General features: G+C 46.6%; 3 protein-coding genes across 3 annotated transcripts in view; all 3 read right to left on the bottom strand.

Moving 5' to 3' along the window:
• LOC103351985 (cancer/testis antigen 55) overlaps nucleotides 1-503 on the bottom strand; it is a 6,787-nt gene extending 6,284 nt beyond the window's left edge. Inside the window, exon 1 of the mRNA XM_008273241.3 lies at nucleotides 221-503. Within this exon, the coding sequence (XP_008271463.1) occupies nucleotides 221-305 (85 nt within the window). The 5' untranslated portion in view covers nucleotides 306-503. The remainder of the gene's footprint in view (nucleotides 1-220) is intronic.
• Nucleotides 504-23,774: 23,271 nt separating this feature from the next.
• On the bottom strand, nucleotides 23,775-30,154 carry LOC103351984 (cancer/testis antigen 55). Its single transcript, XM_017349692.3, has 5 exons — nucleotides 29,749-30,154; nucleotides 28,419-28,543; nucleotides 27,243-27,387; nucleotides 25,286-25,398; nucleotides 23,775-24,611 (listed from the first exon to the last, which is right to left on the bottom strand). Exons 1-5 carry the CDS (start codon nucleotides 29,831-29,833, stop codon nucleotides 24,417-24,419), a joined length of 663 nt encoding a protein of 220 aa, XP_017205181.2. The 5' UTR covers nucleotides 29,834-30,154; the 3' UTR covers nucleotides 23,775-24,416.
• A 12,056-nt stretch (nucleotides 30,155-42,210) lies between these two features.
• On the bottom strand, nucleotides 42,211-58,562 carry LOC100349189 (zinc finger protein 75D). The gene is made up of 4 exons (XM_017349726.2): nucleotides 58,349-58,562; nucleotides 55,568-56,067; nucleotides 52,796-52,922; nucleotides 42,211-43,816 (listed from the first exon to the last, which is right to left on the bottom strand). The coding sequence occupies exons 2-4, from the start codon at nucleotides 56,018-56,020 to the stop codon at nucleotides 43,488-43,490; spliced, it is 909 nt and encodes a 302-aa protein (XP_017205215.2). The 5' UTR covers nucleotides 56,021-56,067; nucleotides 58,349-58,562; the 3' UTR covers nucleotides 42,211-43,487.
• Between the last annotated feature and the right edge of the window lie 12,976 nt (nucleotides 58,563-71,538).

The raw sequence follows: 71,538 nt of genomic DNA, 5'->3' as shown, positions 1-71,538 counted from the left end.
GCTTGTTGCTGTCGGGCATACTTTTCTAGCTATGGTGCATTTGGGACACCGCAGGCTCACACAGACACATATGGGATAATAAGCACACACAATCAGGCACACACCAAAGATGGGCTCTGAACACCGTCAGCGGCTCCAGCACCCAGGACGCTGACCAGTATTGAGAGATATGAATAAGGGAAGTTCCTTGCAGGGCCCAATCGAACACCCAGAGAGGTACCTTGCAAGTAAATTGGTTGCCGCTCGGCAGTTTCCTGGCTCTTGCCGCGGAAGAACGTCATCACCCGTCTGAGCAGCCTGAGCATGATCTTGTTCGCAACAGCACAAAGCTGACGAACACGAGGCCTCCTCTCTCGTACAGGTCACAGCGGCTCTCGGGGACCCACTAAATGCTCCTTTTCTTAGCCTCTGAGGTCGAGACCCAGGCACCAAACTTCAACGTCTAAAATGGCGCCCGTCACACTTCAAAGATCACGTGACCACGCCGGCAGTTCTTGTGCTGCTCTCGCCGGCTGCCGTCACCGCGAGGCTTTGTGAAACCCACCACCTGACCCAAGGCAGCCAATGGGGCTGCCGCACAAACGCCAGTGGGCTCTGGAGCCAATAGGAGTCAGGGACACGAAAGTTTGTGACTATGCCCATCCAGAGTGGTGGTGCCTTTTTGAAAACATCGGGAACATTGGTTGGGGGCAGGGTGTGTGATCCTGTCGGGGAAGGTTGCCGATCTTCCGGCGCATTTCCTGTTTGGACCGGATCTATGTCTTAGGAGTGTGTCCCCTCCCACCCCTTCCGCCCCACCAGCCCCCGCAGCTGCCATATTGAGAACGAAAAGTCTAGCACTTCCCCTTGTATTCTTGGTGTTCACCATAATAATCGTTCCCTGTGTGGGTTGTCACTGAGAGCTGTGAAGGGTACGTTCTGAGGTCTTGTGTGCATGTGAAGTTATAGGAATGTTAAATATTGTCTTTTATCTATTTACTTATTTATTACCCATAAAACTTTTATTTAAGGTATGCAAACTTCACACATTTCATATATACAAATTTAGGAACATAGTGATTTTTCCCACCCTACCCTCCCCCCCACCAGCACTCCCACCTTTTTTCCTCCTCTCTCTCCTAATCCCATTCTTTTTTACTAAGATATATTTTCAATTAACCCTATACTAAGTAGAGAGTTCAACAAATAGTATGAAAAAAAACTGTTCCTTAACAGTTGAGACAAGGACTTTTCATAGTCATTGCATCTCAAAGTATCAATGTCAGTTCTATAGGTTACCTTTTAGGTGCTCTATTAGTTACCAGAGATCAGGGAGACATATGGCATTTGTCCTTTGGGGTCTGCCTTATTTCACTAAGTATAATGTTTTCCAGTTGCATCCATTTTGTTGTGAACGTCTTTTATCCTAGTGCTCTCTTGTTGGAAGCACTCAATAATTTAACGTAGAATTGCTTCATAACTACTGCCATCATTTATGCATCATTACCATACAGTTCGCACAAATGACTCTGCTAAGCATGTTGATATTTCATCAGCAGAGTTTTTGTTCAGTACTGACCCTGAGGCAGACACCAGTCTTGGTGTTTGGGCCAAAACAATGTTCGCCATAGGAAGCTAACATACTAGAAGAGGAATTGGGAGACAATAAATCCAATAGGAAATAAATACAGGGGCCAGCGCTGTGGAATAGCGGTTAAAGCCCCAGCCTGCAGCGCCCACATCCCATATGGGCTCCGGCTCAAGTCTCAGCTGCTCCAGTCCTGATCCAGCACTCTGCTATGGCCTGTGAAAGCAGTAGAAGATGGCCCAAGTCCTTGGGCCCCTTCTCCCATGCGAGAGACCCGGAAGAAGCTCCTGGCTCCTAATCATCGCAGCTCTGGCCATTGTGGCCATTTGAGGAGTGAACCAGTGGATGGAAGATGTCTTTCTCTCTCTCTCTCTCTAACTCTCGCTCTCAAAGAAATAAAAAAATTTTTTTTAAAAAGTGCAATAAATGCATGCCATAGGGGAGGTAAAGTACTCACCCCAAACCTGCACAGTCCAGGGCCCATGAAGGAGCTGAGTGACTCTGGGTCTGAAGTGTAGGTCCCATCACCAGCAGCACCTTTGGGCTGCAGTTCCCTGTGCCTTTCAGAGCAATGTGCTCAAGAAGGAACTAACAGGAGGAGGCCCACCTGAGTCCATGCTTCCTGTACCTGGGCAGCAGGGGCTCAGTGGGCTCCTGACACCTCAGGGCTGGGTGTCTTCAGGTCTAGCAGGGTGATGGAGAAGTACAGGTGCTGAAAGGCAGCAGGTCACTGTCTTCCTCAGGATGTGGGGGGAAGCCTTTTATCCAGGTCTCATTAGCTCCATGGGTGCCTAGTAAGGTTTACAGATGCAGGCCCTGGAGCCCGAGTGTCCCACTGTTAGTGCATGGGTCCTTGAGTGCTCATACTGCTTGTATAAAACAAGGCCCAAGAGAAATCCTATCATGTTATGTGTTACTGGTTCCTTTTATGCATTTCTACATAACTTGCACAATTCAACACTGTAACAATCTCACTGTCAGTGCTGTGTGTTTTTCTGGGGGGGATGGGTGATTCTCTAACTGACTTTGAAAAGCAGATAGTATCCACGGACATAACAAGTAGCTGAAATTTACACACCAGGTTGACTTCAAACCTGCGATTTAACTAAGGGGCCTTAAGCCTGGCCCACATTGGTGGAGAATGACACCTGGCCTGGCACACCTTCTCATGCCTTGAGTAAGTACTGGGCCTACAGCCAACCTCAGCCACTCATGCACTGGCCACACAGAGGTAACTGCAGGGACATCAGTTCAAAGCTCTCTCTCACTCTCACCCTAAGGAGAGGACACCCCCATCTTGCTCCCTCTGCCTGTGTAGATTGAAGGCAGCTGCTTTCCACTGTCCCTGAGCAGTGAAAGAAGCACTGAATGCTGCCCCAACAAGGAAATTTCAGGACTCACTTGCTCAGTGACCTGCTCCTCCCAAACTTTTCAGCAGGGTTGCTTTGTTGGTTGTCCTGTAAGGAGTGGCTTTATCAGGCCTCACCTGGACCCCAGGTCCTCCTTCAAAAGCCTAATGTGGGGCAGCGGGTACACTTGATATGCTTGGAGCAAATGCAGCTTCTGGCACCCATGGGGAGGCGGAGGTGGGGCTGAGATGGCTCTGGTTGGTAAATGTATGTTAAATATTATTTGTGTATGCATCAAGCCTAATGCACTCATTTCATTACATTCAAAGACCAAAGATACTATGTTTCTGGCCTCCAGGTATTCACAATCCAGTGGAGGTAAGAGATAAAAACAACCAATAGGAACCAGGGTCTGATCAATACAATCCTTCTAAATCAAACCCCACAATTTGCTTTTGGGAAATCGTGGGAGTCACAAAAGTTAATATTGGGAGAATATCGAACAGAATCTTGGAAGAAATGAGATTTGACCTGGATTGTGAAATAGAAGAGATATATTGCTCACTAAATAAAGGTGGAGGAAGGGAGACATCTTGGGAAGAGAGAAAGCAGAAGACTAAAGAGGAGAACAGAAAGGGAAGTCAGAGGGAATCCAGATCTTGAGATAAACATGAAACAAGACACTCAAACTGAGACAGGAATTGTGGCATAGCAGGTAAAGCCACTGTCTATGATGCCAACATCCTATGTATGTGACCGTTCCTAGGGAGTCCAAACAGACTGCATGCTCAGCCTTCTGCCTCTCTGCTGAGCTGCCCGCCTGGCCTGCTCAGGTGTATTCTCTCCACTCAGCCATATAACCTCTCTCTCCCCCAGCCTGAGCAACTGGGCGCTTTCTTTGTCCCTTCTGTCCTGACAGATGCCCTGTCCTCAATAAAGCCTTATCACTCCACTCTCTGTCTCATGCCTGAATTCTTTCTTGCGTGAAGACAAGAGCACATGAGCTTCCAGGGCCTTCCTCCTGGTGACAGGATGACCCCTATATCCTTCAGGCTAGGGGACACCCCCAGAACCCAGCACCCCCATGGGCATGCAGCTCAGTGGCTGTCTGTTCCCTCTGTGTGTGGTCTGATGGCGCCAGCAGCTTGGGGGAGGCAGCCAGGGCGGGGCTGCCTTTGTTGAGGGAGCCAAGTGTGCCCTGGCAGCTGGGCATGGGTGGACAGTGGATACTTGAGCTGAGCTTGGGGGTGGGGGGCCTGGGGTCCCCTTGGGGCAGCTGCCTCAGTCTTCCCCATCTTCAGGATGCCCATGACCATCACCCTGAGGCTGCAGGGGGAGGCAGAGGCTCCTGGTGGGAGACAGCCTGGGGTCAGGAGGAGCTGCGCTGTGGGGACTTCTACTCACACCCCTCCCCCTCCCCAGGCCTTGCTGTGCCCATCCTTGTGCATGAGGGAATGCCTTCGTTCACAAGTGGGATGGAGAGCTGCTCGAGCATGTCCAGCTTGCGGGTGCAGTCCTCTCCCCCCCCCCCCCCGCCACTTCTCCTGGCCACAGGCCAGTGACTAGCAAGGAATTTACCCGCAGTCCATAGGTGTCGCTAATGAGCTTCGTCTGGGGACCTGGATAGGCAGGGTCAGAGGGCGGCTTTGGGCACTGCCACCTGCCTCTGTGCAAAGGGTGGGCCATACTGACTTCCGGGGCAGGAGGAAGAGGAAGGGCGTGTCCATTGTCTCACAGTGAGCAGGCAGGTCCAGCTAGTCTGTGGGATAGAAGATGGTGGGTTCAACTCCTGGAGTGCAACGACGGTCTGTGCTGAGTCGTCCCAGGCAAGCAGCAGGAGATGAGCAGGGGACAGCACTGCCTGGTGCCACCTAGGGGGAGGAGGACTCCCTCAGAGACCCTGCTACTCAAAAGCACCTGCAAGTGCAGGCACACACCAATCCCACTGCCCAGTTCTGTTCTGGGCCACACAGGACCAGCACTGTCCTCTGCTCCCAGGAGAGAGCAGCACTGGGAACACCTGATGGGGCACAGCGAAGACAGAGGATGGGTCTGGAGACTCCTCTGTGCACACGGGGAGAAACTGAGGCACCCCTGGGGATGGGACTGATGGTGGGACTGAAGGGTCAAGGGCAGGGACAGGACAGGAGTTGGAGTGGCCTGGGTGACGGGCTGGGCCTCAGTTTCCCCACTGGAGCAGACCCTCATCTCAGGAACCCCCAGCTTGGCTGGCAAATGTGCCTCCGGCCCCCACCAGCAGCCCAAGTGCGGTTTGTTTACCCTGAGCCCTGATGCAGGCATTTTCCACTGCAGCAGCCGCGGCTCCCCTGCCCTTGTTTCCAGGTCTCAGCCCCTCCCGAGGTCCCAGCGTGGAGGGGAGGATGGGCAGGGGGCAGTCATCACTCAGAAGACTAGGTGCCTGCAGGTCTCTCCCTGCCCACCTCCACTTCCCTCCATTGCTCAGACGCTCTCATCTCCTTCCGTCCATCCAGTATGTCTGTCTCTGTCCCTGCCTTGCAGTGTCCACAGCTCTCTTGTTACAACACTTGATTTCCTTTATTTATAAAGGCAGACAGACACACAGAGGGAGGGATGTCTCCCACCCGCGGTGGGATAGTTGCAGAGCTGTGAGGAAGTCACAGAAGGTTATGAAAGAAAGAATTTTGTGGATACAGACGGGAACAATCTGCCAATCTGAACCCTACTCCGGAGGGCCCGCAAGCCTGCATGGGGCCCTCTCCCCAACACCACTGGGACCTCAACCAGCTTCAACCCACTGGAGCTCTCAGCCCCACCCAGCATAACAGCCCCGCCCCCATCTGCACTGAGCCCTGCCCACCTGGCCACCAAGGGTTTGAGGCCACAGGAGACTGGGGCAGTCCTAGAAGGCTTCCTAGAGGAGGGGTGGCCATTCCCTCAGGCCAGAACACAGTTCTGGTACCAAGCTGGTACCAGACGCAGCAGGTAGCCAGGTGGCTGAGAGCAGTTGAGGCCCCAAAAGCCGGGTATGGGGCTCAGGCGCATGCGCTTGCCCATGATGAAAAGCAGGGCCCAGTTGGTGGTGCGCGCCTGCAGCGCCAGCGGCCGCGGGCACAGGCATGCTGGCCAGTTAGAAGCGGATGGTGACCAAGCTCTGGAAGTCACTGATGCTTCCATGTGGTTCACGTTGAACCAGGACGTCCACGCCCTGGCCTCTGCGGGCACCGCAGGAGCCATGACCTGGGCTATCACCTGCCGGGCCCCTCCCTGCTGGCAGAAGCCTCACTGGCTGCCGGGGCCCCGCCCCCTGAGCTCTGTGTTGGGGGAGGGGGGCATCCCCACTCCTGGCCACATCCAGGCCCTCCCTGTGTTGGGAGCAGGGGAGGGCAGCCCAGGCCAGCCCCAGTTCCAGTGCCCAGGATGACCCCTCAATGCACCCTGACCTCCACCCCACCAGACACTAGGTGGCCTCTTAGAGCTGGGGAAGTCCTTTCTGGAGCTGCCATGTCCCTGAGCCAGGACAGTCCCAGAACCTTACCCATTCTGAGTCCCTTCCCCGCTGCATCTGACCAGACACCGGCTGACTCACTTTCCCAGTAGTAGAGTTTGTGTGAGTGCTGGTCAGGGGGCAGAGACCATTCCTGGGGCTCCTCAGTGGAAGTGGTGTGTTCAGGGTGAGGAGAGGTGGGGAGGAAGCTTATGGGGCAGGGACCCCTTCTTCTTATGCCCTGATTGTCCCAATTGACAGTGAGTGCTGGTCAGGGCTCAGTGACCAATCCTGGGGCTCCTCTGAGGAGTTACTGTTTGGGGGGAGACAAGGAGAGTGGGAGAGGAAGCTGAGGGGGGGCAGTGATGGCTTCCTCTTATGTCCCCATTTACAGGGAGAACACAGAGGCCCTAATCCCAGAACTGTGTTCCAGCCTGAGGGAATGGCCACCTCTCCTGCAGGAAGCCTTCCAGGACTGACCCAGGCTCCTGTGGTCTTATCCCCTGGACCGACTCCACTCACGCCCTTCATGCAGGCTGGGCCACGCCCCCTCTCAGTGTGTTCACTTGGTGAAACCTCTGTCCTCAGACTGGGCTGAGTCCCTTCATCCATTTGGCCGGCGGGAAGTTCCCCCCTCAGTCTACCTTCCATCCTTCCACATGGAGACCAAGCTGCCAGCAGAAAGTGCTGGGAAGGAATCTAGCCTAGGTCCACCCACCCAGAGCTGTGCAGGAGACCCCAGGGATGGTCAGGACCTCACACAAGTCCCTTCTTCCTCTGAGTCTCAGACTCCTGGTCAGAGACCTGGGCCTAGCACCCAGCCTCAGATCCCAGCGCTCGGTCGAGGCCGTGCAGCTGGGAGTGACCCAGACCCCCACTCAGTCCTCGCAGAGGGAGGGGTGCAGATGAGACCCCCTGCCCACAGCAAGTGGGCCTGGAGCTTCCTCTTGTCCACAACCCACAATGGATGGAGACCCAGGGATGTGCAGGGGGTTCTTGGTTCTACCTCCTGGATGCACCTGTTGGCTAGGGTCTGGGGCCCTCTCCTCAGGCACTTGCCAGGTGCGCAGGGGCCACACTGAGGCAGACAGGAGCAGCAGAGACGTCTTGGCCAACTCAGAGCATCAGAGCGAGTGTCTGGATCCATGGCGCAGCACACTCGGGGCTCACTTAGCAGGTTCTGGTGGCAGCATGGACCGTGAGTCTGGGTGGGGCACACCTGCAGAGGATGCCCTTCCAGGCTATGTCCATGGAAGGGAGCCACCAACCCTGGGTCTCTCACCTTGGTGCCTGCATCCGTGCCTCCACCCTAAAGCTGGCTCAGGTTTCCTTGTCACCGACGGGAGCACCTGACCCATATCCTCCAGTTTAGATCTGCATAGGCTATGTGGCATGGACCCTGCTGGCTTCCAGATGCCCAGTGCAGCCCCAACCTGAATCCTCCTCCCTGGAGTTTCATTGGACCCCATTGGAAAGTCCTTGCGCAATGGCACCCTGTGGCCCCATGTGTCCCTGAACCCGCCCACACCCCTGGCCAGGCACATGCAGGAGGCAGGGGCGCTGTACAGGTGCAGCTGTTTATTGGCACAGTGCAGCGCGGGTACAGCACCGCCATGCACTCCGTGCCCGCGTACCATGGCAGGTGCAGGGTGAACTTGCTGTGAACCACGTCCAGTAAGAGCCTGCCCACCAGGAAGTGGTGGCGCACGGAGAAGCAGCTGGAGCAGCGCTTGAGCATGGCCAGGGACACCAGCAAACTGGGCAGCAGCCGGTCCTCTGTGTGCACGCAGGTCTGTGCATCCCACCCTGGAGGAGGAGGCGGAGTGAGAGCGGGAGCGGGGCCACCTTCCCCCTGACTGGAATCCGTCCCCACCTCCCCTATCCTGACGTTGTGCCTCTGCCCTCTCACATGGGGTCTTGGTCAGACCTGCGTCCCCTTTCTTGGGTGCTCCCTCCTCTGCCTCAGCCTCTGCCCTCAGACTTTCTGCTCTTGTGCCTGTCCTGCTACTCAGCCTCCCTCCTCTACCTGACCCCCCTCTGCCTTCTGACTACACCATTTCCACCTGCTGCCCTTTCCCCATCTGACTGTGCCTCTGCCTTCTGCTCTCAGCTCTGTCCTGTGCTTACACCAGGGCCTCTCCCCACCCCAACTAGACTCCCACCTCCTCAGATTTGCCTCCACCCCCAGACAGCCTCCCCAACAACCTGTCTCACCTCACTTGAGCATCCATCTACCCCCCTCTGACTGGAGACCCCTCCCTCTGCCCTCAAACCCCTGCCTTCGCACTCACACTAGGTCCCTCCTTTCAGCCTGACAAGACCCCTTCAGTGGGCCCCTGCCTGTCACCTCCTGAATGAGCCTCCACCGTCAGTCTAGGACCCTGCCTGTTCTCCTGCCTCTGACCTGAATCTAGGGTCAGTAACTGGAAGCCACTGGCTCCTCCATCTGACTCCTGATTCTTTCTGACCCCAGCCTCTGCCCTCAGATTAGACAGCCCACCTGATCCCCTTTTCATGTCGGCCCCACAGCGATGAGCCCTATAATCCTCAGGCTGGGAGACAGTCCCATAATCTTCCCATCCCCACAGAGGGCCCTGCTGGGCATCTGTTTGTTCCATTTGTCCGCGTGTGGTCTAATGGCTCCAGCAGCTGCTGGGCGGTGGCCAGGGTAGGTCTGCCTTTGCTGAGGGAGCCAAGTGTGCCCTGGCTGCCTGGATAGGGGTGGGCAGTGGGCAAGGAGCTGGGCTTGGGGAAAGGAGGGGTCCTGGGTTCCCCTGGGGGGCTGCTGCCTCAGTGTTCCCCATCCTCAGGATGGCCCCTTGGGATGGCCTTGACTCAGCCAGACACCGTGAAGGGATAGGGAGCCTGTAGGCAGGAGACAGCCTGAAGTCAGGTGGAGCCGGGTGTGGGGATCTTTGCTCAGGATCCTCCCACCCCCAGGCCTTGCTGTGCCCCACCCTACCGTGCCTGAGGAATAACCTGGCTCTGGAGAGGGATTGAGGGCTGATTGAGCTGCTTGAGGACCCCAGTGCAGGGGTGCATGGCCCCACACTACTGCAGGCCACAAGCCTGGGCCCAGAAACCCTCCACTCCCAGCCCATAGGAGTTGCTAATGAACTGGGCCTGGGGGGTGGACAGGGTCAGAGGGCAGCCTAGGTGCAGCACCACCGTCCTTCCATGCTCACCATGGTCCATGCTGACTTCCGTGGCAGGTAGCAGAGGATGGGCATGTCTATCTTCTAGCAGTGGGTGGGCAGAGTCCTGTGCAGCGGGTCCAGGAACCTGGCTGGGGGGAGACCCTGCTACACAAAAGCTCCCTCAGGTTCAGCACACACCAGCCCCACTGCCTGGCTCGGCTCCGGCCCACTCAGGACCAGGACCGTCCTCTGCTCCCAGGAGAAAGCAGGACTGGGAACACCTGACAGGGCACAGAGAAGGCAGAGGACGGGGTTCGAGATTCCTCCATGCGCATGGGGGGAAACTGAGGCACAGGTTGGGACGTCACAGAGCATGAACTTGGAGGCTGAGGGCCAGGGGCAGGGCAGCAGCCGGAGTGGCCTGGGTGATGGGCTGGGCCTCAGTTTCCCCACTGGTGCAGACCCTCTTGTCGGAATCCCCCAATTTGCACTGGCAAATGTGCCTCTGGCCCCCACCAGCAGCTCGAGTGTGGTTTGTTTAACCTGGGCCCTGATGCAGGCAGCGGCCACCCCTGCCATGCCCATATTTCCAGGTCTCGGCACCCCCTGAGGCCCCAGCATGGAGGGGGCGAGGGGTAGGGGGAGTTGTCGGAGCTCTGGGGCCTGAGGGTCTCTCCCTGCCCACCTCCACTTCCCTCCATCGCCCACACTCTGTCTCATCTCCTTCTCTCCATCGAGTCTCTCTCTGTCCCTGCCTCACAGAGTATCCACAGCTCTCTTGTTACAACGCTTGATTTCCTTTATTTATAAAGGCTGAGAGACACACAGGGTGAGGGATGTCTCCCTCCCACTGGTTCACTCTCCAGGTGTCTGCAGTGGCCGCAGCTGGGTCAGGCCAAGTCATGAGACCAGAACCCCATCCGGGTCTCCCGTGTGGGTGGTGGGTGGCAGGGATCCAAGCCCTTGAGTCATTGCCTGCTGCCTCCCCGGCTGCACATTATCAGGAAGCTACAATATAATGCAGTGTTGGGACAAGAACTCAGGCACTGTAGTGTGGGACTGTGGGCGTCCCAACCAGCACCTGGACCTCTGTGCCAAATGCCCGGCCCTCCCCTCCCTCTACCTAAAATGGGAAGTAAGAGTGCAGGTGTGGGGGCCCGAGCCATAACATAGCAGATAAATCCACTGCCTACACTGCAGGCATCCCATATAGGTGCTGGATTGAGTCCTGGCTGCTCCACTTCTTATCCAACTCACTACTAAAGTATCTGGAAAACAGGGGAAGGCGGTCTGGGTGCTTGGATCCTGGCACCTAAGTGGGAGACCTGGAAGAAACTCCTGGCTTTGGCTTGGAGCAGCCCTGGTCATTGCAGCCATTTGGCGAGTGAATCAGTGGATGGAAGATCTCTCTCTTTAACTATGCCTTTCAAATAAAAATAAAATAAATCTTAAAAAGAGAAGCTATCTATTTATTTTTCTTTGATTGACATAGATTAGCTAAAGGCTGCCACTCTCCATGGTCTACTTCCAAGACACCAGAAGGAAGAAGAGCAAGCTGGGCAGCAGGAGCAATGTAAAGATAGCCCTGTCATTTCTCTACATGAGCATGCTTCCGAGTAATAAAGGCTAAGTTATAAAACAGCAAAAAAGAAAAAAATTCCAAATGTCAGAACTACAAAGGACTGCAAGATATGAATATTTAAAATAAAATTGTGCCTTTAAAATTTCAAATGAAATTACAAAAAGACTTTGAAAAACATGAAAGGTCGTGGCTGGGGCTGTGGCATAGCAGGTAAAGCTGCTGCCTGCAATGCTAGCATCAATATGGGCGCTGGTTCTAGTCCCAGCTGCTCCACTTCTGATCCAGCTCTCTGCTATGGCCTGGGAAAGCAGTGGAAGATGGCCCAAGTCCTTGGGCCCCTGCACCTCTGTGGGAGACCTGGAAGAAGCTCCTGGCTCCTGGCTTCAGATCAGCCCCACTCCTGCTGTTTAGGGATTGAACAAGAAGATGGAAGACCTCTCTCTCTTTCCCTCTGCCTCTGCCTCTCTGTAACTCTGCCTTTCAAGTAAATAAATCTTTTTTTAAAAAAACCACGAAAGGCAGAAAACTGAGAAGCACTAATTTAACAAAGTTGTATGCTCTACCAGAATGTATTCAACAAAAATTAAAGTTGGCAAAACAGAGAAAAGAGCAGTTATTAGTAGCATCTTGCATAACTTTCATGGGAATTAACATAGCCACTGACAAGATTTTATTTGGTTGTAAAGTACATCAGCAATGCAACTAAATCCTTTGAACACTGATTACTGCAGTCTGTGTAACGCTTTGACTATACTTCTTAGAGTTCTGTTGTCTTTCAGCTTTCAAAATTCAGCATCTCATACGTGCATAAATAATTCATCTCAGTCAGGTTAAAAATACTTAAGTTATTTCTTAGGAAGGTATGATGCCTTCAAGTTGCTGAATTTTAAAGAGAAATAGCCTTTGGCAGGTTTAGGAAGAACACACTATCTGAAATGTGATGTATTGCTACCCAAATCAACATACAGACCTTAGCGTTTTGCTGTCTTTCTTCTCCTTGAGATGCAACATGTGTGTTTTGTCTGGCCAGGACCACAGGTGGTACGATGGTTATCCATCATATTTAAATCAACAGCAACAATGAACAGAGTCGTGCACAAGCAAACAGAACATTCTCTCCCAGAACATTCCATGAGGTGCTAGAGCAGCAGGTCCCGGCATAAGACTGGTGAGTGATGCTGCTACCTGTTTCTTCTATAGAGAAACTTCACGGTCTTTATACAAGTGATTATCTAAAAAGAAACCAGGGGAGCAGAGGTTTCTGTTAAGTCTCTTTAAAGCATTACATTCTGAGGGGAAGCTGTTACTAAATACTTTCATGATTTGTGTGCTGTAATCAGATTCTTTTTACCTTATTAGCCACCTTTTCTATCCATAAGAGACAGCTCACATGATTCCCATGTGAGCACAGGTGTGGCCTGGATGCTCTGTCACCCGCAGGGTAGTAATCCAGTGATGTTTTTTGCAGAAGTACAGTATGTTGAGAATCCTGGGTGTGACCAGTATGGAACAGAGAAGAAGGCAGAAAGTGAGCAAATGAAAAATTACAACTTGTATATTTATTTTCCCTCAAGAACAAATGTTTCAGTTCCTGTATCAGTTTCAGTACTCTTGCTACTCCTGCCCTAACCCTTAGGTCTTTATGCTGGGAAATCTGTTTTTTTTTTTTTTTAAAGAAAACAAACAATTTAATCTAATTAATTATTTATTTAAAATGTAATGCTTTGGAAATAATGGTTAACATAATTACAGGATGTGTTTATTTTTATTTTTTAAAAGATTTTATTTATTTATTTATTTGAGAGGTAGAGTTACAGACAATGAGAGGGAGGCAAATGGCCGCAATGGCCGGAGATGTGCTGTTCCGAAGTCAGGAGCTAGGAGCTTCTTCTGCATCTCCCACATGGATGCAGGGGTCCAAAGATTTAGGCCACATCCCACTGCCTTGCCAGGCCACAGCAGAGAGCTGGATTGGAGGTGGTGCAGCCAGGACTAGCACCGGTGCCCATATGGGATGTCGGCACTGCAGGCAGAGGATTAACTTACTGTGCCATGGCGCTGGCCCCCAGGATTTGTTTATAAAGTAAGCATTTTGTTTCCATTTATAAATATATGTATGATTAATAAAATTTTTAGAAACAAAGCCCATATCGTTGGTATTTTTCTTTTTTAAATATTTATTTATTTATTTGAAAGGCAGAGTTACAGAGAGAGATAGAGACAGAGAGAGAGAGAGTCTTCCATCCACTGGCTCACTCCCCAGTTGGCCGCAATGGCTGGAGCTGTGCCAATCTGAAGCCAGGAGCCAGGAGCTTCTTCCAGGTCTCTAATGTGGGTGCAGGGGCCCAAGGACTTGGGCATCTTCTACTGCTTTCCCAGGCCATAGCAGAGAGCTAGATCGGAAGTGGAGCAGCCAGGACTCAAACCGGCGCCCATATGGGATGCTGGTGCTTCAGGCCGGGCTTTAACCCACTGCGCCACAGCGCCGGCCCCCTTTTGGTATTTTTCTAAAATGTGCACAGCTGTATTTTACTTGAGGACTCTTTGTAGTGGGTTGCTATACTGTACTGTATATTTTGGACAGCACATGGAGTCTGCCAGTGTAGTTAATAAAACATGACTTTGCTTATTTAAAGTTTCTTGCTGTGAAAAAGAACTCCCTATTTGTGAGTTCCTTTATTTATGATCCTGAAATCAAAATGTATAATGTACAGTTTTCATAACTGTATCTGATCTAATACAAACAAAAACGTTGGTTATTTAAAAAGAATGATACCCTTGTACTGTGAGACCTCAGAGGTTTGTTTTCTCTTTTTCCCCCAGCCCCTCCAATCATATGGTCCAGAGCTTCTCTTTTGCTTACTGAAATAAAACTTCACTTATTCACTCACCTTCATGTCCTGTCTGTACATCAATATACACACCAGGATGTGAAATCGGACTCAGCTCAGCGGTTTTCCTACAACATTGCCAGGCCTGTGCCATCATCCAGTGCACTCCTGGCCATGCAAAAAAAGAAGTTCAGATTGAGCTGCAGGTAGTTGCCATGGACCACTTCTCTGCTTCGACTCAGTAACTTTGGATTGTGTTGAATTTATGCCCTAGCCCTTAGTTGGTTCATGGCCTCAGGTGAACCAGGCTTTACCTGAACTGAATGCAACAAAAACACTGAACTGCCGTCTTGTTCATGAGGACTAAATCGGTTTTTTATTTGAACCACAAGCTTTCCTGCGGTAAGAGAAAAGACAAGCCTGGCATCACAAGGTGTTGTTGTTACACCACCATTCGCACTTGGGTGAGAGCAACTGCCATCCAAATACAGCATGGCTGAGTAGTATTCAATGTGTCCGCATTGATCTAATCATATCTTCATGGTATGTATCTGTCCAGAATCTTACCTCTCCCCTGAATAAAGTGTTCAAAAGGTAGTAACTATACAGGGCCAGGTGCTGTGGCATAGCGGGTAAAGCCTCCATCTGCAGTGCCTGCATCCCATATGGGCTCCTGTCCAAGTCCCAGCTTCTTCGCCTCAGATTCAGCTCCCTACTAATGGCCTGGGAAAGCAGCAGAGGACAGTCCATGTGCTTGAGACCCTGCACCCACATGGGAGGCCCAGAAGAAGCTCCTGGGTACTGGCTTCAGATGAACCCAGCTCTAGCCATTGTGGCCATTTGAGGAGTGAACAAGCAGAAATCTCTGTATCTGTAATTCTTCCCGTCAAATAAATAACAAATCTTTTTTAAAAAAGTCATAAGTAGAAAAGTCACTGTTGCTCAAGAACATAGAAAAGGGCTATAAACTAAAATTAAATCTTAAAATGTCAATTTTGCTCATATAATTTTTTGTACTCTGCATATTAGTTACCACAGATCAGTGAAAACACATGATAGTTGTGATATTTGTGACTGGCTTATTTCACTAAGCATAATGATCTCTAATTGCATCAATTTTGATGCAAAAGACAGTATTTCATTCTTTTTTATAGTTGAGTAATATTCAATTGTGTATATATACCTCAATTTCTTTATCCAGTCTTCAGTTGATGGACATCTGGGTTGACTGCATATCTCAGCTATTATGAGTTGATCTACTATAAAGCTGAGGCTACAGATAACTCTTTTATATGCTGATTTCATTTTCTTTGGGTACATTTCCAGAATTGGAATGAGTGGTTCATATGGTAGATTTATGTTCAGATTTCTGAGGAATCCCCATACCATTTTCCACAATGCCTCTACTAGTTTACATTTCCACCAACCACGTATTAGGGTACCCTTGCCTCCACATCTTTGCCAACATTTGTTATTTTTTGATTTTTTTGGTTGATAGCCATTTTAATTGGGTGAGGTGAAACTCCATTGTAGTTTTTATTTGTATTTCCCTGATGAGTAGTGATCCTGAGCATTTTGTTTTTCATTTGTCTGTGGTCATTTATGTTTCATCCTTTGAAAAATTCCTGTTTATATCCTTAGCCCCTTTCTTAACTAGACTGCTTATTTTTATGTTGTTGAATTTCTTGAGCTCCTTATACATCCTGGATAGTAATCCTTTATCAGGATTAATTTGTATAATTTGAAACATTTTCTCCCATTCTGTGGATTTTTTTTTTTTGCTTTGTTGAGTGCTTATTTTTTTACTGTGCAGAAGCTTCTTTTTTATATAAAGATTTTATTTATTTATTTGAAAGTCAGGATTACAGAGAGAGATCTTCCATCCTCTGGTTTACTCCTTAAATGGCAGCAGCAGCCAGAGCTGGGCCAATCTGAAGCCAGGAGCCAGGAGCTTCAGCAGGCTCTCCCACGTGGGTGCAGAAGCCCTAGGACTTGAACCATCCTCCACTGCATTTCCAGGGACATTAGTAGGGAGCTGGATCAGAAGTGCCACAGCTGGGAATCAAACCGGTGCCCATATGGGATGCAGGCATGGCAAATGGAGGCTTCGCCTGCTACAGCACAGTGCTGCCCCTGCAGAAATTTCTTAACTTGATGTAATCCCATTTATCTATTTTTTGCCTTTATTTTCTGTGCTTCTGAGGTCTTATCCAAGAAGTATTTGCCTATACCAATGTCTTGCAGTGATTCCCCTGTGTTTTCCTCTAGAAATTTGATGGTTTCAGGTCTTAGATTTAGATCCCTGCTCGATGTGATTTGATTTTTGTATATGGCAGAGGTTTTGAGGGAGAACATTTCTGATTGGGAGAAAATGAAGGCATCAAATGGAGAAAATGAGTTTTGTGTTGAGTTGTGGAATAAGAGAAAGAGTTTCCCTGTTCAGTGTGAGCAGGGACAGGAGCCAGGAGGCATAGAGGAGCAATACACAAAACCTAGAGGAATGGGCAGGTAAACCATGACATAAGAATCAGAACCAGGGAACCAGGGAACAGAACTATGAGAGAAATGTTGAAAAGAATCACTTGAAATTGGACACAGAGGGAAAACAAGAGAAGTCAAACTGGGGTTTAATCAAATGCTTCTGGAAAGGCATTCAACTAGTTTTGATAACTGGAGGTGACATTCTGTGTATTTAAAGCCACTTAACCACAACAAGCAAGACATGATCATTATGGAAGAGCTACAGAAAGAGCTAAACACAAAGCAATTCCTTATAATCCATAATTCTATTACTAGAGAAAACTATTGTCTATATTTCAGCATTTGCCCAGCTTCTAATGTTTTTTTGTGTGTTTTGCATATAATTATGACTGTTGGCCATATCTTTTAGGGATGGCGACCATCCAGTCTGTGGTCAATATAAGTCCCACAAAACCATTTGGTCTGGCCCTGCCAAGGCAACCTCAGGCAGGACTCAAAACTCAGAAAATTTATAGCAGACTAGTTTTGTTGGTAATTTTGTATGGCCCTGATGGCTTGTGAATGATGTTATAAATACCCACATGGCCCTAGGCAAAGAACAGTGCCCCACCACTGCACTGGAAAGAATGATGAAGAAAATCTGTGTTATAAAACAGAAGTCACCACAAAGAAGAATCTACATTGGGAAAGAAGAACCTACATTTCCAGGGGTGAGGCTTCAAACACCCCTCCATCTCTCCTTTGTAGGTTACATTCAAGGGTGTGGATTTATCAGGAACAGCAAGCATGAAAGCTCACGGGAATAAGAGACTGCTCCCAAGCTAAATCTTACTTGGAAGGATTTCAGCTCTTCAGACAGTTCACTTTCTTCCACACTGGCCATACCTTTCTGCCACATCTCAGTGGCATCCTGCCCTTCTCATCACTACTGAAGCAAAGGGACTCACCCATTGTACCATACTCACCAGAAGAACTTGCCACTACTTCTGTCAGTCTTCCAAATTGATGTCATATGTGAGATAGATGGGTCAGCAAGGTCAGGACTCTTAGGTTCAGATGCAAAAATTCATTAACCAGCTCATTTACCTTATGTTCTCTTGACTCTTCATGTGTCAAATGAAGAATAAAGCAGTATCTGCAGAATACGGTTGTCAATAAATTCACACATGTATGTAATGGTTAAGGTCAATGAGCATCTTGCAGAAAGAAGCTGTTATCAATGTAGATACAAATGAAGTATGTTAAGCTTCAACTATTATTATATCTTATGGTTATCAAAACACAATGAGAAATTGCATCTCAGGCTTCCTTCTCATCTCCTCAGACAAAACACTCAAAGACATCTAGAGATCTGCCGTTGGCCCCAAACTGCACAAGCAAACCAGGTAGGTAGCTTTTGTGATCTGATTCCAGTAACTGGGCCACAAAAGCAGTCCACTGGTCTCCAAAGGAAGCAGATATGTGGCACAACCAGTTGGGTCTCATACTTGCCTGTTTGTGATGCAAAACCAAATCCCTGTGCAACTGAGGGCATTTTGCTTCTGGAAAGGTAAAAAAACACACCTGCAGCAGGAGGCAAGTAAGAAAAAGCAAGGGTACTGCACTCAAGGACTTTCTGCATCAGTCCCCTCATGCCTTTGCCGAACAAGGAGTGGAGGCTTGGGGTGCAGGCAGAACTAGCTCTCCGGCACTGCTACATCTGGGACAGCGCAGGTCCCCACTGTACACACCCTTTGAAGACCTGACAGGGGCTGGTGTTATGGTGTTGTGTGTAAAGCCACCACCTCTGAGGCCAGCATCCTATATGGGAGCTGGTTTATGTCCCAGCTGCTCCACTTCTGATTCACTTCCCTGCTAATGGCTTGGGAAAAGCAACAGAAGATGGCCCAAGTGCTTGGCCCCTGCCACCCACATGGGAGACCTAGATGGACATCCTGCATCCTGGGCCTGGTTCGACCCTGGCCATTCCAGCCATTTGAGGAATGAACCAGCAAATGGAAGACCCCCCCTCTTAATTTCAACTAATTAGATATTTAAAATTAAGAAGACCTGACAGCCCTGTACCAGGGCCATGAGAGCCACTCTGGAGAGGCCATTTGAGGGGACAATGGGACATAATGAGATGTACCTTTCAGAGACCCTGGCTGCCCCTCTGAGATTTAGTGGCCCTTGAGGTGGAAGAAGGTTGCCACACCAAAAGCCTGCACACAGTCTCTTCTACAGCTTAGGCCTGGATACTGCACAAAGTGTATGATGCAGGAGGCGCCCTCTCTCGTTCTGGTCACAGAAGCCTTCAGGAACCTGTTTCCTGCTCTCGAAGCGGCTGTGTCTGAAGTGATGTGGGAATAACTTGAAGAACCAGGTAGCCATGATAGCAGGTCTGGTGCACCACTCACACTGCACCTCCTGTCGCCACCTCAAAACGTGTGACCTGCACCCTCACACCATGCAGCGAATGGTGCTGCTGCCAATAGGAGTAAGTGAGAAGACACATGTGGCTCCTCCCATCCAAACTAATGGCACCTCTTCAAAGGTCTCAGGAATATTGCTAGGGGCAAGGGTGTGTGTTCTTGCTGAGAATCCTGGAGATTGTTCTGGGTGTTTCCTGTTTGGGCCAGACTTACGTCTTGGAAATGAGCCCCTATGTGAGGCAAATAAAAACTCCATCTCTCCTTTTGGTCAGTGAGCTCTTCATCCAGAGATGACTTTTATGCCTTTGTGCAGTCTGGGTTGTGTGGTCCTGTGTGTATGCAGTTTTAAGCATGCCTCCCTCATATTTTCTTCAATTCCCTGGACCTCGTTTAGAAGGTGGTGATCTCCTCTCCTTTAGATATACACACAAAAGGGGGTTTTCTGCTTCATATACTTAAATACTTAACAAAAAACCTTTAGGATTCTTCCTTTCTTACTTCCTTCCCTCCCTCCCTTCCATCTTCCCTTCCTCCCTTCCATCTTTCTTCCCTCCTTCCCTCCCTCCCTTCCTCCCTTCCTCCTTTCCTTCCTTCCCTCTCTCTCTTTCCTAGAGAGTAAAAGGCCAAGTGAGAGTTCTCATGTGCTTCAACTGACATACAATAAAAGCTCATTGAAGGAGGGCTCATAGCAACTAGGAAGGCCCAAAGGCAGTGTGACTGGAGAAGGGGTTAAAACTAGCACTTGATTCAGACCCTTGCTACTTAACCAGCAAGCCAGCTAAGGAGCAGCAATATCAGAATCACGTGGAAGCTGTTAGTAATGCAGAATCTTTTGCTCACTCCAGACTGACATCCTAATCTGCATGTTAAAAGGCACCATGGATTATGGACATTAAGCTTTAGGTGGCACTGTAGGATTCTAGGAATGTTCAAATCCTTACATGACAATACAGTCAGTGCACATAATGCTTGTGGAAAACAATGCAGCCAAAGAGAAAGTCTAGCAAGCTACATGTTACAGGATTCTTCGATGTTTTCCTGTGTAACTTGCATAACTGAGCTCTGTAGTAGTCTCACTCTCAGAGCTGGGTTTGTTCGGTATGCAGGGGATTCTGATAGTGGTTTTGAAAAGCAGACAGGGCCGGCACCGTGGTTCAATAGGCTAATCCTCCGCCTGCCGCGCTGGCACTCTGGGTTCCAGTCCCGGTTGGGGCGCCAGATTCTGTCCCGGTTGCCCCTCTTCCAGGCCAGCTCTCTGCTGTGGTCCAGTAGTGCAGTGGAGGATGGCCCAAGCTTGGGCCCTGCACCCCATGGGAGACGAGGATAAGCACCTGGCTCCTGGCTTCGCATCAGCACGGTGCGCCGGCCGCAGCACGCTGGCCGCAGCGGCCATTGGGGGGGGGGTGAACCAACGGCAAAGGAAGACCTTTCTCTCTGTCTCTCTCTCTCTCTCACTGTCCACTCTGCTTGAAAAAAAAAAAAAAGAAAAGAAAAGAAAAGCAGACAGTATTCCCAGATTTGCAACTGGTTCACACACCAGAATGCTCTCAAACCTCCAAATCAACTACGAAAACTCGAGCCAAGGCCCTGTGGCCTCAGTGACACGTGGTCTGGCACAGCCCCATGTGACACAAGTAAAGACAGGACCTGCAGCCTGCCTCAATCACCTACACACTGCCCTCACAGAGGCAGCTACAAGGACACAGGTTCAAAGCTCCATACATTCTTCCTTTAAGGAAAGGTTGCCCCCAAGTCTTGCTTCCCATTGTCTTTGGCAGATTGAAGGCTGCCACTTTCCACAGTCCCTGAGCACTGCTACTGCCAACAAGGAAAGTCTATGTCCCCGTGAAATCCCAGGACACACTTCTTCAGTGTCCTGCACCTCCCCATGTTGCCTGGCAGCGTTGCTGTACTGTGTCTCTACAGGGAGCAGCTTCACTAGGCCTCATCTGGAATCCCAGGTCCTCCCTCAATAGCCTCGTGGCAGGTGGGAAGCAGGTACAAGTGAAATGCTTGGAGTAACTGCAAGTAATTGCAGCTTTAGGCACACACGAAGAGGGGCACAGGTAGGGACTGACACGGTTCTGGTTGGTAAACGTACCTAAGATATTATTGGGGCATATGCTAAAGCCCAATGCACTGATTTCACTAGATTCAAAGATGAAAGATGGACTGTGTGTGGCCTCCAGCCATTCACAATCCAGTGGAAGTAGGAAACAAAAACAACCAACTGAAACCAAGTTCTGGTCAATGCCATCTCTCTAAATCAAACTCAACAATTTGTTTTGGGAAAGTTGTAGGAGTAACTGGAGTTAATGTTGGGAGAATAGACAAAGGACTCCTAGACGAAATGGGATTTGACCTGGGTTGTAAAAGAATAGGAAAATGTTACACGATTAATAATGGTGGGGGAAGGGAGACATTGTAGGAGAAAAGAAAGCAGAACAAAGACACAGAAGGAGGAGGGAAATAACACAGATCATGAGATAAACTTGCAAAAATAAACTCAAAGTAGTCTGACATGGGACTGGTGCTGTGGCGCAGTGGATTAAAGACATGGCCTGCACTGCTGGCATTCCATATGGATACCGGTTCAAATTCCAGCTGCTTCACTTCTGATCCAGCTCCCTGCTAATGCTCCTGAGCAAGCAGTGGAGGATGGCCCAAGTCCTTGGGCCCCTGCCTCAACGTTGGAGACTTGGAGGAAGCTTCTGGCTCCTGGCTTCAGATCAGCATGGCTCCAGCCATTTTGGCCATTTGGGGAGTGAATCAGAGGATGGAAGACCTCTCTCTGTAACTCTTTCAAATAAATAAAATATTTTTTTTAAAAAAAGTAGTCTGGCATGTGAGAAGCAATGTCAAATTAGGGTACTAATTTCTCCAAAGTACTGAAGTCTCCAAAATGATTTCTTTATAGCATTTGCAATGGTCTTTCCTACATTTACCTTTTTCTAATCACACAACTAAGACATGCTTACTATAGTACCATATAGACATATAAAGCAGAAAACAATTACATATACCCCACAATCAAAGTACATCCAGGTAACTATGTGCCACATTCTATTTACACTCTTTTTTTTTTTTTGACAGGCAGAGTGGACAGTGAGAGAGAGAGACAGAGAGAAAGGTCTTCCTTTTGCTGTTGGTTCACCCTCCAATGGCCGCCGCGGCCGGCGCACCGCGCTGATCCGATGGCAGGAGCCAGGAGCCAGGTGCTTTTCCTGGTCTCCCATGGGGTGCAGGGCCCAAGCACCTGGGCCATCCTCCACTGCACTCCCTGGCCACAGCAGAGAGCTGGCCTGGAAGAGGGGCAACCGGGACAGAATCCGGCGCCCCAACCGGGACTAGAACCCGGTGTGCTGGCGCCGCAAGGCGGAGGATTAGCCTGTTGAGCCACGGCACCAGCCCACACTCTTTTAGATGTGTTCTTATCTTCTGCACCAATAGGTTTGGATGTACCATTGCTGAAGACAATTTGCATGTATAGGAACTCTCTTGATTCATCCTTGCAGTATCTATAATGTACAGCAGAGTGAAATGTTCAGCATCTAAGGAAAATCAATCTATTGACTTAGAAATAAATTATGTTCTTCATTTGAATAATGTTCAGCATCTAAGGAAAATCAATCTATTGACTTAGAAATTAATTATATTCTTCATTTGAATAACCTTGATGATGGCTTATCCCATTTCTCTACCTATATGTTTACAATAGATAGCAGCAGCCTCCTGGTAATCCCCCAGGTTCATGTTAACTGAGGATGCAAGCTCCAGGCTCTCCTATCTCCCTCTCCACCTCCTCTGATTATTACCTAAGAATCCCACTGTATTACCCTAGGGACTATGATTACCCACAGTGGGAGACTATCTGTCCCTGAACAACTTAGCACCCATGCTAGTCTCCCAGAGATGCTGTAACAAATGAGCACATGGGAGTGGCTAACATCAGAAACTGATTCTCTGGGAGGAGAAAGATCCAAAATCAGTGTTACAGGAATGTTCGTTCCTTCTGAAGAGCTATGAGGGATAGTTCACTGCCATATTCTCTCCATGCATGTGGGGATTGCCAACGTCCAAGGAATTCCAAATTTGTAGATGCATCATTGCTCTATCTGCCTCCTTTATTTCATAGTGCATTTCCCTGTGTATCTGTGTGTCCAAATTCCCCTCCTTATAAGAACCCCACTCCTGGGAGCACTGCTCATCATATTTCTGTGTGACTCCACCTTGGATTCTTTATATTTGCAAAGAGCCCATTTCCAATAAGACTCCATACACAGGTACCACGTGTCTGCAAATGAGCATATATTATGGGGGGCACAATTCAACCCATTTGAAAATTTCTGATTTTTAATTACTCAAATATTTTTTATCTTTATCACTGAACACTGGCAAATGCAAGGGAGCAGGCTTTGCCTCGTAAGGGGTGCTTTAGACAGTCAATGGCAAGAGAATTGAAGACAAATTTCTTGAGTGCACGAAGTTTAAAATCAATGAATGTTATTTCTTCATGGGCATTTAGATGAACTTGAAAAAAAAACATGTACTTCACTAACAACAATGAGCATGGGTCAAGAGCAAAGGGAAGAACCTCTGTCATCTTTGTCTTCTTAGTATCTGAGAGGGACACACAGCATAGACAGAGACATTCAGTTCCCATCTCCTGGCTCCCAACATAAATGAACACAGCATAACCTTAGATCCTGACCTCAAGCAAGGTCTCCCACGTGGGTGGCGTGGACCCAATTATTTCCTCCTAGTGTTGTCATTAGCAGGAATCTAGAGTCAGGTGCTACAGCCAGGGAAGATGCGTCCCTGTTCCTCAGCTGTAAAACACAGACACCTTAACACAGCGACTTAAATGCCAGTGTAAACACCCTTTTTCAGAGGTTATGATATTGTTACAGAAGCAACAGAGTCCTTCACGAACCCATCAAAATCTTTACTTTTAACAAATAAGTGTTCAGTTTATCCACAGGTAAACATCATTTCTGGTGAGATCACTCAGTTAACTGAATTTAATAACAGTACTTTTTATGGTAGTTTCACACTATGTCAGGCAACATTCTATGTGGCCCTCTAATGGGCTAATGGATAAAACAAAATAGAAAAGCAAATCCTAAACAGCCCTGTCCATGTTAAGTTTAACAACTTGCATAGGAAAGAGGGCCACAGGTCAACAAGAGAAATAATAAACTATGCTGGTGAGGAGAAGTGAGAAAGTGCTATGGAGAAAAACAAAGTAAACATACAACAAACAGGGGACTTGCTTTGCCTATGGAAGTGACTTCAGGATAGACAACATCCTCTGCCACCACCCAATCCATCCCTGGCCACGGAAAGCAAAAAATTCAAATTCAATTGCAGTGGGCTTTCCAACAATGCCTTTCCTACTATAACTCGCCAGCTTTACTAAATTTGCTGCATTGCCCTATACTTGAATGATGGTCCCATATGAACCTGCCAGTGTCTGATTTGGCTGCACCAAAAAAGCTGTACGTAAAATCTTTTTCATGATGACTCAATTGAAATTTGCCCTTTGCTGCCCTTCAAAATAAGGATGGACAGGGAACAAAAAGGTGTTGTTTATTACATCATCATTTCCACTGGGGTGACAGACACTGCTCTCCAAATATAGCGCCCCTGATCACTCTTCACTATGTTCACATTGACGGCATCGCGGACTTCAGGCATATAGCCCTCAGGCAGTATCAGCGAATCCAAGGTGAAAAAGACAGTATTAGCGATCACCCCATTTCTTCCAAGTACATTGCTAATCCACACCTGTAGAGAGGAAGAATGGAAATGATTAAAATCAAAGCGCACTACAAGCTTCTCTGCCCCTCCTCACTACGGCTCTATCCTGTGAGTCTCTCCATCTCCACCGGGATCCCCAATTTGACTGGCACCTTGTCAACACCAAGAATGCTCGGTAAACACACCTGGGGCCAGACCTCACTTCCTAACAGCCAATTCAGAGTCTCAGGAGAGAGAACCCTGGTCTACAGTGAGTTACTCTGCTAACATTACCACTCACTGTGTGCATTAATCATGATTTGATGGATTCCCCACTTCCTTTCCAACTCCACAATTCAAGTCATACTTGGCTCTTATGAGTAATGTCAGCTGCTATGGCATTCTACATTCACTCTTTCTCAAAAAATATTCTTGCACACAAGTCATATTTCATAATGTTTTCCTTAAGAGCACTGTAATAGCATTCCAATACCATATAAAATTCCGAATGTATATTATCAGTTGCATATGAAGTACACATAATTCTCTTAATTTCTTTGGTTTTGGAAGTCATTATTTCTCAAAAGCAACATAAGCTCCTGTTTGCCAAAGAACAGATTGTATAGATGTCCCAGCACACTCAGTAGAAAGCTGAGAATCAAATTATCAACAAAGGAAAAATTGACAATAGGGAAGTCTGCAGCAATATGCAAACCCATTACCTTTTTGACATGGTTAAAGTTCAACGGCTTTGCTGAGTGTGCCCTGATGTTGGAGGTGCAAGGATCGAAGGAATATTCAACTTCTAACCAGTCTCCCTTGTAAGGCTTAAAACCTATAAGAGCCATGGAGAAACTGCAGTTACGTTATTGCTTCTCTAAAGTCATCTTGAATTCACAAGTTTTGTCAGTGCTGTACTATTACTGAGAAGTTTGTGTTCTACATAAATATAATTTTGCAGGTGTTTTCACAGAAACCTTTTAAATATTTCAGTCAGATTCAAGCTATCATGCCTTATTCCCTGACTGTTCTGTACTGGTTTACTAAATCCAGATAGGGAAAGGAATGAAGAATTGAACATCACACATAGCCAAATTTGGGGATGAGCCTGGGAACATATTAAACAAATGTTCACATTCATAAGTCTTTACTCAAGAGACAGTCAAGTACAAAGTTGAGATCACAGGCTTGCAACTGTACTCCTATATTACAGACCACAACACTGTCGCTCAGTTTGCAACCATGGTCGAGGCACTTTACCTCTCTGTGTTTCAATGTCACCATGTATAAAATGAGAAGTACCCTAATAGTCTTGATGACATACCATTAAGGTACTGATAAAACTTTACATGTACAATAAAGAAATTAGTAACATCAAGAAATACTGTACAAATGAATAAGCAATCCCAGGATTTTGGTCAGCTGATGAGGTCTTTACTACTTTTTACAGCTATACACATGTAGTTTCAAAAGGGATTTTGCATTAAGAAGAAGGTTAGTTACGGCATAACAGAGATAACCACAAGGCTCAGAAATAACTCGAATACTCAAACATTACAGGTGGGTAGGTAAACTGGCACACCCAAACCAGCAAACTGGCAATGTCAACAAAGTTAAATGTATATGAATCTGGTGACCCCAGGCTCAGTGAGACATCTGTTGCTTCTCTCCTTAATCAATATGCATAACTCTGGTGTGGCTTTACAGAATATGTATGGGCTTATAGCTGCAGAGGGCACGTTTCTAAAGCTATACTCAAGCCAAGATTCCATCATTTCCATACACAGACTGAATTAACATACCTAAAGCTTAGTTCCTGTTTTTCTTCTTTTTCACTACAATTGGCTCTTCTCAGTCTCCCACGTGTCACATTAACAGCTTCATCCCTATCACTGTTCAAACCAAATACCTTGCAATTACTTTTTCCTCTCTTTCCTTTCACAACAAAAGGACAATTCACCAGCAATCATTGTCCTCTGAAATCCCAAATTATATCCAGGATCCTCCTCCAGATATCCATAACCTCTGGCCAATTTTACTATGTCCTCCTAAGCAAATTCTTGATTGATCCTTCTCCCATATACTCTCTTAACAACAAAGCAGACAGAGTGAACATGGTAACAAAGCTCAGGCAAGGACCATAGTTCGGAGTCCAAGAGAAATAAAACATCAGGCTGGTTTGTGGGGCTTAGCTAATATTCCGTTTAGAGCAGTATTTCGTTCACAAGAATCAACATAGTATAATGTTGGTTAGAGTCCTACTCTTAGAACAAATCTGGACATTACAAGTGGAATTCAACAATAGGTACCCCATATACCTACACTGTAAATTGTATCACTCTCTCTAAACTTCCATTTTGAAGCATTTGTATTGCTTTAAAATATTATCTTCCTATTCCTGTGTAATTTTTTATTGGATAGTAATTAAATACAAACCAATTTCATTGTATGAATGAAATATATCTACACGTTACTGGCTGCATTTACACATAACAACTGATAACCAGAGCTATTAAAAATACTAGGTAACTGCCCTCATAAACTATATTATTTGCACTTCCAAAGGCCTTCCTCAACTCTTCAGGAGCCATTGACTAGAGCCAGATATGCAATTTGTGACAGTGCTAAAATTCTGTCAGAAAATAAACATCACATTTTTCTAACAACTGGAAATTATACCTTCAGAAAAAAGGTTTATGGAGAAGCTAGTTGTTTCATTCATATAGACAACACCATTCCATACAGTACTAACACGATCAATTAAAATTCCAATTTCAGGGTCTGATCCGCTAGCATTGTAGAAGTCATCAGGGATGTTCATCACCTGTAACATAAGTACACATTGACTTCCAACAGAACAAAACGTTGACATGGAATCCAGTATGATTAAAAGATTGATGTTCAAGAATTATGTTTAATAATTGTACTCCTTACTAGGGAATATGTTACATAGCAAATTAATCACAGATGTGAGCTGATGCACTGAAAATAATTCTTGAGCTTTATGCATTGTTTAAAATCTCGGGACAATGTTAATGGTACACCCAAGTGTAAGGAACTCGTTACATTAAGTTCAATGGTAAAATGTATACTATTCTTGTGCTCCAGAAATTCAGTATTAAATAACTGAAGAAACTGAAATAAGATCCAGTTCTAGGACGGTGGGATCAAAATCACAATCATAGTGAAAATAATTTGGTAAATTCTCCAGAGAAAGGAGATTTCAGATTGGGAGAAAACTGAGGCAGTGAATGGAGAAAATGAATTTGGGGTTGGGCTGTGAAATCAAAGACAGGTGTCCTTGTTAAATGACAGTAGGGCCAGGAGGCAAGTAGAGATGGGAGAAATGCGCATAAGCTAGGGATATAGGCAGGTGTCTAATGCCATTCAAGGGAAAAGGACTAGGAGATAAGCTCTGCAAAAAAATCATTGGAAATTGGACAGAGAGATAACAAAATAGTCAAATTAGGGTGTATTAACTCTCTGACAGAGAGGTATACAAAGCAACTTTGTTTACTGGGAGCAAACCACTCTGTATTTGAAGTTTCTTATCTATAGAAATAATAGATGACAATGATGGAAAAAGTACAAAAACAAAGCAATTCCTCATTAATTCATAATCATATTAGCTAGAGACAAGTGTCATTTATCTTTCAGTTTTTTTTTGTGCACAGATATGTATTACTTAATTATCACGGTTACTTGCATCATTTAAATACTAGAAAAACAGATGGAGAATAGTCAGTGTATTCAGTACTCACGAATATTATGGAAGAGTCATATACAGCGCTGGGAGTGAAGCTTCACATATGACACTGTCCCCAAACTAAATCTTACTTGGAAAGATTTCAATACCTCAAAGAGTTCACATTCTTCCACACTGGCAGCATCCTTCTGCCCACCTCTCAGCAGCACCCTGCCCAGGTCATAGTCACCAGAGGAATTTGTGACTTCTTTCCGTTGATTTTCCAAATTGTCATCTACGAGATAGGTCAACGAGGTCACACCTCTTAGGTTCAGATGCAAAACCCATACAAAGACCATCTGTGTTAGGCTCTCTTGATCCTTCATATGTAAAACAAGGATTATAACAACATCTGCCACTAAGCATTGTCATTTATTCACACAGGTACGTACAGTTTAAGATCTGTGAGTACCAGGGCTGGTGCTTTGGTACAGTGGGTTAAGCCACCACCTGCAAGGCCAGCGTCCCATGTGGACACTGGTAAAATTCTCTGCTGCTCACTTCTGATCCAGCTCCGTTACTAATGATTGCACCTGAGAAAGCAGGGGAAGATGCCCCAGGTCCTTGGGCCCCTGCACTCATGTGAGAGACCAGAAAGAACATCCTGACTTCCATCTGGCCCTTCTCTGGCCATTGCGGGCTGAACCAGCAGATAGAAGATCTCCCTCTGTCTCTCCCTACCTGTCTCTCCAGAACTCTGCCTTTCAAATAAAAAATAAATAAATCTTTGAAAAAATCCTTTAAAAAAGATCTGTGAGTGCCTTGCAGAAAGTAGCTGTTATCACTGCAGATTTCATAAAGCTTCCACTATTACATCTTGCTATCATCACAAAGCTGAGGAAGTAATCTCTAGGGCCTGCTTTCTTATCTTCTCAGACAAAGCACTCAAACCATCTGGAGATTTACAGGTGACCCCTAATTGCACCCAATTTTTTTGCTGTGTGTACAAGAGCAGCTGAGAAGTAATATTTTGTTATTTGATTCTAGCAGTCAGCTTGCCAAAGAGTTCTGCTGGTTGCCTAAGGGACTACTATCCGAATTATCCACCTGTCTGCAAAAACTCAACAGAGATGGAAAATGAATTCCACATGCAATTTGGGGGCATGTAAAAAAAAAACTCACCTAGAGCAGGAAGCAAGCGGGAGAGGCAGGGGAGCTTCACCCCAGGGCCTTGTGTATCAGCCCCTTCTCAGACTGGAGGGCCATGAAATGGAGGCTTGAGTGTGGCTGCCCTAGCTCACACTGTGGTATATGTTGAATACCCTAGACACAAATGCACGCACACACACGCATTCATGCACATGCACAGGATAGAGCCGTGACAACTCTCAATGGCTCCCGCACCCAAATGTGGACCAGCGTTGGGAGGGCCAACACTAGGAGATTCCTTGCAGGGGGTGGGGGGTGGGGAATCCTACAATGGGACACACTGAGAGGTACCTTGCCCTGCTCCCGGCTGTCTCTCAGCAGGTTCGTAGCTCTTGCAGCCGAAGAAGGTTACCATGCGTCTCGCCAGCTTGAGCATGGTCTCCTCCACAGCACGGCACTGAGTTCCGTGAAAAGCTCACCAAGCTGGACAGCTCCTCTGTCCCTCAGGTCACAGCGCCCCCAAGAAACCTGCTTCTTGCTCGTCTTCTTCAGCTCCTGGACAAACTCCCTCCTGCAAGCAGCGGCTTCTAAAATGGCGCGGGTGGGATTCCCTGCATGAGCCACGCGGCGTCGCCAGCAGCTCTCGTACATCACTCGCGCCCACCACCACCGCGAGACTCTTCTTGAACCACCCCCTAACTCTGCAGCCAGTGAGGTGGCTGCACACAGGCAAGAGGGCCCTACAAGCCAATAGGACGCAGTGACAAGAAACACCCGTGGCTCCTCCGACCCAAACTCCTGGTGCACTTTTAGGAAGTCCGGAGTATGTTCTCGGGGCAGGGTGTGTCCTCTTGCTGAAGATTGCAACTTTTCTGGCGCGTTTTCTGTTTGGTTGGTTCAGACATCCATCTTGGAAATGTGTTCCTGTGCAATGCCAAAGAATATTACAGCCCTCCCCTTGGGCAGTGAGAGCTCCACCCAGATATCCAGTCTGTGTGGGCAGGGTGGGTTTTGAGGGCCTGTGTGTATGTCATGCCAAGTCTCTTTTACCCTAGTGTTCCTATCAATAATATACCATAGACTTGTTTGATAACCAGCAGATACCTGTTTAGTACTGACTCGGGGGCTGAACCAATGTTGGTGTTTGAAAATTAATCAGTGAATAAAAAAGAATTGATACTGGCTTTGGGGAGATAATCTGAAGAGGGGAGGGGATAAGGAGATAAAAACCTAATAAGAAACAAATACAGGGCCGGCGGTGCGGCTCACTAGGCTAATCCTCCGCCTTGCGGCGCCGGCACACCGGGTTCTAGTCCCGGTCGGGGCGCCGGATTCAGTCCCGGTTGCCCCTCTTCCAGGCCAGCTCTCTGCTGTGGCCCAGGAGTGCAGTGGAGGATGGCCCAAGTGCTTGGGCCCTGCACCCCATGGGAGACCAGGATAAGCACCTGGCTCCTGCCATCGGATCAGTGCGGTGCGCCGGCCGCAGCGCGCTGGCAGCGGCGGCCATAGGAGGGTGAACCAACGGCAAAGGAAGACCTTTCTCTCTGTCTCTCTCTCTCTCTCACTGTCCACTCTGCCTGTCAAAAAAAAAAAAAAAAAGGAAAGAAAGAAAAGAAACAAATACAGGACTTAAGGGAGGCGCAGTGCTGCCCCTATACCGGGGTGGACCCAAACCCGAGAAGGAGCTGCATGCTTCTGGTTCTGAAGGATGGACTGGATCGCTAGTAGAACCTTTGGGCCGCAGGGCACTGTGTCTGGGAGCCGTGCTCAAGTAACAGGCCCACCTGGGTCCATGCTCCCTGGGCCTATGAAGTTGGACACTCTGGCTTCCCTTAACACCCAGGTGCTGGCTGCCTGCAGCTCGGACAGGGCAGTGGACACGTAAGATTGCGATTTGTGGTGATCTCTGTCTTCCTCTCAGTGCAGGAAGAAGCCTCTTGTCAGGGTCTTGGTGTGTCTATGGGACCTCAGCGCGGGTTGCAACAGTGGTGCAGGGGGACTGAGAGTGCCGATGTACCTTGCGTGGGGCTCGGGGCTCCTTTCACAGGCCAGGGAAATATGACCCCTCGCCTCCAGAACCTTGCATACGGCACAGAGAAGTGTGACCCGCAACAGGTCCATAAGGATACCTGAGGAGGCCATTAGGGATTGGAGTGATCTACAGGGGGCATTGTGTGTCCTTGAGCCCGTGGGCCAACAGCAGCAGCTTACGTGGGCCCTGTAACTCCCTGGTTCTCCAGAAGCAGCTAAGGACAGTGCGTGGGCCTCCTTTGATAGACATTAAGGTCATCTCTTCTATAATCCACAGGCAAGTGGGGGATGCCGGGTGAATGGTGTGAGAATAGCAGTGTCACCTCACACTTCCTGTGAGGGCCCAGAAATACAATCCGCTTTGTACTTGCTACGTGAAACATGAGTAAGTAACTGGAGAGGAAGAGGACACATGTGAAAGCAGGGTTAGGGTTAGGGTTATTCTCAGGATATATGAAGCAGAGGGACCAAGGTGTGTGACGAAAACAGTTCCAACTTTTTTCCAAATTGTTGAGGGATGGATGAATTGGGAAAACCTGGATATGTATTTCAGGATGTAATAAATATTCAATCATAAGTTACCTCCACTTTCCATAGCGTCATGGATTTCTATTCTTTCTTGGGATTATTGAATTAACTAAAATATCATTGAACTCATTGAGTTCAATATGAGCAGATTCTCTCCAAACAAAACGAAACAAAGTCCATGTCTCTATCTGTATTAAAAAATCTTCCCAATGCTGTAAAAACCAACAGGGAAATTTATCCCCATTAAATTCTATCAAATCTTGAAAGAACACACTGATACTGTTCTAATTTCCTCCAAAATAGAACAGTAAAGAACCATTTCTAGTTCTTTCTAAAGAGACAGAACTACTCCGATAGCAAAGACAAACACATGACAGAAAGAAAAAAGAACTACAGACCAACATCTCTTGTGAATTGAGATGCAGAACTCTTCAGCAAGATATCTGACAAACCAAATTCAGTTGCATATTAAAAGTACCATACACCATGACCAAGCAAGAGGTATTCCAGGCCTCAAAGGGTGGTTCAACAGACAAAAATCCACCCATATCATACACCACTAAAAATGACAATGCAGAAAGAAAGCTCATATAAGTTGATGCAAAAAAATAGTATTTGATGAAATTCAATAGTCATGCATTAAAAAAACAATAAACTTGGAATAGAAAGGAACTTGCTCTATCTATTTAGAAACTTCTATGGAAATCCCACCACTAACATAAAATTAGCTAATTCATTAATCTCAACAAATTATAATCATTAACTATGGGTTACACAGTGATCTCACAATATAATGTGTGTGTGTGTATGGTGGAAAGATTTAATCAAGTTAATTAATATATGCACCATCCCAATTACTTTTTATTCTTCCTGCTTAATTTGCACTTGGCAGTCATTGACTAGTGTCTGCTCATTCCCCACACTCCACAGCCTCTGTCAACCACCATTCTACTGGCTGCTTCTATGAGTTCATTTGTTTTTGATTCCACATAAACTGAGAATACGTTGTTTTGGTCTTTTTGTACCTGACTAATTTCACTAAGCATATTGTCCTCTAGCTTTATCCATTTAGTGGCAAATGGCAGATTTTTCTTATTAAAAAGTATGTTAGAAAAACACAGATATGCATGTAAATTCACACAGTAAATATTGAATGAGCAGTTTATACGATAAATATTTCAGTTAGCACTGGCTGTGGAGCAATGAACGTAATGTGATTCCTGCCATTTGGAACATAACAATAGCTATAGATATACAAGAGAATGAATTAATAATTGGATTTACCTTAAGAACATCAGTGCGGGAAAGGGAGGAGGATATGGCACTGCTCTAGCCCCGGAAAAACTTGCTTTTGAAAACTGCTGATAAAATAGGGGCAGCTTATTACTTTTGTTTGGGAGACTGTGTTCTCTCTCTAGTGCCTCTCTTGGCTCTGCTCCGGGGGTACAAACCTCCTCTGGGAGGATGAGCAGACCAGTTTTGAGGTTGACCTGTTTCTTTTCTCTCTGCCTTCCCTAAACACCAGCCCCCCAGAAGGGATTAAACAGCCATAGGCTTATGTTTCTTTTCCATCTTCCAGATTTGGCTCACTTGCCTTAGATTGAAGATTGGGAAAAGAAAAAAAGGGGGAGTCCATTGCTTCATTCCTCCCCTAGGTCTTCTGTACTCTGACCTCCTCAAACCCCAAAAGATACCTTCTACAACTTTGTATATAAAAAAAGGAGAATTTCATCCTATTTTTCCCTTTTTCCATATGAAAGAGCCCCAGCCTTCTTTGTTTTTGCTAAGGGAGTAGAAGTGTGGTGATTTGTCTCTCATCTCCCCCAAGTCCCTGCTCAGTAAGGGAGGGTGGGGTTTCAGATGGGGTTAGACTGCTGCTGCAGGCAGTGAAGACTTTGTTGATCTCTCCCCTGGGCTGTGTGTTTTCCTATATTTCTCCCGCAGGAATTACACTGTGCCTTCTCTGCAGGGGAATGGGTGTTGTCTCCCCAGCCCTCCACTTCCCCAGTAACTGCTCATGAACAGTGTGGACAAAGGCAGGTCTTCATATTTTTGATCATCTCTGTTTCCTGCTGATATCCCGTAACCCTGTTCTAGAGTTTAGGACACAAAGACTTTGAATGTGCTGAGATTGACCTGAGGAGATCCCTTCTACACACACCAATGGCAGCTGCCCAGGGCCTGCTCCCTCTTCCCAGGTCTGTCATCCTCTGGGGCAAGGGGTAGTGCTCCAATCTCTGTGGCCTAAAACAAGTTAATTTTTCTCTTAACACTGGCAATAACCAGTCTCCATACCACTATTGCCTTTTCCTAATAATCTCACACTGTGTTTTTATTGGTTCCCACCCAGTTGTCACCAGGGCTGTGTGAGTAAATGACTTTAAATGCTCCCATCCTTCTCTTTCCCCCTTCACTCTTGGGTGTGGATGATGCTAATCTTTGATCTTTCAGTTTCTTCCTGCTCATTTTGTATCTTCCTTTCTCGTCTCTTCCCCCTACCTTTTGTCTCTGGGTGTTTTGGTAGCGGATTTTTTTGGCCTTTTGTACAAAGATTAGTTTCAATGTAGTCTATAGCTCCTTTGTAAACCAATTAAAAAGTAATTTTTAATAAAAAAAACCAACAATAATCATGCCATGCATTAATTAATTCTCCATTTAGAATTAGAAAGTTTTGCAAAGATTATTTTTTTTTTTGACAGGCAGAGTGGATAGTGAGAGAGAAAGACAGAGAGAAAGGTCTTCCTTTTGCCGTTGATTCACCCTCCAATGGCCGCCACAGCTGGCACACTGTGGCCTGCGCACCGCGCTGATCCGAAGGCAGGAGCCAGGTGCTTCTCCTGGTCTCCCATGGGGTGCAGGACCCAAGCACTTGGGCCATCCTCCACTGCCTTCCCGGGCCACAGCAGAGAGCTGGCCTGGAAGAGGGGCAACAGGGAAAGAATCCAGCGCCCTGACCGGGACTAGAACCGGTACCGCTAGGTGGAGGATTAGCCTATTGAACCGCAGCGCCGGCCACAAAGATTATCTATCTCTCTCTCTCCTTCTTCCCTGCCACCCTGCTTTAAATAATGAATTACAAATAAATAATAAATGATGTTATTAATAAATAACAAATTTTTTTAAAAAAGAAACTATACCACAATTTCTTTATATATACTTTCATTGAAGGACATTAAGCTTTTTCCATCTTTTGGCTACTGTGAATACTGCTGCTATGAATACTCATGTCCAAGAATTTGTTCAAAAACCTATTTTATGAATAATTTTAAAATATTCATTCTTTTGGTTATATATCTATGAGTGTGTGGAGAATCCCACAGGAAGTCCCAAAAGAGTCACAGATCACCACTCACCTGACCAGCAGAAGGAGGTGAACTGTGGAAACTCTACAGGAAAACATCTAGAGTCAAAAACTACCACTAGCCACAAAATGAAAGTAACAGAAAATGGAGTCACTCATGCTAAGCTAGGAGCTGGTGACATCACTCATGTCAAGCTCAGTGCTTGCTAGAAAAATGCCCCTTATCAGACTGGACAGACATCTCTGGACAGTCTGATAAGCGTGTGCTATGTGCGATAGCTGGAGTTACCTCACCAACTCACACAAGGATTGGACATGAGCAGGAGACACCTGAGCCCAGACAATGGATTGGTGACACCTCAGGGAACTCCGAGCTGGTTGGACTGAGTCAAACATGGACAGCACGTGAATAGCAGGTGAGCTGCAGGAAAAAATTAGGATAAAAGGATAGCCTTTTTGCACTGCTCTTCATCCTCTCGGGGATCATGGCCTGGTGTGTGTGAACCTCTGGATCTCCACACATCTGGAGCTGAAGAGGCAGCCCGTTACTCTGCATGGAGCAGATAGTGGCACAAGCCAACAACGGACAAAGGGCCCAGTGCGTGTGAACCTCTGGATTTCCTCACACTAGCCCCCTTGCTAAGCGACACAAGGTGACTACGGGATCAAAACTCCAGCCGAGATGCTGCCTCACCGCCTTGCCTGGACCCCTTATCAGCTTACTGCCAGATCTGACCACAAAGCTGGACCAGGCCTCTCAGCAGACCTCTGCAACTTCTCGCCTGCCTGTTAGTGACTGATCCAAGATCTGTCTCTGCCGAGACGTTGAGCTCTGGACTTTGAACACTGACACTCTGTCGTGTCCGTGATACAAGCCTTGAAAATGCAGCTTTTACAAATAATGTTAGTCATGTGTAATATAGCTATGCTTTGACCCTATGCAAGGTATCTGCAAATAATGCTGGAGACCTTGATGTACATATACTATTATAATTGGATAGCCCTCAAAGCTACTTCAACACTGTATACTGTGATCTGTGGATTAATGAATAAATTTGAGAGGTATTATTGATATTGATATTAATGGAACTGATTACTGTAGTCCTCTAGTCATTAAGGAAATAGTGTTACTCTGATAGTTAAGTGTTATTATAGTAAGTAAGTTAAGTAGAATATAAGCTAAGTAGTTATGTTAAGCTAAGTAGCTAAGTAGCTAAGTCACGTTAAGTAGTTTATGTTAAGTTTATTGATAAGTGTGTTAAATAGTATAGATTGATAAGTATATTGATACTGATAAGTGTATTGACATCAATGAGCATGCTGATGAGTAGTGTGATAAAAACCCCTGGTGTGTAAGCAATAAAATTTCTCTTGGAAAGACAGTCTTGTGACCTGGCGTTCCTTTCTTCCCCGTGCTCTGACACTTTGCTTTTAGCCCCTGTCGAGCTGTGTGACAGCAGGCGCTCGCGACAGAGTGGAATTCCCGGATCATACTGTTTATTGAGAACTTATCAAATAGTTTTCCATAGCAGCTGCGCCATTTTACATTCCCACCAACATGCTTCTTCATATCCTCACTGGCTTATGGATTTCCATTAATTGCTGATTATAGTTATGCTAGTGAGTACGAGGTTGTATGTCGTAGTTTTATTTGCATTTCCCCAATGAATAATATTGAACATCTTTTCATGTGTTTCTGGGCCATTTGTATATAATCTTTGAAGACTTCTTTATTTGAGGCTTCTGTCCCTTGTTAAAGTTGGGTTGTCTTTTTGTCATTGAGCCAACATACATCTTTGTGCACTCTGGATATTTGACTCTTGTTGTATGTATGATGTGCACACTATGCCACAATGCTGCCCATGGCAGACACTAATCTGATTCTCACTTTCAAAAGTTTACTTGCTATTTGATATAAATGGAATCATACAGTATGTAAAATTTGTTTTCAGTCTTCTTTCACTTGATAGATTGTTCTTTGAAGCTTATGCGTGCTGTAGCATGGATCAGTGTTTCATTTCTTGTTTTGGTTGAATAATTAGCTGTTGAACAAGAAAACCACATTTTACGTAAGAAACTAATTCCAGGTGAATTATAAATTATAACGTGTAAGGTAAAATAAAATGACTTGAAAATGAAAACAGAGAATTAGTTTCCTGATCTTGAGGTAGGCAATGGTTTCCTCACAAGAACTCCAACAGCACCAATAATCAAGGAGATATCTCTGGGGGAACTGCAGGCCTCAGAGGTGAGGACAAACCCAAACCACTGGGGAGACTGCCAGTGACTCAAAGGACAATGGACAGGCCTGGGTAATTGTGCTGAGTTTCTCTCAGGCTGCCTATTGTCAAGTGAGCCTCTGGGCGCTGGAAGGATCCAAGTCCTGCCCATCACCAGAATGTGACAAGAGTCAGGAGTGCTCAGAGATGGCTGAGTCTCCCTGGAGATAGTCAGGCCCCTGTTCTGTCCTGCTTCATCATTTCAGGCTCCTCAGTGAGCCTTGTGAGGGTCAGTTCTGAGAGGGGACATAGGCTTGAGCTACAAAGGGTGAGCAGGCAGGCAGGATGGAGGAGGAGACACAGTTATCAGGAAGGAGAAAAAACACTTCACAGAGATGGTTCTTAAGCGTTTAGGTCAGCTCCACCCACACAGACGAGGAGAGCCCAGAGTTCCTGGAATGTAGCCAGCTTAGTAGCTGGTGACTGATGTGCCAGACAGCAGAGGTGCTGGTGCAGTACTCTTTCTTGGGAATCTAGAGAAACCCGGAGCAGTGTAGACCCATCATCCAGAACTCAGTGAGAGGTTCTGTAAAAGAAATATGGCCGCAACCAGAGACAAAGAAAGAAAAGTGGACTCCTCCTCCCAGCACAGACCTTGAAAAGTGGCTGCTCGCAATTAACTAGTGAAGCACTGCCCATTGTGATCTTGTCCATAGAGGGTAGAAGTACTAAGTTCTGCTTCTGTAAACTCCAGTCATAAATCTGTCCTAATAAATCTGCTCCTGATATCTCTTCTACAAACATACCAGGCCCACTGACCATTGGAAGTGTGGTCCTAAGTCACGTAGGCTGCAATTTAAACCCACCAATGCTGTAACAGCTAAGGTATGATGCTGATGAACCTATAAATATTGTAAGAAATTTGGGATTGTCGCTCAGTTCTCGGGAAATGATTCCAGCTGAGCCCACTGGTGTAATAAACTGCTTGGATCCTCCACTGTCTCTGGTGCCTGTTTGAATAAAGGGAGTTTTCTCACTCCAGGTTTCTGTAACAGTTTAGCCATTCTAACAGTCCTGAAGAAACAGTGTGAGAGCAGAGATAGGTACTGGAAGCCTCAAAAATGAGGGAACACTGGAGATTCAGTACCCACACTTGATTGTTCATGCAGATTTGGAAGTGACATGAGAATAAGTTGCAGGTTAAGCTCCTATTTAATCCTTATGTCATTAGGCCTATGTGATCAAGAGTTTATACAGGTGTCTGACACTGGGCCTGCCTTTGATAGAGCTATGGCTTCTAAGGCAACCTCTGCTCTCAAGAGAAAGTATGCGAGAAATGCTCTAAGACAGTAGTTCTCAAAGTTGCATTGCAACAGCATCAGCGTATGTCAGATCCTGTTAGGAATGCCGATTTCCTGGCTGTATCACACTCTAAATGAAGGAGAAACTCTGAGGGTGGTGCCCAGCCATTGCTGTTTAAACAAAATATATATTAAATAATGTTGTATAAGAACACAGTCAATATGGAGGGAGTTTTGAGGGGCAATTACAAAGAGGAAATGGGATGTGATATACCTGGGAAGATCTGGACAGGTTAGGAGGTCCCATTGGTGTCTAAAAGCAAAGCAAAATCGAGGGCTGGCATTGTAGTGCAAGGAGGTTGAGCCAGCACTTTCGATGTAAGGGCATCACATAGCACAGTGCTGGTTTCAGTCCTGGCTACTTTGCTTCCAATCCAGCTCCCTACTAAATGGAAAATGACCCAAATACTTGGGCCCTTGCAAACCATATGGAAGATCGGAGTGGAGTTCCTGCTTCCTGGCTTCAGCTTGGCCCAGCCCAAGCAGCTGTGGCCTTTTTGGGAATTAACCAGCAGGTAGATGATATTCTCTCTCTCTCTCTCTCTCTCTCTCTCTCTCTCCCTCCCTCCCTCCCTCCCTCCCTCATCTTAGAACTCAGAGTTCTTCTGAAGTGTCTGCTGTGTACTTTGGATAGGAGTCAGATCCTTCTTTTCACCTCAGTTCTCACACAGCGATACCCGAGCTGGAGGAGAGACAGAGGAAATGTTGCTTAGCATTATATATCTTTCTCTCTTCTTCAGCACAAATACTAGCATTGGAGCAGACTTGTTTTCCAAAGCTGTTCTGGCTTCTGTCTCTCCATCCTTTCCCTCGGTTGTTCAAATCTGAGGGGGGACATGATCCCCCTGCTTCCCTCAATCTTGGCTCCTCCTGCAAGTCCCACCCTTCATCTACTCATAATTCTGGATTCCTGGGAGAGTTTGTCTGACTCTTATTCCGACCAGGGCTGTATTCCTTACTCAAAACCACAGTGGAAGTAAGGAGTAGGCAGCACAGATAGAGAAGAGGAAGACAAAAAAAGACAGCAATGGGAATCGGTGACCTTAGCAATGACTATGTACACTGCTGAGCCAGGGACAGGACTTTTGCAGGGAGCCTCATCCTCATCATCCTCATCACCATGCCCACCTACCTGCCATTTATTCACTTTCAAGGAAAAGAGAGAGGAGGTGGCAAGGAGAGCACTTAAACACTCTGCCAGTGTTCATTTTTATTCTTTCTCTCTTCCTCCACCTGGGTGCCCATTCTCAGTTAGGGAGTTCATTCCTCTATGAACAGTGAAGCACAGTTAACACTCTCTAGGCCCTGTCCCTGGGCATCCTGCTCTGTGGGAACTGAGTTGCCAAATGCCCACAAGATTGGCCTGTGGCAGTGGGAGCGTGGCAGTGGGAGCAAGGCAGTGGAGGAAGTGTGTGTGTGTGGGAGTTGGACAATCTGGAAGGGATCTGAATGTGCCTGCCCAGGGAGAGAAGCCATCTCGTTGTTTGCTGGGAGGGGAAGTGGAGACCTAGGTCTGGCATGGCCTGGCCTTGACCCACTGATTTGCTTTTGTGCCTCAGGCACAGCAAGCAATGGCATTCTGGTCCCTGAGCCTTCAGACTTCCACTCAGGTCTTACAAACACACACCTGAGTAAAAAGACCCCTCTCCTTTGCTCTTCCAGCTTCTTTCTTCTCTGCACTCAGCACATCTTCTCTAAGAGCACAGAGACTGGGGGATAAACTCAGAGTCCTCATACCTTGTTTCAGATCAGCCTTTCTCTCCTCAGTTCTGCCTCTGCCTGTGGGACCTAAAGTTGAAGCATTCTGCTGCTTCTCTTTGTCCCTTGAATGAGTGCTCTGTCTGCTTCTCCAGTCCCTGAGCTTTCCTGTGTTGCCTCCCTGTTTTATTCTCCAAAACTTAGTGTACTACACGCATCTTATCCCTGTGCTGCAGAGCCAGCCCCCCCCCCTTCATGCTAATTCTCCATGGATACATTTCTCTCCCTTTTCTGAGATGATAGCAGTACTCAGGATGCATGGGGAATGGGGCCCTGGGAGATTGTCAGATGGTTGAAAAGAAAAGAAATGTTTAGCTCTGACTACTAAATCCTATTCCACAGCCTAGGGAAGAATGTGTGCTTCCTCCTAGAGCCCTTATATTCAAAGAATGGTACAGTATCTGGAAAACAAAGAACCCTACATTTTTCCCTCTCTCTTTCCAGATGAATCCAGAGACAATCACTTCCTGACACTTTCTGTAAGTACTTGACTTCACAAACAGGGCCCATGTTTAGGGCAGGTATTTGGCCTAGTAGTGAAGATGGCAGTATATTGCAACAAAACGTCTGGGTCTGAGTTCCAGCTCCAGTTCTTGATTCCAGCTTCCTGCCAAGACAGATTCTGAGAGGAAGCTGGATGGATCACGTAATTAGGTTCTTGTGGGGCACGTGGGAGACCTAAAGTGAGTTCCAGCTTCATCATGGCTTAGTCCCAGAAACTGCAGGCTTTTGGGAAGAGAACCAACAAAGGGGATCTCTCTGTCTCTCAAACAGATAAAATAGATTAAAAATAGCACCCACATTCCCATTATCTATCCTCCCTGGGAATGATGTCAGGGTAGAGGAACACCTGCAAAATGAACTCTGAAACTAACTTGTATGTATTATAATGGGCTGGGCGCTTTGTGAAGGGTACCTGTTGCTGACCCATTTGGGGGGACTTCACTAAATTTCGTGAGTGGCAGTAACCGTTGGCTCCATCGATACAGTGCTTCTTTGAATTTCTCAGTATTTTCAAAAGTGGTACAAAAGCATTTATCCAGGATACTAAACAACATGAGCTCACACAGAGAGTGGGGCTCTCTTGAGGAAACAGAATTCCACTTTTTAGTTCCTTGGACATAGTCTCAGATAAATCTGCAGTAGCCGTGGGGCAGTCATAGTTTCCAAGCCTTTGAGAATTATAATGGTGTATTTTCTCCAAGGCCACTTCTTCCTCGTGGCTTAAAACTCTCATTCTTTTTAGTGGGCATCTCTGTTGTCACCTATTTGCATTTTCATTTAGAGTTTATTAATTTGAGTATGCACCAACTAGAATATATATTGTCCACAAAAATTCTGCCTCTAGCCATCACCTCCCCTTCTTTTACATACATTTTACTCTGAGAGGCTCTAGTATATTTTAGTTCTGTTCCTAATAAGCATTATATCTAGTAGAATTGGGACACTAGCGTATTGTTTAACATTGACTAGAAAAGAGCACATCCAGAAAGGTCATGCCAGAATACCAAACTCTGACCATCAGTAAACCAGCTTGCAATGAAAGAAAACACAATAAGAATGCTTAGAAGTTGCACAAACAATGAATGTTTATTTTCCAAATAACTGGCTAAGAGATAAATGAAGGTTACAAAAGTTTGTGGGACATACATGGTCAATCCCTGAGCTTGGCAGGCTCACACAAGTTTCAGTTCATCCTCAGAGTAACCTTGAGGGCTGCGTATTACTGTCCCTATTCTACAAATATAAAAACAGCTTCAGAAACGTCTCTTGGTAGAAAAAAATCTGAAAACATCTATTCCAAAAAAGTAAACATTGACCATTTCTGGGTGATTTGATATCAAAGACAATTTATTTAATGTTTACATTTAATATAACACATATCATTTTTATTAAATAATTGAAATTTTATGAAATATGAAACAGTAGCTTTGGCTGACCTCATAAACCAGGGTGTGACATAGATATAAATCCATGTCTTCCAATTTTCATTGACATTGCATTGCCTTTGCTTTGGAGATAATAACTTAGAGCAATGGTGAATGGAGGGAAACCAACGTCAGAAAACAGTCTCTATCTGACCTGGCTCTCACTGGGACTATTACTTGAAGCAGCATTCCTTATTCTGCTCTAAAACTTCTAGAAGTTCCTTCCTGGTACCAGATGTGCACCAAGGCTAACAAATCACAGGGCTTTCCTTATGACTCTCAGTAAATCAGTTCTGTAAAATCTCTACACTGTCTTGAAGAACATTCAGGTATATATAATATATATACATGTATAATATAATATATAACATATAATATAATGTATAATATATATACATATATACATTAATGTACTCTTTCTGTTCCAGTGTAAGGTGTCCTGAGCCACAGGCTTGTTTTTTCATTGAGACAGAAGGATAGCCATTGAAGCTCTTCCTAATTAAGTCATTCTCCATGAGAGCCCTTCAGAGGAGCTGAATATTCTTGTACTTCATCTGTCCTGAGACAGAACAAAGAATGACAGTAGGACTTGTGGCCATGATATTATTTGCCAAATCCCTCCTTATAACTACAGAATTTAGATCACTGAGGACGGGGAAACTCTGGGTAATCAAGTAATTGCATAGAATCCTATAGTTATAGATAAGAGAGCTAGTCATCTATGTGGGTTTTCTGGTATTTAATAAGGTGTGAATTCTGAATGAGTTGTGTTCCACACTCATCACATTTAAAGGGCTTCTCCCCTGTATGAATTATTTGATGTGTGTGTAGATTTGCTGTATGAATGAAGTCTTTCCTAAACCATGAGCATTTATATGGCTTTATTCCTTGGTGTGATATGAGGTGTTTAACATCTGAATGCAATCTAAACCTATCACACTGCCGACCATTTATAGGGCTTCTCTTAAGTATGAATTCTCTGGTGCCTAATAAGTTCAGATCTAAATTTGAAGCTTTTCTCACACTTCTGACACTTAAAAGATTTCTCTTCTGTGTGGTCTGCCCTGTGATGCTTCATATATTTCACCCATGCCTGTTTAAGAGTTACAGATATATTTCCCTCCTCTGGATAGGCTGGATGATCCTTCTGGACTCTGTGAAGTTCTAGGCCTGTTGCTTTCTGGGAAGCTCCTCTTTTGGTCTTTTTTGATACTTTGCATCCTGGTGCTTGCATTTCTGATGCAGGAACAGATACAGCATGATCATTTCCAATATCATTTTTGAGCTTTAACCCTGCCAGAACAAACAGAATAATAAGTCATCTGGTTCTCAGAGCAAGGAGATTACAGGAATGGAGTTAAAAAAGGCAATGATGATTGTTTGTAAAAGACACAGAAACAACACAGTTTGGACACAATGGTATACACCCATTTCTCCCTGACCCTCCCTGCTAGGCACAACAATAAACCCTTTAAACAATATAAGAAAGAAGCAAAAAAGTAATTCTGAGAAATGCAAAGAAGAAGGTAAACTGGTTTTTGACCCTAGGACCTAGGGATTCTTACTACTCCAAATACAATCCAGCTCTAGGATTTTTGAACCCTCAACCTAGGTAGGCATACCCATTCCCCAAACTGAATGGGAAAACTTCTGACAACAGCAGGCAAATTAAACATAACTAGAAAACAGAATCAGCCTGTAATCCTGTTGATAAAATTGACAGCAGAATTACATGTCCTCCATACTGGGCTGGAGACACAGTCCCAGCTGAGAGATACTAAAATACGAGCAGAACTGTCAGGAGAAACATGTTGAGGGGAATGGATTGGAAGCCTCTTAAATACTAGAGATTGGAGACTTTGTCCTTTCAATAGGAGATACTCAAGTGGGCAACAGAACCAACAAGCAGGACCCAGCCACAACACACAGCCTAGGCTAGGAAGCCCAACATATCTGAGCTTCCCCTTCCTTACTGAGAATCATCCTGGTCTAGGAAAATAACCTCCATATCTTCAGGTAGTACCAGCAGAGATCCAGATAAATCAAGGAAGTCAAAACAGCACTCCGAAAAGCAGACTGTCATAGGAAGCATAGCCCACGAAAGTGAGAAAGCATCTGCAGGCTAAACTACAACAAAATAAAAGCTGTCTGCACATTAATGTTTATTGCAGCTCAATTCACAATAGCTAAGACCTGGAACCAACCCAAATGCCCATCAACAGTAGACTGGATAAAGAAATTATGGAACACGTACTCTATAGAATACTATACAGCAGTCAAAAACAATGAAATCTGGTCATTTGCAACAAAATGGAGGAATCTGGAAAACATTATGCTGAGTGAACTAAGCCAGTCCCAAAGGGACAAATATCATATGTTCTCCCTGATCGGCGACAACTAACTGAGCACCAAAAAGGAAACCTGTTGAAGTGAAATGGACACTATGACAAACAGTGACTTGATCAGCCCTTGTCCTGACTGTTGATGTACAATGTAATACTTTATCCCTTTTAGTATTTTTTTTTGTTCTACTTAATACTATTGGTTGAACTCTGTAATTAATACACAATTATTCTTAGGTGTTTAAATTTAACTGAAAAGTGACCCCTGTTAAATATAAGAGTGGGAATAAGAGAGGGAGGAGATGTACAATTTGGGACATGCTCAACCTGACTTACCTCAAACGGTAGAGTTAGAAACATACCAGGGGATTCCAATACAATCCCATCAAGGTGGCATGTACCAGTGCCATCTCACTAGTCCAAGTGATCAATTTCAGTTCCTATAGAAATAACAGCACTATGGCCATTAAAGAAAGTCATTTCTGCCTGAGGCATTAGGCACAGTGGTTAAGATGCCACATGGGACGTTCATAAGCTGTATCAAAATGCCTGAGTTTGAATCACAGCTCCACTTTCTATTCCAGTTTCCTGCCTTGTGGGCAACAGATTATGGCTCAAAAACTTGCATCCGTGCCATTCATATGGGAGATCCAGATTGTGTTCCAGATTCTTGGCTTTGTCCTGGTATAACCCTGATCGTTGCAGGAATTTGAGGAATGAACCAGTAAGTCTAAGATCTCTGTCTCAGTCTGCCTCTCAAATAAATAATCATAAATAAAGAATTTTTAAGAAGAAAGTGAATTAATAATTTAAAAAGTCTCAAAAAACGTCTCCAGGTCCAGAGAGTGTCAGTGGAGGTGTCTAGCAAATAGTTAAAGAATTAACAGCAACTTGTACAATGTATTTCAGAAAAGAGAAGAAATACTGGGGCTGGTGATGTGGCACAGCAGGTTAAAGCCCCGGCCTGCAGCGCCAGCATCTCATATGGGCACCAGTTTGATTCTCGGCTGCTCCACTTCTGATTCAGCTCCCTGTTAATGTGCCTGGGAAAGTAGTGGAGGATGGCCCATGTGCTTGGGCTCCTGCACCTACACTGTAGACCCAGAAGAGGCTCCTGGCTCCTGGATTTGGATCAGATCAGCTCCAGCCACTGCGGCCATTTGGGGAGTGAACCAGTGAATGGAAGAACTATCTCTGTCTCTGTCTCTACCTCTCTCTGTAACTCTGACTTTCAAATAAATGAAGTGAATCTTTAAAAAAAAGACATATCATTTTATAAGGCCAGTATTTTCCTGTTAGCAAAACCCCACAAAGATGGTACTAAAGAAGAAAATTAAAGATTAACATCTTCCTTACACTTCATTGCAAAAATTATCAATTAAATGTTGGAAAATTGAATGTAACAATGTGTAAAAAGGATTACATATCATGATCCAATAGGATTTATTGCTGGTGGGCAATGGTGGATACACATTAGAAAATCAATCAACATAACTTATCATATCAACAAACTAAATGAGACATAGCATATGTTTCTATTAACTGAAACACAAAAAGTGTCACGACAAAACTAATTCTTAAGTTAAGAATTATATAAACCTAAGAAAGAACTTCAATAACAAATGCAGTGCTGAAATCATCTGTAATTGTGAAAAACTGAAGGCATTTGGGAAAATTTGGGAATAAGGCAAGGAGTCTTCATATTCAGCCTAATGCAAACAAAACAAATAAAAGGCACCACAGATAGAAATTGTAGATTCCTACAATAAAATTCCCAGGGAATCTATAAAAAAAACCTCTTAGAACTAAAAAGTGAATATAGTATAGTCACAGCATACAAGATCAAAACACAAAATCAATGATATTCCTGTATAAAACAAGAACATGCAGAAACCCAAATGAAAAAGTTACCATTTGCAATTGTTCCAGTGAAAACAAGCTTATGAAAATACCAGGATATGTGCTTATTTAGACAATGAAAATTAGAGAAAGCTGATAAAACAAATGCAAATAAAGGTGACCTAAATAGAGACATATTGTGTTCATTAATTGGAAGAATCAACAAAATAAAGTCATCAATTCTCCTCAAACTGATACGTAGGTTTAATCTGATTTCTGAAAAAGTTTCAACAGAGTTTATTGTAAACAAAGATGAGCTTACCATAAAATTTACATGGGAAGGTGCATATCTGGGAATAGATGAAAAAAATCTTTTTTTAAAAAATCATTTACGGCCTGTGCCGCAGCTCACTTGGCTAATCTTCCTCCTGCTGCACCGGCACCCCGGGTTCTAGTCCCGGTTGGAGCGCTGGATTCTGTCCTGGTTGCTCCTCTTCCAGTCCAGCTCTCTGCTGTGGCCCGGGAAGGCAGTGGAGGATGGCCCAAGTCCTTGGGCCTTGCACCCGCATGGGAGACCAGGAGGAAGCACCTGGCTCCTGGCTTCGGATTAGCGCAGTGCGCCGGCGGCAACGCTCTAGCCGTGGCGGCCACTTGGGGGGTGAAACAATAGAAAAAGGAAGACCTTTCTCTCTGTCTAACTCTGCCTGTCAAAAAAATCATTTACTTTATTTATTTGAAAGGCAGGGAAGTAGAGAGGGACATAGCTGACAAAGCATGAGAATCTAGAATATAAGTTGAAAACCAATCCAGTTAAAATATAGGCAAAAGATACTTCAATGAAGAAGAGATAGAGATGGCTGATAAGTGCATGAAAAGATGTAAAACATTATCAGCCATTTTCAAATGCAAATTAAACCAACAATGAGATATCAGAATGCTAACATTAAAAACGCAGACACTAAACATCGACAAGCATGTGGAGAAACTAGATCTCCCATACATTGCTGGGGGGAATGCAAGATAGTACAGCCACTCTGGAAAACCGTTCAGCAGTTTCTAATAAAGTCAAATATTTCATTACCATACTAATCAGCAATTGCACCCTTGAGGCATTAAACCCAGAGAAATGAAAATTTCTCTTGACATAAAAACATGTACATGAATATTAATGGAAGCTTTATTCATAGTAGCTAAAACCTCTAGACAGCAAAGACATTAACAGGAAGTGCTGAAACAGTGGTGTATCAACTCTATGGATCACTAAACAGCAATAAATGGGAACTAACTTGACATAGCCAACAGTTTACTCAAATGCCCAGAGGAATTATTTTGAGTGAAGACAGTTAATCACAAACAATTAAATATACATATATGCATATATATCATGATTCCATTCACATAACATCTTTCAAATGGCAAAAGTTTAGAAATATGGAACAGCTTAGTGACTGGCGTTGGTTAGTGGAGATGTGGGGAAGTGTGTATATTACCTTCTGTGGGCAACAGAAGGATCCTTGTAGTAATGGAACTGTCCAGTATTCTGAATATGGTGGTGAATACAAAAATTTCCAAGTGATAAAACTGTACACACACAAACACACACAGACAGAAAGACAGAGAGAGACAGAGACAGAGAAAGAGAAATAAAAATTGGGGCTATCAGAATAAGATCAGGGGTTTGTACCAATCTCAATATCTTGTGATATCATGCTATTTTTGCAATAGTTATCATGGTGGGAAACAGTAAAATGTACATTTTACTTGTACTAAATTTGTATTACATTTTAAATCTGCATATTGAATCTAAAATCTCAATAAAAATTTCAATTAAAAATACAGCGCACCACCTTAAAATGTTAAGTCCCTGTAAAGATTCATGTTTGAGGAGCTAGCGCCATGGAACAGTAGGTTAATACTCCGTCTGCAGTGCTGGCATCCCATATGGGCACCAGTTCTAGTCCTGGTTGCTCCTCCTCCAATCCAGCTCTCTGCTATGGCCTGGGAAAGCAGAAGCTTGCCCAAGTCCTTGAGCCCCTGCATCCACATGGGAGACTGGGAAGAAGTACCTGGTTCCTGCACAGCTCTGGCCATTGCAGCCATTTGGGGAGTGAACCAACAGAAGGAAGACCTTTCTCTCTGTCTCTCCCTCTCACTCTCTTTAACTCTCTACCTCTCAAGTAAATAAATAAATTCTTTTAAAAAAGATTCCTGTTTGAAAAACTTCTTCTCTTCCAATAATTATACTTATCTATAAGACACTTTATAAGATCTTCCTTTTCAGCCAGATCTGAATGCCTTTAGGGCTGATTCTGAGGCCAGAGTGCTATTTAGGGCATCTGCCATTCTATGAGTCTGCTGAGTATCTCACTTCCCATGTTGGATCACTCTCCCCTTTATTTATTCTATCGGTTAGTGTTAGCAGGTACTAGACTTGCTTATGTGCTCCCTTTGACTCTTAGTCCTTTCATTATGATCAATTGCGAACTGAAATTGATCACTTGGACTAGTGAGATGGCATTGGTACATGCCACCTTGATGGGATTAAATTGGAGTCCCCTGGTATGTTTCTAACTCTACCATTTGGGGCAAGTCAGCTTGAGCATGTCCCAAATTATATATCTCTTCCCTCTCTTATTCCTACTCTTATGTTTAACAGGGATCACATTTCAGTTAAATTTCAACACTTAAGAATAACTGTGTATTAATTACAGAATTAAATCAGTCATATTAAGTAGAACAGACAAAAAAACTACTAAGAGGGATAATGTATTAAGTTGTTCATTAACAGTCAGGGCTATGCTGATCAAGTCACCGTTTCCCATAGTGTCCCTTTCACTTCAACAAGTTTCCTTTTTGGTGTTCAGTCAGTTGTCACCGATCAGGGAGAACATATGGTATTTGTCCCTTTGGGACTGGCTTATTTCACTCAGCATGATGTGTTCCAGATTCCTCCATTTTGTTGCAAATGACTGGATTTCGTTGTTTCTTACTGCAGTATAGTATTCTAAAGAGTACATATCCCATAATTTCTTTATCCAGTCTACCGTTGATGGGCATTTAGGTTGGTTCCAGGTCTTAGCTATTGTGAATTGTGCTGCAATAAACATTAGGCTGCAGACCGCTTTTTTGTTTGCCAATTTAAATTCCTTTGGGTAAATTCCAAGGAGTGGGATGGCTGGGTCGAACGGTAGGGTTATCTTCAGGTTTCTGAGGAATCTCCAGACTGATTTCCATAGTGGCTTGACCAGTTTGCATTCCCACCAACAGTGGGTTAGTGTCCCTTTTTCCCCACATCCTCGCCAGCATCTGTTGTTGGTAGATTTCTGAATGTGAGCCATTCTAACCGGGGTGAGGTGGAACCTCATTGTGGTTTTGATTTGCATTTCTCTGATTGCTAATGACCTTGAACATTTTTTCATGTGCCTGTTGGCCATTTGGATTTCCTCTTTTGAAAAATGTCTATTGAGGTCCTTGGCCCATCTCTTAAGTGGGTTGTTGGTTTTGTTTTTGTGGAGTTTCTGGCTGAAAAGCCCATGAGAGTATTTCAGGCATGGAGAGCCAAGACACTCTGGCAAAAGATCTCTGTGAGTGAGATCTCAGTGGAAAGAACAGGTCTTCAAAGAAGGAGGTACCTTTCTCTGAAGGGAGGAGAGAACCTCCACTTTGACTATGACCTTGTCTAAACAAGATAAGAGTCGGAGAACTCAAGGGGCTTCCATAGCCTTGGAAACTCATGACTGGAGCATAGGGAGATTACTGATGCCATAGACAGGAGTGTCAATTGGTAAAGTCAACAACAGGAGTCACTGTGCACTTACTCCTCATGTAGGATCTCTGTCCTTAATGTGCTGTGCATTGAGATTTAATGCTATAACGAGTACTCAAATAATATATTTCACTTTGTGTTTCTATGGGGGTGCAAACTGTTGAAATCTTTACTTAATGCATACTAAACTGATCCTCTTTAAAAAAAAAAAAAAAAAAAAAAGAGGAATTTTATGAAGTTTTGTCCTGACATGTACATTAAAAACACTTTTACTTAATCTCTGTCCTTAGTGTGCTGTACATTGTGATTTAATGCTACAACTAGTACTCAAACAGTATTTTTCACTCTGTGTTTCTATGTGGGTGCAAACTGTTGAAACCTTTTCTTAATATATACTAAACTGATCTTCTGTATATAAAGAGAATTGAAAATGAATCTTGATGTGAATGGAAGAGGAGAGGGAGAGGGAAAGGGGAGGGTTGCGGGTGGGAGGGAAGTTATGGGGAGGGGAAGCCATTGTAATCCATAAGCTGTACTTTGGAAATTTCTATTCATTAAAAAAAAGTTAAAAAAAAAAAAAAAAAAGATCTTCCTTGAAATCCTGGGAACTTTGAATCTATGATTCTTCTCTTTGCTCTAAATACATTACTTTCAGTTTAGGGTGCAGTGATGATCTGGGAATACAACCTTGAGGGCACAGGATGCCATCTGAATTTCAGAGTATTTTCCAAATGTTCCAATGTGCAAAATGTTGTATCTGTTATCTTCTTTTTTAAAAAGATTTTTATTTGTTTATTTGATAGGTAGAGTTACAGCGGGGGGGGGGGGGGAGGGAGGGAGGTATCTGGTATCTTCTTAATAGTCTTTTGTGGATAGACATGCAAAAAGAAATATTTAAAAAGAACCTAGGAAAACAATATGGGAAATGGGAATCCAATGCTACTGAAGTATATTGGTTAGAGTTGAGGGTAGCTTAGGCTAGGATAGTGAGAGTGGAAGAGGTTGAGACGTGTGTGGATTTAGTATATAGCTTTTTTTAATGATTTTTTTTATTTTTATTTGAAAGTCAGAGTTACACACAGAGAGAAGGAGAGGCAGAGAGAGAGAGGTCTTCCATTCGCTGGATCACTCCCAACTGGCCGCAGTGGCTGGAGCTGCGCCGATCCGAAGTCAGGAGACAGGATCTTCTTCTGGGTCTCCCACGTGGGTGCAGGGGCCCAAGGACTTGGGCCATCTTCTACTGCTTTCCCAGGCCATAGCAGAGAGCTGGATCAGAAGTGGAGCAGCAGGGACTCAAACCGGCACCCAGATGGGATGCCAGTACTGTAGGTGGTGGCTTTACCCTTTATGTCACAGCGCCAGCCCCAAGATATAGTTTGAAAATAGAGCTAAGAGGACATGATGCTGGATCAGTTGTGGAGTAAAAGAAAAAGACTGGAGTAAAGGACTACAGAGGGTTTTTTGAACTGAGCAGTTGGTCCCCTTTTCTGACATGAGAAAAATATGGCAAGAGCAGCTCTGCAGGTAGTAGCAGGGGATGACAGATCAACAATTCTATTAGATCAAAGAAGTGAGATGTAGGAATGGGGGTGTGGGTGGGAGGGAGGTCAGGGTGGGAAGTATCACTATGCTCCTAAATCTGTATATATGAAAATACATGACATGTGTTCACCTTATATAAATCAAAACTTGTTAAAAAAAGAAATGAAAGCATCCCTATAATTTCTATCAAAAAAGTAGAAAGAAAAAATAACAATGGACGAGAACGAAGGAGTGCTTCTCTCAGATCTATATATAAGAAAATATAGTCGATTAAGTATTCTTATGATGCCATATGTATGTAGGAATGATAGAAACAGGAAAGAGAATCCTGCTCCAGACACTTGCAGTGTCTTCTGGTACTGCAGGACATTTAAACATCTTTGAAGGCCTCTCAAAGACAGCAGACATCCATGCTTCTGTCTCCTGTTTTTCTTTAGAAGATTATTAGCCCCACTATGAATTGAATATGTCAGGTACATACTTTAGGGTTTGAAAATTAAAGAGCTGAGCTACTGTTAATCCGTGTTGATTATATATATATATATATATATATATATAGAATTGTTAATAAAATTCTATTGGTACTAAACCAAAAATAAAAGAAGAAATGGGATCTGTATTAAGGAAGCTGCTGGGAAATCTGGACATTACCTTCCATCTACACTATCAAGGTCAGAGCATTCAGCTACTAGAAGACTGAGACTCCCTCACGGGGAGGGGCATTTTCCATAAAATGAGGACATTTCAGTCAACTTCTACACAAGAGAAAGGGTGAAACTTTACCTAGATAGGCAGCATCCTCATAGACATCTCCCATGACATCTCTGTAGAGGGTCTTCTGAGATGGGTCCAGTAATTGCCATTCTTCATCAGAAAAATACATGGCCACATCTTCAAATGTCAACAAACTCTAAAGAAGAGAATGGCTTTTAATTCAGTAATTGCCACTACAGAAGCAGTTCTACCACCCATATCAGAACTACACAGTAGACAGGTGCTGAGGAATTAAACAGTTCAATATTTTGTGGGAAAGAAGGTGAAATGGCAGAAAGCAAGGAGCCAAGAACATCAGTAAACAGTCTAAGAGGTGCCAAATTCCCATTCCCAATACACCAAGTCAAGCCCTGAGAACATCTGGAGTTAACATACCTCAGAGATCCCACAGAGCACCATGGGCTGTAGGTGGCAGGAAAATCAGAGGCAAAAACCAAAGCGCCCAAAAAAGCTGGAAAAGGCAAGATGAGCTCAGATGCCATATTCCAGTCTCTGATGCTTTTAAGACAGACAATACTAAAATCAGTGGAGTACGCACTGCTGTGGGTAGAAACAGCCAGAAACAATTTCTCTCTTCTTTATGAACAAGAACTCTGAGCTGATGGGTCACCTGGACAAGCATGTGTGTGTGCCTATTAACTGACCACCTCATTGTAGGTAAGAACCAAGTATCTACCAGTCATAGATCCAGTTCCATTTGCTGTTTCTCCAGATTTCATGAGTGAAATTAATGAGATGAAATATATCAATATAATAAATATCATAAAATCAATTGTTAACCGAGCTAGGCAAGAATTACAGGTATCTGAAAAAGAAGGTCTCAGGTCTTTCATTCTAGAGGAGGTGTGGTAGATGGTTGCTTTTTCACATTTTAGTCCTGCTGCACAATTTTCTTTATATTTTGCCACTGACAGTCCATTTCTGACCCTAATTGAACTTACACGATGAAGTGGTCCCCGTGTATTCATTCCCTTATCTCTCATCTCAAGTTTTTGAGGAGCAGAGTCCATAGTATCAATGTCAGGGTTATGCGGTTTGGTTGTTTTTGAGCCTTAGGTCAACTCTCACCTACTGAACCCCAGCTTGGGAGAAACCACAACTGTGGTATGGCTGGGTATGTGAAAAATCCCCCAAAATATTCTAATTGAACCAATGGCTATTACACACCATGTAGAAGAGAATTATGAAGTTCCTTTCCTCTTTCATGTACAAATTGGTTTTCTTAGTGAGTATTGCAGTCCAGCTATTTTTGCAGTACCTAATACGTATTCCAACATTCTTTCTAGAACCCATCTATTGATTGTGGCTATGCTGTCATCCATTTGAAGCTTAAGGTACCTACTGTTGCCCCCACAGCACCATCTCCTTTCTGAGATCATGGGCTGTAACCTAGATAATCCCCTCTCATTAGCATAGAATTTACTTTTGTTGTAGGTTGGTGGCAGAGGGAGGAACAAGAGTAGAGCTCAGACCTCAGAAGTTGGGTTTGTATTAAAACGGCGAAGTAGGATGCCTGTATCCCAGGTCAGAGTATATGGGTTTAATACCTGGTTCCATTCCTGATATAGCTTTCTGTAATTACAGATTCTGGGAGGCAGCAGGTGATGTCTCAAGTAGTTGTGCCCTTGCCATCCATGTGAAAGGTCTGGGTTGAGTTTGCATTTCCTTAGACTGGTCCAGCCTTGGTCATTGTTGGCATTTGGGGCACAGAACATGTGGATGGGTGATACCTTTGTGTTTGTGTGTATATGTTCATGAATGCAAATTTTGCTTTCGCACAGTAAGTATTTTTTAAAGTGAAAATTTCTGTCCCTACTGCCAGCCCTCTAATCCACAGACCCCCAACAATAGGCACACAATCATAGCTCAAGCATAGGCACACAATCATAGCTCAAGCATCCAACCAGGGTTGAGCAGGTTGTATGTTATCAGTCTGCCTTTACTATATTGAGTGCTTGCCTGGGATCCCTGCCGCATTGGATTTGTACCTTCCAATTTTCTCTGATAACCGAGATTATCCAATCCTTCATAGCCAGGGGAGGATTTCAAGGGGGAAAGAGGAAGGAATGGAAGAAAAAATGAGGGAGAAGCAGCCACATGATTTGGTTGCAAGAAGATAGCCAGTGGGCCCTGCTCTGTACTCTTCTCTGCCAAGGGCACACATCTTCTCACTCACCAGAAAGGCCAAGGACAGATCTCCAGAGGAGGGCAGTAGAGGGTCTTTCTTTGTAGCCCTGAGATGTGTGTTTCTGCCTCAGAGGACAAGACCCTCAGCATCCTGACTCCCTACAGTTCACTGCAGGCACTTTTCCTTTTCCACTATCTTTGTTCGCCTTTTTCCTTTCCATTATTTGTTTTGCTCTATTGCCTCCACAGAGCTAACTTTACCCTTGACTGCTTCCTTTTCTTCCCTTCAGTCTCTGGCAGGGGCATCCAATGTTTGAATCATTTCTCTTTTCCCAATTCTTTCTTGACTTTTAGTTCCTTTTCTGAGAACTGGTCTTACCTCCTTGGGCATGAAAAGGCTAGGCCCACCACCTCCACTTCACGTTGAACCTAAAGATGACAAAATACATTTTTTCCCTACAGCTAGAAAAATGTCTGCCACAAATGAAAGCTGTGCCCTGACTCGTGCTGCGTGTCTGTGATTTCAGGTCCTGGCTTGCTGTCTGACAGGCACATCAGAAGAGAGATTTCCACTACATCCCCTGACAGTCCCCCAACCCAGACACATATCCTTCATCTTATTTCACCGTACACGTAAGGATTCTTTCTGCTCACCTCATTCTTTGTTTCAGCAGGTTCCCTGTGGAAGTACTGTGCCAGGGTCACAGCCTGCTTGAGGTTCTGAAGATGATGCTTCTGCAGCCAATCCTGAGTCTTCTGAGGCAGATTGGTCAGAAACCGCTCTAGCACCAGCAGTTCCATGATCTGCTCTTTCGAGTGGATCTCTGGCTGCAGCCACTGATGACATAGTTCCTGAAAACGGCTGGCAGCCTCGAATGCTCCAGGTACTTCATCAAAACGGAAGCCCTGCAGGTGCTTGAGAGCTTTCTCAGGACCAATATTCTCTCTTTGTGGGCTGTATTTCTCACTCTTGCTGGAAACCTCTTTCATGGACCCCTCAGGGTCCCAGTTCACAATCCTCACTGTGGAGTACAAGCAGGCATCTGCCTTCAGCTCCCTCCTCATCTTCTCTAGGGATGGTTTTACTCCAGGGTGTGATCCTGACATCCTCTGGTGCCACCTTTCCCAAAGAAAGATTCTTCTTTCCAAAGGCACTGAGGGAGAGCAGGAAAGAAAAAGTCATGTCAAAAAGAATGACGGTTCCAACATGGCTGAATAGGGAAAAGATGTGCTGAATCTGAAAACAGAAGAAGCACAGGAAAAGAGGATGGAGTGCACTCCCAGGGGAGAGTTGGAGAGAATTTTGCAGTGGAAATTCTACAGAAGGACAAGGGATGCCACAGAGCAACATAAAAGTAGCAGCCGTGCAGCAACGAGCCCAGGCACTACACATGACCCCTCGGCCAGGAGCTAAAGGAAGTACCATCTTTGGAGAACAAGGTGAAGGCAGACCGTCACGGCCCATGCCACTGGTGATGTTGTGTGAAGGAAAACCTTGGGGGCCATACTTTGGGTCTGGCCTGGAGCCCTAAAGGGGACAGGGTACCTGACTAATCCAGAGAACTAAAGGGGCATGTTTCTTTATCTCCATGCCCCGAAAAGGGTACACAATAACTGGTAGGTAGAAGGTGCCATTTGACACAATAGAGGCTGTTGCAATTCTTGTTTGGGCAATGCACCTGCTGATTTTACCAGAGGAAAAAAGTGATGTTCACCGCTGACTTTGAGTCTTGCAGGGGGGTTGAGAGGACACTGGGCACCCACCTAGGGGCTGTACGGTGACCCCAGCCTCTAAACATATCACAGGCTCCAGTATGCAAACTGCGATGGCATAGAGTCCACAGGCAGCTGGCTCACACCGTGGTTGGGGCAGGATTGCAGGGCTGACCAGTCCTCTGAACCACATGACTGTGGGAGCCTGTGAACTGTGACTGTGGATTCTTTGACTGTACAATAGGTCAAAGGGTGCAGCTGAATCTCTGGACAATCACTGTGTCTGGACTCAGAGGCTCAGAGCTCCCTGGCACGCTGGGTGGGTTGTTGATGACTGCTGCTTGCTCACACTGAGGACCACACACAGATCCTTTGTGTGGTTCATGTGCTAGCTTGGATGGTTGTTGTACCCACTGTGAGCTAACTCTGGGCATCGACCACTTTGGAAGAGGAGGTGAGGTTATGATTATGCCAAGAGGCATGATCCTACCTTCTCTCTTGCTGACAAGAGAGGAAATTTACCAGGCCCACTCTGCTGTCATTCTGGATTCTAAACCCATCCTTGAGCTCTGACCAGAGCTCCTTGGTCACCCCCAGAACACACACCTCTGGGGATTCAATGAAAGATCTGATACTACAAACACCACAGAGGCATAGTTCAAAGATAAAATCCCTCAGAGGAGAAAACCAATAAGCCTTAACAAAAATGCCTAAAAATAAATGCAGAAATTCAAGAAACAAGAAGAGGAAGACAACATGACTTCACAAAGTAACACAACACCGCTTCAATACTGGACTCTGAAGAAAAGGAGATGGATGAAATATCTCACAAAAAATCAGAAGCAAATTCATGGGGTAAAGTAATTCATATGTGGTGCCGGCGCTGTGGCATATTGTGTAAGGCTGCCGCATGCAGTGCCAGCATCCCATATGGGCACCGGTTTGAGAACTAGCAGCAGCACTTCTGATCCAGCTCTCTGCTATGGCCTGGGGAAGCAGCAGAAGACGGCCAAACTCCTTGGGCCCCTGCACATGCATGGCAGACCTGGAAGATACTTCTGGCTCCTGGCTTCGGATCGGCGCAGCTCTGGCTGTTGTGGCCATCTGGAGAGTGAACCAGTGGATGGAAGATTTCTCTCTCTCTCTCTCTCTGTCTCTCTCTGCCTCTCCTCTCTCTGTGTAACACCGACTTTCAATTAAATAAATCAAAGGAAATAAAGAAATTCATACGTGACATGCAGATAAAATTTTCCCATGAGATTGATATTTTGAAGAGAAATCAATCTGAAATATTAGAAATGAAGAAGTCAATATGTCAAATAAAAATACAGTGAAAAGCTTTAACAACAGACTCGGTGAGGGAGAAATAGAAATATCTGAGCTAGAAGATGAGTCTTTGGAAATGTCTCCATCAGAACAAAAAATGAAATAAGAAAAATTAAAAGCAAAGTTTGAGATTTATGGGATACTATGAAACGCCCCAAGCAACATATGGGACTTCGTTCCTGACTCTGTGGAAAGTAAAAATGGATTAGAAGGCCAGTGTAGTGATATAATAACAGAAATCTCCTTTAATTTGGAGAAACAAAGGGACACCCAAATACAGGAAGCACATAGAATTCCTCATAGATATGACCAGAAAATAGCTTCACCATGACACACTGTTGTCAAACTTATAACAGTAAAACATAAAAAATGTGCTTGAGAGAAACACCAGATTACCTTTAGAGGATCTCCGATTAGATGGATGGCTGATTTCTTATCAGAAACCCTACAGGCTAGGAGAGAATGGAGAAATGTACTCCAAGTCCTAAAAGAAAAAAAATGTCAATCCAGAATACTGTACCCTGTAAAGCTTTCATTTATGAATGAAGGTGAAATAAAGACCTTACATAACAAACACAAATTGAAAATATTTATCTTCAGTAGACCAGCCTTATAAGTTTCTTGAGGATGTGCTACAGGGGCCAGCGCTGTGACATAGTGGGTAAAGCCCCGAACGGCAGGGCTGGCATCCCATATGGGCACCAGCTTTTCTTCTGATCCAGCCCTCTGCTAAGGCCCGGGAAAACAGTGGAAGACGACCCAAGTCCTTGGGCCTCTGTACCCATCTGGGAGACCTGGAAGAAGCTGCTGGCTCCTGGCTTCGGATCAGCTCAGCTCTGGGCATTGTGGTCCTTTGGGGAGTGAAACAATGGATGGAAGACCTTTCTCTCTCTCTGGTTCTACCTCTCTCTGTCTTTCAAACAAAAAAATAAATCTTTAAAAAAGTGTAATCTTCAATGCGCAAAATTCTAAAGTTACTAAATGGCCAAAATTCTCCAATTAAAAGACTGCCTATGTGGATTAAAACACAATACTTATCTATTTGCTGCCTACAAGGACCACACCTCACCAACAAAGATACACGCAGAATGAAAGTGAAATGATAGAAAAAGTTATCCCTTGCTAACGGAAATCAAAACTGAGCAGGTGTAAGCAACCTAATTAAAGTAAAAGAATAGACTTTAAAACTAAAACTTCTAAAAGACACAAGGAGGACATTATGTAATGATTAAGGGATCAATTCGACAGGATGATATGACTATAATAAATGTATATACACAATACCTGGGTACCTGGCTATTTAAAACAAAAGTTAACTGGTCTCAATGGAGACCCCGATTCCAATTAAGTAGAAATGGGGGACTTCAACATTCCACTTTTATCAGTGGACAGGTGATGGGATGGCATCCCTGCTGAATTCTACCAAAAGTTTAAAGAATTAATTCCCATTCTTCTCAAGATATTTGAAAACAACCAAAGGGGAGGGAATCCTCCCTAACTCCTTCTATGAGTCCAGCATCGCCTCATTTCCAGAATCATAATTAGATACAAAATAGAGAGCTATAGATCAATATTTCTGATGAACATGAATGCAAAATTCTTAACAAAATACTACCTACTTGAATTCAACAATACACCAGAAAGATAATTCACACAGACCATGTGAGGTTTATCCCTGGTATGCAGCAATGGTTCAATATATGCAAATAAATAAATGTGATACCTACATTAACAAACTGAAAAATGAAAGCCATATGATTATCTCAATAGATGCTGAGAAATCATTTGATAAAATATAACATTCCTTCATGATAAAAATGTGAAGCAAACTGTGTATAGAAGGAACATTATTCAACACAATCAAGGCAATTTACAACAAACACACGGCCAGCATCCTATTGAATGTGGAAAAGTTGGAAGCATCTCTGCAGATACCCTGGGTGAGACAAGGATACTCACCTTCACCATACTATTTAGTCTAGTCCTGGCGAATTTAGCCAGAGCCATTAAGTGAGAAAATGAAATCAAAGTGATACAAATTAGCAAGGAGGAAGTCAAACTATCCCTACTTGCAGATGACATGATTCTATATATAGGAGAACCAAAAGACTCCACTAAGAGACTAACGGAACTCATCGCAGAATTTTTGAAAATTGCAGGATATAAAATTAACAAACAAATATTAACAGCCTTTGTATAGACAAATATTGTCAGGGCTGAGAAAGAATTGGTAAGATCAGTCCTATTCACAATAGCTACAAAAATGTAAGTACCTTAGGATAAATTTAACCAAGGAGGTGAAAGACCTCTATGATGTAAATTTCAAAACTGTAATGAAAGAAACAGAAATAGACAACAAATGGAAAAATATTCAATGTTCATGGATTGGAAGAATCAGTATCATCAAAACGTGCAAACTACCAAAAGAAATTTACAGATACAATGTGTACCCAACCAAAATACCAATGATGGGGATGGTGCTGTGGAGCAGTAGGCTAAGCCACTGCCTGCAGTGCCAGAACCTCATATGGGCGCTTGTTCACATCCTACCTACTCCTCTTACAATCCAGCTCTTGTTTATGGCCTGTGAATGCAGTGGTGGCTGCCCCAAATGCCTGTGTCCCTGAACCCACATGGGAGAGCTGGAGGAAGCTCCCAGCTCCTGGCGCCGAATTAGCTAGGCTCTGGCCCATTGAAGACATTTGGGGAGTGAACTAGTGGATGGAAGACCTTTCTATAAGTCTATCCCCCCCTCTGTAATTCTATCTCTCCAATAAATAATAAAATCCTTCTAAAAAGTCTAATAACATAATTCTCAGATCTAGAAAAATAATGATAAAATTTATATGAAAACACAAGAGACCCAGAATAGCTGAAGCAATATTGAACAACAAAAAAGCTGGATTCATCAAAATACCAGATTTCAAGATATCCTACAGGTCAGTTATAATTGAAAGAGCCTGGTACTGACACAAAAAATGGACATGTAGATAAGTGACACAGGATAGAAACTTTAGAAATCTGTCCACACATCTATAACCAACTAATGTTTGACAAAGAAGCTAAAATCAATCCCTCTAGAAAGGACAGTCTCTTTAACAAATGGTACTGGAAAACTGAATTGCAGCATGGGCAAGAATTAAACAAAACCCTTTCTTACAACTTTTACAAAAATCAACTTGAAATGGATCAAAGACCTAAATCTATGACCTAATACTATCAAATTACTACATCAGAACATTGGTGAAACTCAGCAAGGCACTGAAATTGGCAAATCCTTCTTTGAAAGGACACCAGAACCACTGGCAATCAAAGCAAAAATAGACAAATGGGATTACATCAAGGCAAGAAGCTTCTGCATTGTATTGGAAACACTCAGAAAAGTGAAGAGGCAACCAAAAGAATGGGTGAAAGCTTCTGCAAAGTATGCAACTGATAAATGATTAATACCCAAAATTTATAAAGAGCTCAAGAAACTAAACAACAACAAACAGTCCAGTTAACAAATGGGAAAAGTATTTGAACAGGCATTTTTCAAAAGAGGAAATTCAGTTGTATACTTTATCCCTTTTAGTATATTTTGTTCCACTTAATATTATTGGTTGAACTCTGTAATTAACACACAATTATTCTTAGGTGTTTAAATTTAACTGAAAAGTGATCCCTGTTAAATATAAGAGTGGGAATAAGAGAGGGAGGAGATGTACAGTTTGGGACAAGATCAAGCTGACTTGCCCCAAATGGTGGAGTTAGAAACGTGCCAGGGGATTCCAATTCAATCCCATCAAGGTGGCATGTACCAATGCCATCTCAATAGTCCGAGTGATCAATTTCTGTTCACAACTGATCACACTGATAGGTCTAAGAGTCAAAGGGATCACATAAACAAGACTAGTGTCTGCTAATGCTAACTGATAGAATTAAAAAGGGAGAGAATGATCTGACATGGGAAGTAGGATACACAGCAGACTCATAGAATCAGCCTCAGAATCAGCCCTTAAGGCATTCGGATATGGCTGAAGAGCCCATGAGAATATTTTAGGCATGGAATGCCAAGACACTCTGGCAAAAACAAACAAACAAACAAAAAACCTAAATGAAAGATCTCTGCGAGTGAGATCCCAGAGGAAAGAACAGGCCATCAAAGAAGGAGGTACCTTTCTCTGAAGGGAGGAAAGAACTTCCACTTTCACTATGACCTTGTCTAAATAAGATCAGAGTCAGAGAACTCAAAAGGCTTCCATAGCCTTGGCAACTCATGACAAGAGCCTAGGGAGATTATTGATGCCATAAACAAGAGTGTCAATTTGTTAAGTCAACAACAGCAGTCACTATGCACTTACTCCTCATGTAGGATCTCTGTCCTTAATGTGTTGTTCAATGTGAATTAATGCTATAACTAGTACTCAAACAGTATTTTTCACTTTATGTTTCTGTGTGGGAGAAAATGGTTGAAATCTTAATATATACAAAATGATTTTCTGTATATAAAGAGAATTGAAAATGAATCTTGATGTGAATGGAATGGGAGAGGGAGAGGGAAAGGGGAGGGTTGCGGGTGGGAGGAAAGTTATGGGGGGAAAAGACATTATAATCCATAAGCTGTACTTTGGAAATTTATATTTGATAAATAAAAGTTAAAAAAGAGGAAATTCAAATGGCCAACAGAAACATGAAAAATTGCTCAGGATCACTATGGATCAGGGAAATGCAAATAAAACTACAATGAGGCTTCACCTCACCCAAATTAGAATGACTCTCTTACAGAAATCAACAAATAATAAATGCTAGCGAGGATGTGGGGAAAGTTGCTTAATACACTCTTTGTGGGAAGGTAAACAAGTATAGCTGCTATGGAAGGCAGTATGGAGATATCTCAGAAAGCTGAAAACAGATACCGTATGACCCAGCAATTGCACTCCTGGGAACTGTCCCAAGGAAATGAAATCCGTTTATGAAAGTTATTTTACCCCCAGGTTTATTGCAGCTGAATGCACAATAGTTAAGATATGGAATCAGCTCAGATGTCCATCAACACACACACACACGCACACACACACACACACACACGTAGTTCTTGAATTCTCCTGCTTTATGGACAATGGGGTATTCACTTTTCCACTGTATTAACTCTTATAGAACTAGGACACATAAAGATCAAAAAAGAAATAAAGGAATTAGGGGAAAACAGCCACATTCTTCTCAGCAAATGTCCTCCCACTAAACAACCACATTGTCAACTTTTGAGTGGGGAGTGCACTTCTTTGGAAGGTTTATTTTTTTTCCAAAAAAATTGCACATGGATGAAACTGTCATTAATATATTCAATTACTGGTTTTTCAATTACTGGTTTATTCAATTACAGCCACCAATTATTTTCCCATTAAACTTGGGTCTTTCATCTTATTACTTGTTAAACTTCTTATTCAGTAATTTATTTAGCCTTTTTGCTGTAACGGAAATTTAAAATATGCTATCTGAAATACTAAAAAATGACAGACACAAGGGTGGAACGAAGCAGGTTGGGAGGGAGGGAGGAGGAGTTTATCATTATGTTCGTACACTTGTATCTACAATTCACATTTTATCCCATAAGGACTTCCAGGCTCTTTAAGTCAAATTGGCCCTGCCCCAGGCATTGTGGCAAATTGCGGAGTGAACTCTCATATTGAAGAATGAGTTTGATATCTCCTAGCTCCCTCCCCGACACCATCTGTAACTCTGCCTTTCAAATCAATAGAAGAAATGTGACAACCCAAATCCTTAAAAAACAAGTTAATGGGAAATGCACGGTAGGAAAACCTTTGCAGGGATTTTGAAAATTTTGGCAGCAAATTGATTCCTTTATCCTGAGCATTTTGTTAAAGATTTATTTCTTTATCTGAAAGGCGGAGTTACAGAGGGGAAGGGGCATAGAGGTCTTCTGCTGGTTCACTCCCCAGGTGGCCGCAGCAGCCAGTGCTGGGCGGATCCAAAGCCAGGGGTCAGGAGCCTCTTCTGGGTCTCCCACGTGGGTGCAGGGCCCAAGGATTTATACCGCTTTCGACTGCCTCGCCAGGCCACGAAAGAGAGCTGGACCAAAGTGGAGCCGCAGGGACCCAAACAGGCGCCCATATGGGGGCCGGCACTGCAGGCGCTGCATATGGGACACAGGCACTGCCGGAGGTGGATATGGGCTCGGCTACAACGCTGCCCCCACCTCAACAATTGTAAGCACTGTCCGCATTTCCACATAGGATCCAAGGAGGCAGCTCGCAGCGTTTAGAAAAGGCTCTAGTAAACTACCTCTGGGTCTACCCAAGAACAGCTCTCATCTGCTCCGCTGCCCCTGGCCACCTGAAATGCCGTCCCCGCCATTTGAAAATGGTGCCTCACTGCCCCCACCTCCAACTTAGCACCGCACAGAAGCCCCGAGGGCTGAAAATGGCAGCAGGCAAGGAATTGTTCAGGCATCCCCGACCCAACCTAAAGGAAAGAGCCCACATCACCTGCTCCAACCTGATCTCGATGTCAGCCGCTTGCTTTTTCGTGGGCTGGATTACGAAGCCACCACTCTCGCCCACCAACCTGACAGAGGGAAGCACCTCACTGAAATGTTTCCGGAGGTGGGCTCAGAAACGTGCTCAAAGCCTGCCTGGGAAGCTCCATTTTCTACACACAGGGGACGCAGAAGGTCACGACACCCTCAGACTCCTCCTCCTTCAAGAAAACCCTGTGCCCCAGTGGTTCCTGCCAACACCAGAAAGGGAACGGGGCGCTTCCGCGGGCTCCCGACGAGCCACGCCCGGCCACTTCCGTGTCTCTCTCTCTAAACCCTGACTCCTGTGTGATCCCTGAGTGGCACCTGCCCCCACCAGAAAGGGAACGGGGCGCTTCCGCGGGCTCCCGACGAGGAACGCCCGGCCACTTCCATGTCTCTCTCTCTAAACCCTGACTCCTGTGTGATCCCTGAGTGGCACCTGCCCCCACCAGAAAGGGAACGGGGCGCTTCCGCGGGCTCCCACGAGCCGCGCCAGGCCACTTCCGTGTCTCTATCTCTAAACCCTGACTCCTGTGTGATCCCTGAGTGGCACCTGCCCCCACCAGAAAGGGAACGGGGCGCTTCCGCTGGCTCCCAACGAGCCACGCCCGGCCACTTCCGTGTCTCTATCTCTAAACCCTGACTCCTGTGTGATCCCTGAGTGGCAACTCACCCCACCAGAAAGGGAACGGGGCGCTTCCGCGGGCTCCCTACGAGCCACGCCCGGCCACTTCCGTGTCTCTATCTCTAAACCCTGACTCCTGTGTGATCCCTGAGTGGCACCTGCCCCCACCAGAAAGGGAACGGGGCGCTTCCGCTGGCTCCCACGAGCCGCGCCAGGCCACTTCCGTGTCTCTATCTCTAAACCCTGACTCCTGTAGGATCCCTGAGTGGCACCTGCCCCCACCAGAAAGGGAACGGGGCGCTTCCGCGGGCACCCACGAGCCGCGCCAGGCCACTTCCGTGTCTCTATCTCTAAACCCTGACTCCTGTGTGATCCCTGAGTGGCACCTGCCCCCACCAGAAAGGGAACGGGGCGCTTCCGCGGGCTCCCACGAGCCACGCCCGGCCACTTCCGTGTCTCTATCTCTAAACCCTGACTCCTGTGTGATCCCTGAGTGGCACCTGCCCCCAGCAGAAAGGGAACGGGGCGCTTCCGCGGGCTCCCACGAGCCACGCCCGGCCACTTCCGTGTCTCTATCTCTAAACCCTGACTCCTGTAGGATCCCTGAGTGGCACCTGCCCCCACCAGAAAGGGAACGGGGCGCTTCCGCGGGCTCCCATGAGCCGCGCCTGGCCACTTCCGTGGCTCTATCTCTAAACCCTGACTCCTGTAGGATCCCTGAGTGGCACCTGCCCCCACCAGAAAGGGAACGGGGCGCTTCCGCGGGCTCTCTAGGAGCCGCGCCCGGCCACTTCCGTGTCTCTCTCTCTAAACCCTGACTCCTGTGTGATCCCTGAGTGGCACCTGCCCCCACCAGAAAGGGAACGGGGCGCTTCCGCGGGCTCCCGACGGGCCACGCCCGGCCACTTCCGTGTCTCTATCTCTAAACCCTGACTCCTGTGTGATCCCTGAGTGGCACCTGCCCCCACCAGAAAGGGAACGGGGCGCTTCCGCGGGCTCCCGACGAGCCACGCCCGGCCACTTCCGTGTCTCTCTCTCTAAACCCTGACTCCTGTAGGATCCCAGAGTGGCACCTGCACCCACCAGAAAGGGAACGGGGCGCTTCCGCTGGCTCCCACGAGCCGCGCCAGGCCACTTCCGTGTCTCTATCTCTAAACCCTGACTCCTGTGTGATCCCTCAGTGGCACCTGCCCCCACCAGAAAGGGAACGGGGCGCTTCCGCGGGCTCCCACGAGCCACGCCCGGCCACTTCCGTGTCTCTATCTCTAAACCCTGACTCCTGTAGGATCCCTGAGTGGCACCTGCACCCACCAGAAAGGGAACGGGGCGCTTCCGCGGGCTCCCACGAGACGCGCCAGGCCACTTCCGTGTCTCTCTCTCTAAACCCTGACTCCTGTGTGATCCCTGAGTGGCACCTGCCCCCACCAGAAAGGGAACGGGGCGCTTCCGCCGGCTCCCGACGAGCCACGCCCAGCCACTACTGTGTCTCTATCTCTAAACCCTGACTCCTGTAGGATCCCAGAGTGGCACCTGCCCCCACCAGAAAGGGAACGGGGCGCTTCCGCTGGCTCCCACGAGCCGCGCCTGGCCACTTCCGTGTCTCTATCTCTAAACCCTGACTCCTGTGTGATCCCTGAGTGGCACCTGCCCCCACCAGAAAGGGAACGGGGCGCTTCCGCGGGCTCCCACGAGCCACGCCCAGCCACTTCCGTGTCTCTATCTCTAAATCCTGACTCCTGTGTGATCCCTGAGTGGCACCTGCCCCCACCAGAAAGGGAACGGGGCGCTTCCGCGGGCTCTCTATGAGCCGCGCCCGGCCACTTCCGTGTCTCTCTCTCTAAACCCTGACTCCTGTGTGATCCCTGAGTGGCACCTGCACCCACCAGAAAGGGAACGGGGCGCTTCCGCAGGCTCCCTACGAGCCACGCCTGGCCACTTCCGTGTCTCTATCTCTAAACCCTGACTCCTGTGTGATCCCTGAGTGGCACCTGCCCCCACCAGAAAGGGAACGGGGCGCTTCCGCGGGCTCCCGACGAGCCACGCCCGGCCACTTCCGTGTCTCTCTCTCTAAACCCTGACTCCTGTGTGATCCCTGAGTGGCACCTGCCCCCACCAGAAAGGGAACGGGGCGCTTCCGCTGGCTCCCATGAGCCGCGCCTGGCCACTTCCGTGGCTCTATCTCTAAACCCTGACACCTGTAGGATCCCTGAGTGGCACCTGCCCCCACCAGAAAGGGAACGGGGCGCTTCCGCGGGCTCTCTGTGAGCCGCGCCCGGCCACTTCCGTGTCTCTCTCTCTAAACCCTGACTCCTGTGTGATCCCTGAGTGGCACCTGCCCCCACCAGAAAGGGAACGGGGCGCTTCCGCAGGCTCTCTACGAGCCACGCCTGGCCACTTCCGTGTCTCTATCTCTAAACCCTGACTCCTGTGTGATCCCTGAGTGGCACCTGCCCCCACCAGAAAGGGAACGGGGCGCTTCTGCGGGCTCCCGACGAGCCACGCCCGGCCACTTCCGTGTCTCTATCTCTAAACCCTGACTCCTGTGTGATCCCTGAGTGGCACCTGCCCCCACCAGAAAGGGAACGGGGCGCTTCCGCGGGCTCCGGACGAGCCACGCCCAGCCACTTCCGTGTCTCTATCTCTAAACCCTGACTCCTGTAGGATCCCTGAGTGGCACCTGCACCCACCAGAAAGGGAACGGGGCGCTTCCGCGGGCTCCCACGAGACGCGCCAGGCCACTTCCGTGTCTCTATCTCTAAACCCTGACTCCTGTGTGATCCCTGAGTGGCACCTGCCCCCACCAGGAAGGGAACGGGGCGCTTCCGCGGGCTCCCACGAGCTACGCCCGGCCACTTCCGTGTCTCTATCTCTAAACCCTGACTCCTGTGTGATCCCTGAGTGGCACCTGCCCCCACCAGAAAGGGAACGGGGCGATTCCGCTGGCTCCCATGAGCCGCGCCTGGCCACTTCCGTGGTCTATCTCTAAACCCTGACACCTGTAGGATCCCTGAGTGGCACCTGCCCCCACCAGAAAGGGAACGGGGCGCTTCCGCGGGCTCTCTAGGAGCCGCGCCCGGCCACTTCCGTGTCTCTCTCTCTAAACCCTGACTCCTGTGTGATCCCTGAGTGGCACCTGCCCCCACCAGAAAGGGAACGGGGCGCTTCCGCCGGCTCCCGACGAGCCACGCCCAGCCACTACTGTGTCTCTATCTCTAAACCCTGACTCCTGTAGGATCCCAGAGTGGCACCTGCCCCCACCAGAAAGGGAACGGGGCGCTTCCGCTGGCTCCCACGAGCCGCGCCTGGCCACTTCCGTGTCTCTATCTCTAAACCCTGACTCCTGTGTGATCCCTGAGTGGCACCTGCCCCCACCAGAAAGGGAACGGGGCGCTTCCGCGGGCTCCCACGAGCCACGCCCAGCCACTTCCGTGTCTCTATCTCTAAATCCTGACTCCTGTGTGATCCCTGAGTGGCACCTGCCCCCACCAGAAAGGGAACGGGGCGCTTCCGCAGGCTCTCTATGAGCCGCGCCCGGCCACTTCCGTGTCTCTATCTCTAAACCCTGACTCCTGTGTGATCCCTGAGTGGCACCTGCCCCCACCAGAAAGGGAACGGGGCGCTTCCGCAGGCTCCCGATGAGCCACGCCTGGCCACTTCCGTGTCTCTATCTCTAAACCCTGACTCCTGTGTGATCCCTGAGTGGCACCTGCCCCCACCAGAAAGGGAACGGGGCGCTTCCGCTGACTCCCATGAGCCGCGCCTGGCCACTTCCGTGGATCTATCTCTAAACCCTGACACCTGTAGGATCCCTGAGTGGCACCTGCCCCCACCAGAAAGGGAACGGGGCGCTTCCGCGGGCTCCCGACGAGCCACGCCCGGCCACTTCCGTGTCTCTCTCTCTAAACCCTGACTCCTGTGTGATCCCTGAGTGGCACCTGCCCCCACCAGAAAGGGAACGGGGCGCTTCCGCGGGCTCTCTAGGAGCCGCGCCCGGCCACTTCCGTGTCTCTCTCTCTAAACCCTGACTCCTGTGTGATCCCTGAGTGGCACCTGCCCCCACCAGAAAGGGAACGGGGCGCTTCCGCTGGCTCCCACGAGCCGCGCCAGGCCACTTCCGTGTCTCTATCTCTAAACCCTGACTCCTGTGTGATCCCTGAGTGGCACCTGCCCCCACCAGAAAGGGAACGGGGCGCTTCCGCGGGCTCCCGACGAGCCACGCCCGGCCACTTCCGTGTCTCTATCTCTAAACCCTGACTCCTGTGTGATCCCTGAGTGGCACCTGCCCCCACCAGAAAGGGAACGGGGCGCTTCCGCCTGCTCCCGACGAGCCACGCCAAGCCACTTCCGTGTCTCTATCTCTAAACCCTGACTCCTGTAGGATCCCAGAATGGCACCTGCACCCACCAGAAAGGGAACGGGGCGCTTCCGCTGGCTCCCACGAGCCGCGCCTGGCCACTTCCGTGTCTCTATCTCTAAACCCTGACTCCTGTGTGATCCCTGAGTGGCACCTGCCCCCACCAGAAAGGGAACGGGGCGCTTCCGCGGGCTCTCTATGAGCCGCGCCCGGCCACTTCCGTGTCTCTATCTCTAAACCCTGACTCCTGTGTGATCCCTGAGTGGCACCTGCCCCCACCAGAAAGGGAACGGGGCGCTTCCGCAGGCTCCCTACGAGCCACGCCCGGCCACTTCCGTGTCTCTATCTCTAAACCCTGACTCCTGTGTGATCCCTGAGTGGCACCTGCCCCCACCAGAAAGGGAACGGGGCGCTTCCGCGGGCTCCCGACGAGCCACGCCCGGCCACTTCCGTGTCTCTCTCTCTAAACCCTGACTCCTGTGTGATCCCTGAGTGGCACCTGCCCCCACCAGAAAGGGAACGGGGCGCTTCCCCGGGCTCCGGACGAGCCACGCCCAGCCACTTCCGTGTCTCTATCTCTAAACCCTGACTCCTGTAGGATCCCAGAGTGGCACCTGCACCCACCAGAAAGGGAACGGGGCGCTTCCGCTGGCTCCCACGAGCCGCGCCAGGCCACTTCCGTGTCTCTATCTCTAAACCCTGACTCCTGTGTGATCCCTCAGTGGCACCTGCCCCCACCAGAAAGGGAACGGGGCGCTTCCGCGGGCTCCCACGAGCCACGCCCGGCCACTTCCGTGTCTCTATCTCTAAACCCTGACTCCTGTAGGATCCCTGAGTGGCACCTGCACCCACCAGAAAGGGAACGGGGCGCTTCCGCGGGCTCCCACGAGACGCGCCAGGCCACTTCCGTGTCTCTATCTCTAAACCCTGACTCCTGTGTGATCCCTGAGTGGCACCTGCCCCCACCAGGAAGGGAACGGGGCGCTTCCGCGGGCTCCCACGAGCCACGCCCGGCCACTTCCGTGTCTCTATCTCTAAACCGTGACTCCTGTGTGATCCCTGAGTGGCACCTGCCCCCACCAGAAAGGGAACGGGGCGATTCTGCTGGCTCCCATGAGCCGCGCCTGGCCACTTCCGTGGCTCTATCTCTAAACCCTGACACCTGTAGGATCCCTGAGTGGCACCTGCCCCCACCAGAAAGGGAACGGGGCGCTTCCGCGGGCTCTCTAGGAGCCGCGCCCGGCCACTTCCGTGTCTCTCTCTCTAAACCCTGACTCCTGTGTGATCCCTGAGTGGCACCTGCCCCCACCAGAAAGGGAACGGGGCGCTTCCGCCGGCTCCCGACGAGCCACGCCCAGCCACTACTGTGTCTCTATCTCTAAACCCTGACTCCTGTAGGATCCCAGAGTGGCACCTGCCCCCACCAGAAAGGGAACGGGGCGCTTCCGCTGGCTCCCACGAGCCGCGCCTGGCCACTTCCGTGTCTCTATCTCTAAACCCTGACTCCTGTGTGATCCCTGAGTGGCACCTGCCCCCACCAGAAAGGGAACGGGGCGCTTCCGCGGGCTCCCACGAGCCACGCCCAGCCACTTCCGTGTCTCTATCTCTAAATCCTGACTCCTGTGTGATCCCTGAGTGGCACCTGCCCCCACCAGAAAGGGAACGGGGCGCTTCCGCAGGCTCTCTATGAGCCGCGCCCGGCCACTTCCGTGTCTCTATCTCTAAACCCTGACTCCTGTGTGATCCCTGAGTGGCACCTGCCCCCACCAGAAAGGGAACGGGGCGCTTCCGCAGGCTCCCGATGAGCCACGCCTGGCCACTTCCGTGTCTCTATCTCTAAACCCTGACTCCTGTGTGATCCCTGAGTGGCACCTGCCCCCACCAGAAAGGGAACGGGGCGCTTCCGCTGACTCCCATGAGCCGCGCCTGGCCACTTCCGTGGATCTATCTCTAAACCCTGACACCTGTAGGATCCCTGAGTGGCACCTGCCCCCACCAGAAAGGGAACGGGGCGCTTCCGCGGGCTCCCGACGAGCCACGCCCGGCCACTTCCGTGTCTCTCTCTCTAAACCCTGACTCCTGTGTGA

This window comes from Oryctolagus cuniculus, chromosome X, assembly GCF_964237555.1.
Source record: "Oryctolagus cuniculus chromosome X, mOryCun1.1, whole genome shotgun sequence".
NCBI lineage: Eukaryota > Metazoa > Chordata > Mammalia > Lagomorpha > Leporidae > Oryctolagus > Oryctolagus cuniculus.
This window is presented reverse-complemented; position numbering and strand designations above follow the sequence as displayed.

Excerpts from the sequence above, each read along its gene's own strand:
- LOC103351984 (XM_017349692.3), bottom strand. The coding sequence starts at position 29,833 with ATGCTCAAGCTGGCGAGACGCATGGTAACCTTCTTCGGCTGCAAGAGC. Across the intron at positions 27,388-28,418 it reads AAGAATGTGAACTCTTTGAG|GTGATGAACATCCCTGATGA; the intron begins GTATTGAAATCT and ends CTTATGTTACAG. Across the intron at positions 24,612-25,285 it reads ACTTTAACCATGTCAAAAAG|GTGTGGATTAGCAATGTACT; the intron begins GTAATGGGTTTG and ends TCCTCTCTACAG.
- LOC100349189 (XM_017349726.2), bottom strand. The coding sequence starts at position 56,020 with ATGTCAGGATCACACCCTGGAGTAAAACCATCCCTAGAGAAGATGAGG. Across the intron at positions 52,923-55,567 it reads CTGCTGAAACAAAGAATGAG|AGTTTGTTGACATTTGAAGA; the intron begins GTGAGCAGAAAG and ends TCTCTTCTTTAG. Across the intron at positions 43,817-52,795 it reads TGAGGATGCTGCCTATCTAG|GGTTAAAGCTCAAAAATGAT; the intron begins GTAAAGTTTCAC and ends TTGTTCTGGCAG.